Genomic DNA, 72,089 nt, shown 5'->3' on the forward strand with positions numbered 1-72,089 from the left:
TTTACACCAGTTCAGCTTGTCTGATTGCAAAAGCCTTTCTTTTGATTTACTGTAGAGACTCCACTTTGGTGCCTGACAGATCGGCATCTTGCCTACCTTGTCAATCATGAATGCTGAAATGCAAAGGCTCCTGTAGAGGCCACAAAGAAGGAGGAATAGCAAATGGAAAGAGAAGAATAATTATCCTGCCTTAACCTAATGTTGTTAATCTATATTGGCCATTACAATCTTAAGCATCTTGCCTAGCGGAGTATGCAATCTTGTAGCGCTGGGTTTTTAACGCAAGCAGCGTATCTAATATTAGGGACTGGCTTACCATCCATCATTGTAATTACTGTGTCATAATTTGCTGCCCTCCTTGCCTCTGCTGCAAAGAGATAGAGAAAGCCTTTAAAATGCTTGAGAAGGTTAAGGGGGTGGGTGCTGGGGGGGTAGGGAAAGGGGAAGCAATCACAGAGCGCTTTTACAGTGGTGAAATAAAATTTCATTGGCAAACTCTTTTCATCCGGTAGGCATCGATGTCATTCTGAACATTTGGGGAGAGGACGAGAAGAGAGGAGGGAGAAGTGGATAGGATGAGGTGGGATGAGAGAGGAGAGGGGATGGAATGGGATGGAGAGGGGAGGGAGGGGGTGGGATGGGATGGGAGATGAGGGGCAATGGGAAAGGATGGGAAAGGGGAGAGGAGAGGAAGGAGAGGAGGGAAGGGAAGGGGGAGAAGAGAGGAGGGAGAATGGGACGGGATGAGGGGAGATGGGATGGGAGAGGAGAGAAGGGGGGATGGAATGGGATGGAGAAGAGAGGAGAGAAGAGAAGAGAAGAGAAGAGAAGAGAAGAGAAGAGAAGAGAAGAGAAATCAAATCTAGATTTGGGGGAAGAAGGACTCCCTGGGAAAGAACTGGAGCAAAGTGGTGCCAAAAACCTTTTGTCTGCAGAAAGTTATACTCTTTGGCTAGTCCAGCTTGTAAAAGAAACAGCTGGCAAGACATCTAGAAGATCACTGGCTAAGACTCTGGAGAGTCATTGCCACTGAGAGAAAATAATTATGGACTAGATGTTTTCTGAGTTGGATGGCTTCCTGTGTTCTCACTGGAAAGTTTAATTATTCTCAATGTGATGCTTGGCAAAGGAATCAGTGCGGAAAGTTCCATCTAAAGGCAGATGGTTGGCAGGCTGGATGTTAAACCACTTAAAGCCATTGCAAAGGAAAGCTGCTTTCCCCATCAATATACCTTCTCTGTGGAGAGACCAGCATGTAGCCATATAGAGGGCCCCCCATTACATGTAAGAGCCCAGACTTTGCATCAATGCCATTGCAGACTCATTCCCTGGCATTACTAAGAAAATGAGAAAGAACAGACCTGAAAAGGGACTTTGGATGGGAAATGATTGCCACTGGAGTGGATACAATTTATTGAATAGCAGCAGCTCCATACCATAGGTTCCTTCACAAAGACAGAATGTGAGGATAGCCAAGGAATATTAAATGTTCATGGAGATTCTCAGTCACCCGGGTCATGGTTGTCTCACAGAGCTGCATTTTCTTTTTCTATAAATTTTTATTGGTTTTTAAAAACAAACATAAACAAGCAAAACATGAAAACATCAAGCCATGTTCCATATGTGTACATACAGTGTGCCGGTTGGTTTACAAATTGTTTTGTGCTTCCATTTCGTAGTCTTCAATTACAATTACAATGCATATAATCTCGTATTTTCAATCAAAAATTAAATACCTTGGTATCATTATTAATCAATCATTTGACTATACTTTTATTCATTCATGTTTTACAAGATAATCATAATTTACTTAGTTTGTTTTATAACAGTTCATATTATCACCCCAAATCTATCCTAAAATAATTTTGTAGATATAATAAGAAAGTACATCTTTATATATTTATTATTTTCTAAGAGTCTACATATTTCATTACTGTATTTTATTATCTAACCATTGATAGAATAGAACCCAAATTTTATAAAATTGTTTATCCTCTTGTTCTCTAATTTCAAATGTCAATCTACTCATTTTAGCACATTCCAATATTTTCTTAATGATTTCTTCCTGTGATGGTATTTTCTCATTTTTCCAGTCTTTAGCAAATACAATCCTAGCCACTGTTAATACATTTACAATCAGGTATTTCAAGTCTTTACTATATATTTCAGGTAAAATTCCCAATAAAAATATCTCTGGTTTCAAGTCTATGTGTTTTTTTTGTCATTTTTTTCCAACCACATGTGGATTTTAGTCCAGCATTTTTTAGCATCCGCACAAGTCCACCACATATGGTAATATGAGCCGGGTGTCTGATGACATTTCCAACATTTTTCGGATTTATTCTTGAACATTCTTGCTATTCTTGTTGGGGGAAAATGCCACCTGTAAAATATCTTATACAAATTTTCTTTATATGCTGTTGACATTGTCATTTTATAATTTTGAGACCACAATTTTTGCCATGTCTCTAAATCGATCCCATATCCAAAATTCTTCCCCCAAGCAATCATAGTTTCTTTAACTTGTTCTTCTTCTAATTTAATTTCTAATAAATATCCATACAATTTTTAAATCACCTTTTCATCAGTACCTGTCAAAATCTTATCTAAATCAGTCAATTTATCATAGAAACCTTCCATTTTAGAATCTTTATCATACCTTGAATGTATTTGTGCATATGAAAACCAATTCATCTTTATACCTTGTTCCTCTAGTTTTTGTATAGATTTGAGTTCACCCTTTTCATTCAATATTTCACCATATCTAACCGTTTATTTTTGTATATTATAGGATAAGAAAATGCTTCAATAGTCAATAGCCAGACTGGAATTTTCAAATAACATTGTCTTTTAATCTTCTCCCAGTTTAACCACAGAGACTCCCGTATATAATGTCTTCTAAAATACCCCCGTGTTTTAGTTCCTTTGTACCATAAAAAAGCATGCCACCCCAACAACAAATCATGTCCTTCTAATGTCAACAATCTAGTATTTCCTAGTGTTATCCATTCCTTAACCCACATCAGATTTGTAGCTTGATAGTACAACTCCCAATTAGGCAAACCAAATCCTCCTCTAATTCTAGCATCTTGCAAAAGTTTTAACTTTATTCTCGCTTTCTTACCTTGCCATATATATTTCAACACAATTTTATTTAAATCTTCAAAGTAGTCTTTTCCAAGTCTAATTGGAATTGTTTGAAACAAATATAAAATTTTGGGTAATATATTCATCTTGATTCTCCCTATTAGTGACAGTTGTAAATTTTCCCATTTCGCCAGATCTAGAGCTATCTGCTGTGTAAGTTTGATATAGTTATTCTCTTTTAATGTACTACATCTTGCTGTCAAATATATCCCCAAGTACTTGATCTTATTCGTGACCTGAATTTTCAATAGGTCTGCCAGTTCTTCCTTTTGTCTTAATAGCATATTCTTTGTCAAGATCTTTGTCTTATCTTTATTTATTTTCAAACCAGCCACCTTTCCATATGTCTCTATCTTTTCTATCAGTTTTGATGCTGTTTCTAGAGGGTCTTCTAAGATGAAAACCAGATCATCTGCAAATGCTTGCAGCTTAAATTCTTCCTTTTTGATTTTCCTTCCTTTTATATTCTTTTCATCTCTAATATTTCTGTTTAGCACTTCCAAAGTTAACACAAACAACAAAGGTGATAGTGGGCACCCTTGTCTTGTTCCTTTTCTTATATTGATAGAGTCTGTCAGTTCTCCCTCTATCATTACCTTTGCCGTCTGCTTATAGTATATAGCTTCTATTGCTTGAATAAATTTTCTAGCAAAGCCCATCTGTTCCAACAGTAATAACATAAATCACCAATTCACATTATCAAATGCCTTCTGTGCATCTAGAAATATCAGAGCCATTTGTTTTTCAGGATGTGCCTCGTAGTATTCCAAGGTGTTCAAGATTACTCTCATATTATCTTTAATTTGTCTCTTTGGCAGAAATCCATTTTGATCAGGATGAATAAAATTATTTAGATATTTTTTAAGTCTTTCTGCCAATATTGAAGCAAAGATTTTATAATCTGCCTTTAGTAGAGAAATAGGTCTATAGTTCTTAATTTGTAATGGATCGGCCTCCTCTTTTGGAATAAGTGTAATGTAGGCTTCTTCTTTAACATAACTCCATTCATAACTTCTAGCAATGGAAGATTCAACGATTCTTGTAATGTTTTGTAAAATTCTGCCAGACGTCCATCTGGGCCTGGTGCCTTTCCATTATTTTGCTTCTTGAGTGCTTCAGTTAATTCCATCATTGTTATATTGCTTTCTAACATTGTTTCAATCTCTTTAGGTATCTGAAGTAAATTAGCATCCCATAAGTACTGTTTAACTCTTTCCTCATCAATATTCTCTTGCATATATAGTTTCCCATAGAAGTCTAGAATGATTTCCTTCTTCTCTTTACTACCATAGCAAACTTGGCCTTGGTCATCTGTTAATTGCAATATTTTCCTTGATTCTTTTTCCTTTCTCAATTTGTATGCTAACCATCTACCTGGTTTGTTTGCACCTTCAAAATAATTCTGTTTAGCACCTCTAATTTTCTGTGCTAATTCTTCCTTTTCTATTTGACCCATTTTATGTTTAATTATATCCATTTTTAGCTTGATGTCCTTTTTCTGTGGCATTTTCTGTAGCTCTTTTTCAAGTCTTTTATGCTCATCCTCTAGTCTAGGGCCTTAGAGGCTAATCTTTTCATAGTATTCCTTTTCCTTGTATGGTCTATTATCAAGCCTCTAACATATGCCTTCATTGTATCCCATACATTCTGAATTGATGTGTCTTCTTTTTTGTTTTCTCTAAAGAAAAAAGCCAATTCTTTCTCCATACACTGTGTGAAGTCTTCTTCCTTTAAAATAGTATTATTTAACGTCCATCTAGATCTTCTTTTTTGTCCTTTCCATTTAATTGTCATTGCATTGTGATCTGCCCAAGTACTTGTTTCAATATTTATTTCTTGAATATTAGTTAATAATTCTCTTGACAATCATATTATATCTATTCTGGACCATGATAAGTGTCTATTTGAATAGAAAGTGTATTGTTTAGTTTTAGCATTTCTTTCTCTCCATGTATCTTTTAAGTTTATTTCATCTACCATTTTTAAAAAAGATTTAGGGAGAGTCTTTCTGTTTTGCTTTATTGTTTTCTGTGCTGTATAGTCCAATTTATTGTCTACAATTCCATTAAAATCTCCCATCATAACTATATTAGCATAGTCCAGTTCAATTATTTTCATATGTAATTTTTTATAGAATTCTTCTTGTTTGTCATTCGGGGCATAGATTGCAATCAGGAGTGTTTTCATATTATTGTCCATTATTTTCACCATTAGTATTCTTCCATCATCATCGGTATAAATCAATTTTGCTGGGATGGTCTCTTTAATTTATAAAACCACTCCTCTTTTCTTACATTGGGTCAAGGAAGTAAATATTTTCCCTAGTTTTGGCTGTATCAACAATTGTTCATATTGTTTTTTAATATGTACTTCTTGTAGACAAATTATATCAAATTTTAATTTCTCTAATTTAGGAAAGGTTTTCCTTCTTTTAATGGCTGAGTTGTCCATTTATATTAATTGTAATCAGTTTTTTCTCTTCCATTGTTATATTTTGTAGTTAGGTTTAGCAGCTCTCATAGATCTTAGTTCACGTTGTTCTTTGGCTTCCACCTTTCCACCTACTGCACCTTCTTCTTTTTCAATCACCATTTGGCAGTCCTCTTGGAATTCAGTTAGTGAGATTTCTTTTTCTGCCTCTTCCTCTTTCCCTCCAAACAACTCTCTATAAAATAATTCCACTTTCTCAATTGAGTCAATTCTATGTCTCTGTTCTTGCCATGTGAACATTAAACCTTCTGGAATCAGCCATCTATAATTCACCTCTTTTTAAAGTAGCATTTTAGTCAGGAATCGGTATTCTCTTCTCATCTCTCTCACTCTTCTGGGTATTTGTTTCAAGACCACAATCTCCTTGTCTTTATATTTCAATGTTTTCTCTTTTGCCACTTGCAATATTTGCATTTTAATGGCTTTCTTTGTAAATCTAATGTGAACTTCTTTTGGTAAGCTATTTCTCATCGCATATCTTGTGAAAACTCGATAAACCTCATCTATTCCATCCATCATCTTCTCTTGAGTTATTTCCAAAGCTTCAGCCAGTATTTCTATCATTATCTCAGCTAAGTTTTGTCCTTTTTCTTCCTCTACGTTTTGGAATCTAAGATAAAATTCTGATCTATCCATCTCCCATTTCAACATACCACTTTTATCTTGTTCAACCACCGTTAATCTATTATCAATATCTCCAATCTTCTTATCTCTTTGTTTATCTTCTTCTTCAATTTTTTGGAATCTCTCATCATACTTCAACATCATTTGTTGGATGTTCTCCACTTTTTCATTGGTTTTCCCTGTTCTTTGTTCAACGTTCTCTGTTCTTTGTTCAATGTTCTCTATTCTCAAGATATAATAAGAATTAATAAAAAAAAGAAAAAGATTTTTTTTTTAAAAAAGAAATAACTAAAAGGGAGCCTCTAGCCTAAAATATTACAAAATCAAAAAGGAGGAAAAAAATAGATGTAAAAGAAAAAACCAGTCCAGTTTCAATATATAAGATCGTGTATAGAAAACCCAGCAATGAAAAAAAAAAACATTACTTTGACATTCCTGTTTAAAATCGCCGCTTAGTCACTTCTGTCAAAACTTTTACAGATTCTTTCTTTTCCTTAGGGTGTACTTTCAGATCTTAGAATAAAGAAAAAGTTCTCACCAAACCAGCACACTCTCTCTGTTCTCTTCCATTTCGGAGCTGTCCCAACTTCAGCAGCTTTAATGGCTGCCTCTTTGCCGCTGGCAAGAAGAGCTTGTCCTGGATCTACCAGGGACTTTGTGGTATTCCTGGGATCGACAGGATGTGCTCTTCACTCTCACTGTCTCTTTGGGATGGTTTAGAACCGATAGGCCCGTCCAGGAGCAAAGATATTGGCAGCGATCTCAGACCACCAAGATCGCATGCCGTATCGTCGCGATGCCAGGTCCGCCCTCAGAGGTGCATTTTCAAAGGGCAACTGGACTTTCTTTTCCCTGATGATGTTTCGCTTTTCATCCAAGAAACTTCTTCAGTTCAGAACCAAAGAAGCTTCTTGGGATGAGAAGTGCAACTCTTCAGGCAAAGTCATCCCAACAGTGCTTTTTTCAGGAGGCAACTGGACTTTCTTGTTTTTTCTTTTGAAGATGTTTCACTTCTCATCCAAGAAGCTTCCTCAGCTCTGATTTTTGAAGATGTTTTGCTTTTCATCCAAGAAATGTCTTCCTAAAATACAATTTGGGATGAACACCCTTTGAATGGTGTGGGAGTAGGAATGGATTTCCAGAGGGGGAAAAAAAATTGCAGACCACGGGAATCATTAGCACTGCTCAGGTGACCCTGAGGTCACAGATAAATCTCCAAGTTCTTCAACAACCCTCTAAAACAATGCAAATGACCAGCTGTCTGCAAGGAATACAAATTCTTCCATTCCCCACCATCCAGTCAGAGCTGAAGAAGCTTCTTGGATGAGAAGCAAAACATCTTCAAAGAAAAAACAAGAAAGTCCAGTTGCCTCCAGAAAAGGCACCTTTGGGACAACCATGACCCGAATGGCTGAGAATCTCTACAAACTCTTCAAGCAAAAATAAAAAAAAGTCCAGTTGCCTCCAGAAAAAGCACCTTTGGGACAAGGAATACTGAGAAATCACTCCTTGTATTTAGTATGATGTGATATGATATAGCCAGGAGATCAGGAGGATTAATTGGCTGCCATATCTTCAACGTTTTTGCCTTGAAGTGGCTGTTCTTTAGCTGTGATGCAGGGGACACGTGAGACTTAAAGAAAGCCATGGAAACAAACAGTCTTTGTCTCCCTACGCAAACTATCCAACATATAGTGTCAAAGTGTCAAAACAGAGCCTATAATTGAGGCTTTGTTGATTTCATGGCTGTGACCAATGAAGCAAAAAATTATATCTGTAATCTCGACATATGTTTATAATATTTTAGATTTTATATGTCATATCCTGTATTTTTATCTATGTTTTTATCAAAATGTTGATGTGACCGTGCCATAAATATTAAACTCCTTGTATGGTGATATTGCCATGCTCAAAATAAATGGTGACATAAGGTCCCTCACTGAAAAGGAGCTATGTCAAAGAGGAGAACCATTGACCTCCAGATGCTAGGGAAGAAACAATTTCAGCATCTTTCAATATTAGCCATATTGGCTGGGTGGTCTCTGGTCTTTGACTGTAATAAATTTTATTTTATTTGATATTGGCTGGGAATGTTGGGAGTCGAGGAAAGCTATTAGTTCTCCACATTTGTGTTAGGGTATTCCATAACTGTGCCTGATAGAGTAAATTAGTTTGAGGATAAGAAAAAAAAATAGAATGGAGAAAAAAGATATCAATCTTCAAACTCTGTCCTAATTTAATCACCTACGATTGGCCAAAATTGAAAATTATAAGATATATATCTAAGATATATACTAGTGGTTACTTCAAGATTGCTATCATTCTCATTCCCATTTATCTCTTAATAAAATGTCATAGAAGTCCATTACAAAGGGACCAAAAGTAATACTAGTATAAATATCTATGATTAAGAAAGAGGAACGCATACTTTAAAATTATCCTGATTTGTTCTTCAGGCTAGATGTTGAAAAAAAAATGACTGAGAAGGAGACCATGGTTTGGAGAGAGACCAGTATGTTTCAGGCAATGGCAGAAAAGCCTACAATTTGAATTGTGTGGAGATACACCTGCTTTTCTGGATGCTAGCTGCAGAATCAGTTTTGTATTACTAAGGACTGCAGACACAGAAAAGCAAAAAATTGAGGCACCCTTCAACATCTTAAAGAAAAGCAGTAATTCCTTACAAACCCAATTAAAAATGAGGTATTGTCCATAGACATTCTCAGATATCCAGGTCATGGTTGTCCCAAAGAAGCTTTTTCGAGGCAACTGGGCTTTCTGGCTTTTCTTTGAAGATGTTTCACTTCTCATCCAAGAAGCTTCTTCAGCTCTGACTGGATAGTGGAGAATGGAAGTATGAGAAGCAAAATGACTTCAAAGAAAAACCAGAAAGTCTAGTTACCTCTTGAAAAAGCACCTTTGGGATAAAAATGAGGTAGTCTTACCTATCCAGGAAGTTTGGCTATTGCCTATCACCATCTGTATTGCCATACAAAAGACTGCCCATTATGGATTAATGAGGTGCATGAACATTCAGTATAGCAGGCTTAAAAAAAAACACCTAATGAATATCAACTCATAAGAAGTGACCCATTATACCATCTTAACTAGACATTGTAGACATATATACATTTGCTTGTCTGCCTAGCAGCTTGAAAGCATGCAAATGCGAGTAGATAAATAGGTACCACTTTGGTGGGATGGTAACAGTGTTCCGTGCGGCCTTGGTATATAGTCATGCTGGCCACATGACCTTTGGCAACACTGCTTCCCTCTGATAAGAAATTGAGATGAGCACTGCCCTCTAGAGTCGAACATGATTGGACAGGGTAAAATTTTGCCTTTAAGCATTTGCTAATGTATAAATAGATGCCAAAATGAAGGATTTTTAAAAACACTAAATTTATGAATGATTGTTCCATTTAATCTAGGGAATAACTGTTTTGGATGCCTAAATGGGAAATAACAAACATCATTAGCAACAGGGACTAATTATCCTGAAAAAGCTCTGAACTACAGAAGGTACATGTGCTTGTTTTACTCTCAGAGACAAGAATAAATAATAATTCACATTACTGAGGACAGAAGGAAAATCCCTAATTAATGTACTCACCCCTTAGCACATTGGCAGGCGTACTTATTCTAATTGTCTTGATTTATATATAGGAGAGTAGAAAAGGCAGAGAATGGAGAACTAGTCTTTGCTAAAGAAGGTGTGAGAAAAGATGACATGAAAATGTTGGGACAGGGCTGTCTTTGTAGCACTGGGTAGAGAAAATTCAATGATAAGGCAAGCCCCAAATACAGAAACTCCCCAGCTGAAATTACGTTCCACTCTAAAGCGAATAGCAACAAGAGGCAAGAAGTAGCAGTTCATCAGATGTGAATTAATTACAAAAAGCTTTAAGCGCTCTCCTAAAACATCCATAAGCAGTTACGGATCTATATATTGTAAGAAAGAGAAAGCCACAGATAAAAAAAAAAAAATCAAATGCATGACCATGACCTATTAGCGTAGGGTGTGATTACAAAGCCAGGAGACCACGACGCTATTGGAAAGCTCTGGTACAGAATACACTTGCGCACTTCCCAAGGTGTGTTACAGGAGGGCGAGTGGTTTTGCATCAGAGAGAAAGACAAATGGCTCTTCCTGTAATGTCACCCAAGGCCCCTCCCTTCCTGGAGCTGCCTCATAAAAGGGCACTGCAAGGTTCAGAGCCATTGATAATCTGATTGCCTGCACAGAGCACCACCTTGTCTTTCCATTGAGGTGGCTGACTCAGCCTTCCATCCTTCTGATGTCAGTAAAATAAGGACTCAGATTGTTGGGGGCAATATGCTGACATTGTAAACTGCCCAAAAAGTGCTGTAAAGCGCTATAGTAGTATACTATAGTATTACAGTATTACAGTAGTATTATAGTAGTATATACTTCCAACTGCTGTTGTTATTGTTATTTTTCTATCTCTCCCCCACCCCCCAAAGAAAAATTATTTAATGGAACTGCCCTTCAGACAGGATTTTCCATTTTAAAAGAACAATTTTCAAGGTTTCCACTGTGAGTTACAATATAGCTCTAGCTATTGCTGGCATTACAAGTAACTTCTTGCACATCAAAATAGTTAAAGCCTTTTGAAATCAGCATCCAGGCTTCAATTATTCAAACAAACTTAAGGATTTCTTTTTCAGAAATTGATTTGTTTTTTAAAAGCTTTTGTTCCCCATTTTCACCCTTTTGAATTATGTAAAAGTTGCCAGTTATCAGCCATGGAGAAGAGCAGCTATATTAAACGTTATATAACTTTTAGCAGCCACAAATATTTAATCATAAAAAGGTAAATTGACAGTGGTGTGGTTCACACAGTATCCCTTGGAAACTTGACAGTATCATTCCTCATATATATTGATAAGTACAAGCTGTCCATAAAATTGCAGGCTCCATAGCTTTCTATTTATGAAAGACTATCTAAAATTCATTCATCGCAGGTAATATCAGTAAGTCAATTCAGCTTAGCCTGATAGCTCATAACATTTTAGCCTGTTGTATTGACTGAGCCATAGACTAGCCTTTTCCTTGGAGGGTACTTGAAAAAATATCAATAGCACTTGGACTTATATACCACTTCATAGTGCTTTACAACCCTCTCTGAGTGGTTTACAGAGTCAGCATATTGCCCCCAATATTTTGGGTCCTCATTTTACCAACCTTGGAAGGATGGAAGGCTGAATCAACCTTGAGCTGCTCAGAATCGAACTCTTGGAGTGACCAGTGAGTTCGCCTGCAGTACTGCATTCTAACCACTGCATCACCATGGCTCGATTTGTTCTGTGAGATTGTACCTTCTCAAAGCTCAGTGAAGAGCTTGTCAAATGAACTTCACAACTGGAGATGCCAAAGGCATGCCATCTCAACCATGCTAGTAAGGAAAGGGTCTAGGCTTCATCAACTTGCCACAGCCAACTCGCTGTGGTCAATTTGCCATAGCCAACTCATTGCAGGACAACTCACCATATCCAACTCATCACAAGACAACTCGTCATGGTCAACTCACCATAGTACAACTTGCCTCAGAACAAGGTTTACACTAATATCAAAGAAATGATGGAATAGAATTATTAAAGAAAGGATGCCAAAGAACAATTAAAATAATTATTTAATTGTTTAAATAATTTAAAATAATTAAATTGAATTATTGAATTGTCCTGTAGCAAATTGTCCCATGGCTAGTTGGCCATGGCAACTTGGCCGTGATTAGTTGGCCATGGCAAGTTGACTATGGCAAGTTGGCTGTGGCAAGTTGTCCCATTGTGGGGAAGATAAAGCAAGGGTTGTGTCAAAGATGTGTATTGTTCCTATGATTGGAAAAAACGATCCTGGAGGAATCTTGAGGTCAATGACTGGTCTGAAGGTATCTCTAATTCTTGGAGTAGGGTTGAATTAGCACCCCAGACCAACCACTTCCATGTTGTTGTCAAGAATGAATGAGTCTCTTCTGGTTACCAGAAGTTGACAATGTCTCAAGGAAATATTTATTTTGTTTTGTTTTACTTTTTAGCGTTAGGCTACATTAGGTCTGCTATCAATTTAATATACTTTGGATATCATTTATAGACAGATTTTCTTACTGAAAAGAACACCAATAACTTGATCTCATTTCATTCTGGAGATGTTGATTCATATCTGGAAATCCAATGGAAGTTCACAAAATTCATATATGACCCCAGGTACTTGAGTGGAATTATTATATTAGTTTTGTTACCATCGATCTTTAGTGTGTTGTTGATGGCCTGATTACTGCATTCAAGGCATCCAGTCTTAATACTAAATTTCATTCCATAATCATGAAGATGCTTCTTCCACTACTGTACTAATAGTTTAAAGCCTCTTCATTTTCATTAGCTATGTTGACATCATCAGGATATAATAACATGCATAAATGTTATGATTGGAGGTTTCTGATCATACAGAAGATAAAGAGCAATGGTAAGAGGAAAAGATCCTTTATGGACACTGATGTGGATGGGAAAATGCTCAAGCATCCCGCAGCACTTCTTACTGAGCTGGTTACATTGTGGTACAGCACTTATTCCCAGTAGATGTAAGTTTGGAGTAAACTGTATAGCCAGATGCTTTTCTCAGTCAATGAACCTAACCTAAGTCCTTTTGGCCCTTGTCTTCTTATGGTGCTTTTCTATCAAAGCCTTAGTAAGACCACACCTAGAGTACTGATTCAGTTTTGTTCACTACATTATAAAAAAGATGTTGAGACTCTAGAAAAAATACAGAGAAGAGCAACCAGGATGATTAGAGGACTGGAGGCTAAAACATACAATGAAAGGTTGCAGGAACTGGGCTTGGCTAGTCTAGTAAAGAGAACGACCAGGGGAGACATGATAGTGGTCTTCCAATATTTGAGGGGCTGCCACAGGGAGGAAGGGGTCAAGCTATTTTCTAAAGCTCCTGTAGGCCAGATAAGGAATAATGGATGGAAACTGAACAAGGAGAGATTTAACCTGGAAATAAGGAGAAATTTTTTGACAGTGAGAACAATCAACCAATGGAACAGCTTGCCCTCGGAAGTTGTGGGAGTGCCATCACGTGAGACTTTCAAGAAGAGATTAGGCTGCCATTTGTCAGAAATGGTGTAGGGTCTCCCACTTGGGTGAGGGGTTGGACTAGATGACCTACAAGGTCCCTTCCAACTCTGATTATCTGTTATCAATAGATAGCATCTATAGGTCCACGGTTCTTCATGAAACTGCACTGATTTGACAACACACCGGCAATTTTGTTCAGAGGTGAGTATCTGTTATATTCAAATATTTTCATGGTGTGTCCTATGCTAGCCAGGCCGCCCTATAGTTTGAGCAATTGAATACAACATTTTTGTCTTTCCAATGTGAGATTATTGTACTCATCTTCCAGATTGATTATGCTTCTATAATTTGACTGAACAATGTTGTAAAGCATTTTGATCCCTCTACTTCCAGATTTCAACTGGGATTTCATTCAGGCCCTTTCCAGTGGCATGCTAGGTTAAACACCTAATGGGCTATGTGATTCCCAAGCTAGGGGTTTTCTGGGTATCGTATTAGCATTTTAACCATTCCTCACTATCGTTCTCCTCTTTGATATACCATCACAGTTGCTCACTGAAGTTTTTTTTTTTTAAATACAGTTCCAAAATTGATTAGGAAATTAAGGTTTGGTCAGGCATAGTGTCCCTCCTGTATTGTTGGGCTTAGCATCCTAATGAATCCCTCGCTGCTGCTGCTGTTGCGATAATGAGATTAATTTTTCAGCATGTGTAGGATGCCAGATACCATATGTAGCATGTGGAAAATTGAGAAAAAAATGAATAAAAGAAGCCAACAAAATAGACAGGCCTTCTGTGAATTTTTGAGCTTAGACTGAAATACATTCAGTAGAAGATCTGGTTGATGGAATAAATAGTTGAAAATGGAGAAAATGCTCAGAAACAGAGCATTTGTGTCAACCCTGAAGCAGGCCTGACTGAGGCCATCTTTGTGGCTTCAGGGTTGCTACGAGGCAGAAGAGGGGACATAGAGGGGGGGATAGTTAGCTGGTGTTTTGCAGTCAAAACAAAATGTTCTTCCTGTGGGAACCAAGGTCATTCCAACAGGTGGCTGAGAGAGGAGGAGTGAAGTAACCAAGCAACCATGGGAACTTTCAGAATTGGTTTAAACTAGTTGTGCCAATATGATGTATCCAATAAATTATTCTTTGAGGAATCTACCTGCCTCGGGGTCCTGTTTTCAATGGGTGCATTACTTGGAGTGCTGACAATTTTACAACAACCTTCTCGGTTTGTTGTGCTGGCGTCAGACATTTTCTGACAGAAATTGCTGGCAGAGATGGGAAAGGAAAGTTTTAAAACAGGAAAGGAATACTGACACATTGAAATAAGCAGCAGCAGCAATAGTTGCAATGGCCAACACCTGGTTTATAAGGTGAGCACACTGCCTGTTTGAAATAATATGAAAAGGGAAGATTTGGTTCACATTCTCAGTCATAGTTGCTATAATTTCCTCATTTTGAAAAACGCCCCACCTAAATCATCAAGGTGGCATAGCAAGCAAGCAGCAAGACAATGTGAAGGCACCATTTGCTGGGCACAATGGAATTACAGAGGTTAACTTGCACTGTGGCCTTCAATCAGGCAGATACAGCTGCAGCTTCACAAGTCTGTTGGTCAGAGGGAAAGAAGGAATAAGAGTCTCTGATCACAGAACTGCCAGTTGGATGACTTAAGCCGAGAAATTCACTTTAATCCATTCATGAAAGGCTGCTTGCCATTTTTGCATATGCATAAAGTAAAAGAAAAGCCAAAACAGTGTGACACGAAAGGAATAAAAAATAATAATCTTCATTTGGTTTTGTTTTGCTTTTTTAAAATATATTTGTTTATATTTTGGGACTACTATATCCTGAAGGCAAACAGTAGACAGCAATAGCAAGAGCACTTTAGAGTTATACACCACTTTATAGTGCTTTATAGCCAGTGGTGGGATTCAATTATTTTTACTACCAGTTCTGTGGGCGTGGCTTGGTGGGGGTGGCAGGGGAAGGATACTGTAAAATCTCCATTCCCGCCCCACTCCAGGGGAAGGTTACTGCAAATTCCCCACTCCACTAACCTGCTTTCCAGCTCCGTTCTCCTGCAGGGCAACAAAAGAAGACCCAGCCGATCAGCTGGGACACAGGAGGCAGAGAAGAGATGGAGGCTGGGCCAGTCAGAGGTGGTATTCTGAACTACTCAAAATTTCCCCTAACTGTTCTCCAGAACTGGTCAGAACCTGCTGAATACCACTTCTGTTTATAGCCCTCTCTAAGTGGTTTACAGAGTCAGCATATTGCCCCAATTGTCCTCATGTTGTTGTTGATGTTTTAGCATAGCTTCCTGAGGGAATCTTGTATCCAAGAAGGATTTGGTTTCTCAAGCCAAAGCTTCCTATGCCACACAGGAAGCCATTCCTGAAATTAAGTGGAATATCAAAAAAGAAGCTAAAGACTCAGTAAAGGAAAATATTTGTAGCTCCAGGTTAAAACGAGGGATCCTTGATACTCTCTGAGATTGGTTGTTTTCTTGCAGACGTTTTATTACCCAAACTAGATAACACCATCAGTGTTTGGGAAATGAAACATCTACAAGAAAACAGTGAATCTCAGAAAACACCAAGAGTCCCTCAGACTCTCTTGCTGCTTAACTACATGGAAACTACATGAAAACTTCCATATAGTTTTCTGGGGTTCAGCATGGATGGCAGGGGTGGGAATTCTCCCTGGTTGGACCAGTTCTATAGAACCGGTTGTTATGATTCTGCCCAGTTCGGAGAACCGGCAAATCGTACTACTGGCTGGCCCTTCCCCTCCCTGCCCACTCACTCCTTACTTGGCATGCGCACCATCAAACTTGCCTACTAAGTTGCCTTTTTTACTTCCCCCCAAACCATCAGCTGTTCTCTTGTGCTGGGAGATTTAGATTAGCTAGAAAGCAGGAAATCATTGGACTTCTTGCTTTCTAGCTAATCTAAAAGCAGAGGTGAACCTTCCTTAGGACTGAAGCTTCTATTTTTCAGTGCAGACTCAGGTAGCAAATTGCAGAAAGGTAGATCTCTGAGTGAATCTCTGATTCTGTGAGCAACTCAATCTGCCTGCCTGCTTTGCCTGATTTTGGGTAAAAGTTGCTCTTTTTTAATTAAAAAAATCAATATTTACATCAATATTTACAATATTTACATACAAGCCACGCCCAGCCAGTCACATGACCACCAAGCCATGCCCAGTCAGCAAGCCACACCCAAACAGTCACATGACCACCAAGCCACTCCCACAAATTAGGTCACGCCCACAGAACCGGTTGTTAAGAAATTTGAATCATACCCCTGATGGATGGGGTGTGTCATGTTCCAGGAAGTTTGTTGAGTGCGGGCTTGCCTCATTTCTAGGGCAAGGTAGGGATAATGGCAGAGAAGGCTCTCTTCCTAGATCCCACCAGTTGAAATTAGACATTGCCAGGCAAAACCTATTATTTGTCACAACTGAATGTCATTGTGTATCCTTCTGCGATTTTGTCCTCTAAAGTTAGAGGTTCTGATATCACTTTTTCAGATCAACATTTACAAATATAATTTATCAAGCCCTGGAAATTTGAACTGAGGATTTAGATTTGAATTTAAGTACCAAAATGCCCTTTTTCTATTCATAGTTCCATGTCCTCACTTTCCTCAGCCATTTTAAGTAGGGTTTCCTCATTCTTCTGTAAAAAGACAATTATAAAGGGCCCTTTTTCTTGTTCCCTATCAGTGGTGGGATTCAATTTGTGTGGGTGGTGGGCATGGCAGGAGAAGGATACTGTAAAATCTTCAGTCAGAGGTGGGTATTTGCCGGTTCTCCGAACTACTCAAAATTTCTGCTACCGATTCTCCAGAACTGGTATCCTTACTTTCCCATCGCTTCCATTCAAAAGACCAACAGTGTCCTTGGTTCTTCATTTTTTTCAAACCTACTTTAGAAAAAAAGCTCTTCTAATATTTTGTATTCTTCACCAGATTTTAGCCTTCCTTATTCCCTCCCTACAAATCCACACTACTAATTTGTACCCCTCCTGCTTCCATTTGCTATGCTTCTTCATTTTGCTCCTCCATATGCCAGTGAGTTCATTGTTCACCCATACATAGTACTTAAAATCTTTCCTTTTTTTCCCCTTCTCATGAGGATCATTTTTGCCTGGGGATTCAATATCTCATTTTTGAATCTTCTATCTGTCTTCAACATATTTATTCTTTGGGATTTCAAGGCATAGTATTCTGTCCATCTTTCTTCTGAGTTTATTAAAGTCTGTCTTCCTGAACTCCGAGGTACATGACTGACATGATTGCAGGAAATACGACTTCAGCAACAGAGTGGTCAATGTCTGGAATACTCTACCTGACTCTGTGGTTTCTTCCCCAAACCCCAAAAACTTTAACCTTAGACAGTCTACTGTTGACCTCACCCTTTTCCTAAGAGGTCTGTAGGGGACGTGCATAAGCACACCAACCTGCCTACTGTCCCTGTCCTATTGTTTCTTTTATTTTTCTTATATGTATCCATGTATTCATAACTATGTTTTTACTTATACCTATTATCTTGTAAGCAATTGACAAACCAAATAAAATAAATAAAATAAAAATTTCTCAGATTTTCTTCTCTTAATTAACTTGAACTCCAAAATGACATGGTTGGTTTTCTCCAAGGTATCAGACAATGTTATTCAACCAGCTTCTCTATTGGTCAAGATTGAACCCAGAAAAGCTGGGCCTTCTTATTTCTTCTCCCAGCTTCTGAAAAATGAAATGTGAAAGGGTGCATTTGACACCAAAAATGTGAAGTCATAAATTTGACATGAATAATTCAAAGTCTGTTTCACAATCTGGACCTGGAAGAGTCTGAGCTAAATGGAATACATACTCTTCTCCTTTCTCTCTTTCTGGTGATGTAGTTTATTTAAATCCAATGTTTGTAAAGCTCTGCATTTCTTGCATAATTTATCCAATCAAAATCATGTGATTCCAGGTTCCTCTCTTTCTCCAACTTTTGGATTCCCATCACCCTTTAATTTGAATGGTGCTTGCATCTATAAATTCATTTGTTTGAATTTATAGATAAATAAAATTCCATTGGTATTTTCCTGCATTGCATCCGTAGTAGATACACATATTTTTACAGCTTTGATGTTTACTGGATATCTGCTGTCTAAAATATGTATCAAAAACAGGTTCATATGTTTTAATAACCAGGTTATAACTAAGTATGTACATAGTAATGTCTTTTTTACTTTTCTTTTTACTCTTAAGTATGAATGGGGTAGGGTTCTTAATGCTCTCTGAGCTTGGTAGTTTGCTTGAAGCCCCAATGGGGTAAAATCATCAGTGCAAGTGAGCATGGGGCTTGCTGTTTGTTTATATATAGTAGCTTGTCCTGCTAGTTTTGATGGGGTGTTCCTTAATTAGAATATTATTTCCTGACTCATAGTTTGTCTGTTGATGATTCCTTTTTATCTGAATGTGACTGCTGGAATGTTTTTGTCTTTTTATTTCCTTCCTAGAGTTTCTTTACTGTCTATTTTGAATGGCGTATAAATGTGGTTTATCTGTATGTGCCTATAATGGCTGAGTTGTCTAATGCCAATGTCATTTTTGGATCAGGCTTGATCTGAGATGCTAACAGTTTCCCATTTGAAACTCTTATTGAGTCTATGTGTTATAAGATTAAGGATCAATGTATCAAAAAGTGCACTCAACACACTACAGCACAATCATTACAACCTGTGAAAAGGATAACACTCCCATACATCAAAAATATCTCAGAAACAGACAACAGACTACTATTACCAAATGACATCACTGTAGCACAGAAAACAACTCCAAAATATCTTAAGTAAATCTAGATCCACATAGCCAAAGAAGAAAAATAACTGGAGTCATCTGTGTCACACAAGTGTAGCGGATAATATGTAATTATCTACAGAGATTCTATGTCATCCAGGTCATGGTTGTCTCAAAGGTGCTTTTTTCAAGAGGCAACTTGGACTTTCTTGTTTTTCTTTGAAGACATCTCTTGGATGAAAAGTGAAAAATCTTCAAGGATCAGAGCTGAAGAAGCTTCTTGGATGAGAAGCAAAATGTCTTCAAAGAAAAACAAGAAAGCCCAGTTGCCTCTTGAAAAAGCACCTTTGGGACAGCCAATATGTAGGACAGGCAGGCAGAAGACTAGCAGAGCACAGAGCACATCCATGAATACCAGCTAGCAGTCAGAAGGCATGATGATAACCCCCTAATCTCATAACACTAACTGGCCCGATTCTGATTTTGATTGGCCATTTTGATTATTAGTCCATAGATAATATTATGTTGCCTTTATTATACACTAGTCTCTAATCCTAGTCATTTTTTTTCTAATGTAAATTCCTAAACACCAATGGTGCTGAATGAAAAAAGATCAAGCAGATTTTATTAGGGAAGGTATCAATATAGCTAAAGGTTCCCCTCGCACATTTGTGCTAGTAGTTTCTGACTCTAGGGGGCAGTGCTCATCTCCATTACAAAGTGAAGAGCCAGCGCTGTCCAAAGATGTCTCCATAGCCACGTGGCCGGCATGACTAAATGCCGATGGCACACGGAACGCTTCCCACCAAAGTGGTCCCTATTTTTCTACTTGCATTTTTTAAAACATGTTTTCAAACTGCTAGGTTGGCAGAAGCTGGGAGAAGTAACAGGAGCTCACTCTGTTACACAGCGCTAGGGATTCAACCGCTGAACTGCCAACCTTTCTGATCGACAAGCTCAGCGTCTTAGCCATTGAGCCACAGGTGGCGCCTTTATTGCTTTGTTTTGTTTTTAATAAAAAAGCAAAAAATTTGGTCACGCATTGAAAGAAGAGAAATAGAAAGAGTGAGGTGCCCTTTTAACTTGGACTTGCAAGAGATAATGTACCTTTTCAGAACAGAGGAAAGGATTCATAATTAGAAAGCAAAAACTTCTGGAAGTGCAAGTTGACTTTTTTAGGCTACTTCTAAGTGAATGCTCTAAGGATTTTAGAGGATCATGGCAATATTCAAACAATGAACGGAATCCACGTTTAATGGCACTATAAACAACACACCTCATCACTTTTCATCCCCTGTTATCTGGACATTTACAACAATGGAGCTGGGTGCTTTTACGGGAAAAGGTGAAAAAAAAAACTAAGTCAAGAATCCAGCATTGTAGTGGTGGCGAACCTTTTTGGCACCGAGTGTCGAAACAGGAGCATGCACACGCCAGAAACCAGAAGAGCAGCTTCCCAGCGCACACATGTGGGAGTGCCAAAAAGCAGAAGTTTAGCTTTCTGGCACCCACATGGGTGCTGGCCACCTGGTCTTCTGGTTTCTAATGTTCATACACACATGAAAACCAGCTGGCTGGCATGCACATATGCTCTGGGGAGTTGCTCTTCCAGTTTCTGGCACTCCCGCACCCGTGAAGACCAGCTGACCAGCATGCATGTGTGTGCCAGAACCCAGAAGAGCAACGGGCAATGGCTGGTGTTCTCAGAGAGATGGCTCTGCATGCCACTTCCGGCAGGCATGGCATAAGTTCGCCATCATGGCATTATTGCAACCATCATATCGCCTTTTTGGATTCATGCAAAAGTACACTGAATCTGACCAAGAAAAGTGTTTTTCCGGTGAGACCGGTCTATCAGGGTAACCTGGTCTACCCAAATATGGGACAGATCATACTGCTTCCATTTTCGCCTTTCAGCCCCAATCCCGGGTTCAAATCCCAGAAAAGTATGGTTTGCTTATGAGAGCTAAATAGCTTGAAATAGATCTATACTAGTCTCCCTTTAGTTCTTTGTCAGTAAATATAAATTCAACTGACCAAGAAAAGGCATGTGCATGTCTCTAAAGCAGCAAAGCTGATAATAGCGCAGACGCCTTGCCAAAATTTGTCTTCCATTTCCCTCCAATTTAGCCTCCTATTATTCTGCCTTTTTCTGAGAGCGCCTTTGAATTTGTTTATCATTTCTACCAGTGGCAATTCTGAGCTTGCATTATCTTTGTGAGGTGACAGAAATGGCTATTTTTCAGTAGCACATTGCTCTAACAAGCTTCCCCTCCCTTCTGCTCCTGCGACCTAATAGGAAAAAGAGGCTGCTTGTGGTCTTTTTCCTTGGATTTAAAACTATATATATGGGAAGCCAAGGAGCGAGATCAATGTAGAATGAAAGATAGAATACTCATGTGCATATCTCTTGGCCTAAGAGAAGACCAAGAACAGGCTCCCATCTCTGAAAATTTCATAAAATTACCTTCTCCTTTGAGAAAAAGATAAAAAAAAAACAGAAGAGAAAAGCAATTTCTTTTCCATCAAATTGAGTGAAAATGGTCAGGAAAAAAAATTGCAGAAGTTATTTTCAGTTATAGCAGTGGTCTTATTTCTCTGTCATCATTGAATCACTCGAATTGTTTCCAGCTGAGCCATCCCAGGTACTAAGGGATTTATTAAATCTTATGCTGGAGGCCTGAAAGGGAATTCAACAGTTATTCACTGTGCTAGAATCCTGAGGTGATAGCTATACACATTTGTTCACTGTTGATGGTACATCCTCTGTTTCTTAAACAAGTCACATTTGCTTGGGTCATTTTAGTCAATCATAGAATAGAATAGAATAGAATAGAATAGAATAGAGTAGAGTAGAGTAGAGTAGAGTAGAGTAGAGTAGAGTAGAATAGAATAGAATAGAATAGAATAGAATAGAATAGAATAGAATAGAATAGAATAGAATAGAATTCTTTATTGGCCAAGTGTGATTGGACACACAAGGAATTTGTCTTGGTGCAAATGCTCTCAGTGTACATAAAAGAAAAGATACATTCATCAAGGATCATCAGGTACAACACTTAATAATAGTCACAGAGTACAATAAGCAATCAAATCATACTAGGAAGCGGTCAATATAAATTATAAGGGTACAAGCGACAAAGTTCCAGTTGTACAGTCACAGATGGGAGAGGGTGGGTGGTAAGGAGTGATGAGTAGATTAACAGTAATAGTAATGCAGACTTTGTAAATAGTTGGACAGTGTTGAGGGAATTATTTGTTCAGCAGAGTGATGGCATTCAGGGAAAAACTTGTGTCTAGTTGTTCTGGTATACAGTGTTCTATAGCGTCGTTTTGAGGGAAGGAGTTGAAACAGTTTATGTTCGGGATGTGAGGGGTCTGTAAATATTTTCACAACCCTCTTTTTGACTCGTGCAGTATACAGGTCCTCAATTGAAGGCAGGTGGGTAGTAATTGTTTTTTCTGCACTCCTAATTATCCTCTGAAGTCTGTGTCTGTCCTGTTGGGTTGCAGAACCAAACCAGATAGTTACAGAGGTGCAGATGATAGACTCAATAATTCCTCTGTAGAACTGTATCAGTAGCTCCTTGGGCAGTTTGAGCTTTCTGAGTTGGCGCAGAAAGAACATTCTTTGTTGTGCTTTTTTGATGATGTTTTTGATGTTAGGTGTCTATTTCAGGTCATGTGATATAGTAGAACCTAAAAATTTGAAGGAAAGTTGTTCCACTGGTTGTACTGTCAGGAGATTCATCCTTAGTTGTAAATTAGATCTCTCCTTGATTAGTTTCCATCCATTGCTTCTTGTCCTGCCTTCAGGTGCTTTGTAGGATAGGTTGACTCCAAATCTCCCTCCCTCTCCCCACTCTGTTCTTCCCACAGAAAGAAAATAAAGAACAACAGCTGCCTACATCAATGACCCTTGCTAAGTAGCAATTTGAAGAGTGTAAAACAGTATCTTCAAAATACTGGTCTTCTGAAAAGTTTTCCTCTTCATGTAATTGTGTGTCCCTTCAAGATCCTTTAACATCTGTTGCAGAATCTGTGTATTCCCCGAATGTTCTCAAAAAAGCAGTCCCAACAAACAAATTTCGGAGGCTGTCACCATTCACCTATATGGTCCTACCTTTTCTGCTCTGGGACATCCTTCTCCTGAGATTTGGATGGCTCTAAACTTGTAGATCAACTGGATGGCCTTAAAAGCCTGCTTTAATCCTGTTATTGGCCTAGAATTATGGGTGATCCCATATGATAAAGGACTTTGGAATCTGAATAAGTGTGATCTGCGATATATGTGATTTAGCTTAATGTGTGTGTAGTTTTGTGTTCTGTTTTAATATTATTTTCCATGTTTATTGGCTATTTTGTTCTGTGTTTTCAGCCCTTTGTTAGCCTGCCAGAGTTACTAGCCTTATTTGTAAGTTTTATTTCCTTAAATATAATAAATAAAAATAGTCCTTCAAGATTTTAGTTGGGTGCAGTCTTAATTTAGGATTGCCAAGTATCAACATCTGCTTAGAACAGCCTCTCCAGATTTCAGACCTGAATTGCTTACTGAGGAATAAAAGTGCATTACATCTCAAACACAAGAATGCAATGACATAATTCATGGATACTGCTAAATACAGCTGCAACATTGACCCGATTTCCAGACTGAAAACCTTCCATTCACCTTAGCCGGGTCAAGATAGTTCTCAGAATCATTACAAAGGAGTGGATTTCAGCTGGACAAGGGAAAATACAGAAAACCTGTTGCTGTGCATATGTTGACAACCAATTTATTTGCTGGATGATTGTGAAGAATGGTGCAGCCTCTCCATATCAGTTTGAGGGCACTACACTGTATATGTTTTCATCATCATTAGAAGGGTTACAAATAACATACCTGGAGCACAGCATATATCTTTAGGACAAAGTGTCAATGTAAAGATAATTGGGTTGGTTTTCCTACCACCCTTAGACAGTAGTATACATTCTGTCACTCATGCACACACATCCACATCTCCAGGTAGATAATCACTTGAACTGCTGCTCTGTAAACACCTACACCTAGTTTCTCATCAGAATCCATGCTACTACAATATTGAACTACAAAAGATATTGCCTTCTAATAATTCCGCTGCTGTATTATATATCTCTAGGTGTTAGATGTGATGAATTCACAGAAGGCCAGTTGGATTGTGGCAGTCAGGTCCATAAATTTAAGTTAACCTGGGTTTCTTGAATAAATTACTGATATTTGCTTCATGCAATATGCTGAACCATAAACTATGGCTTTCAAGCTTTATGGTTGCATTGACATAACAACTTCATATGATTTGTATGGCTATCAGTTTCATTAAAATGACTTTGTGTGGTTCACAACAGGTAAAAGCAATCAGAGAAATCATAGAATCAAAGAGCTGGTTGGGATCTTGGGGGTTTTCTAATGCAATTCCCTGAGCAAGGCTGAGAACTTATACCATGCCAAATAAATAGTTGATCAATCTTTTCTTGAAAACCTCCAGTAATGGAGAACCCACAACTCTGGGAGGCAAGCTGTTCCATTAATTGTTCTCACTCTCAGGAAATTTCTCCTTAGTTCCTTGTTGGATCTCTCTTTAATGAGCTCCCACCCATTGCTTCTTGTTTTGTCCTCAAGTACTTTGGAGAATAAGTCAACCCCTTCTTCTCTGGGGCAGTCCCTCAAGTACTGGAAGACAGCTATCATGTCACCCCTAATCCTTTTCTTCTTTAGGTTAGACATACCTAATTCCCTTAACCATTCATCATATCAAGAACTCTAATCATCTTAGATGTTTTTCTCTGCATTTTATTCTTTTTTTGTACTTTGGTGACCAGAACTGGAGGATTTCAAGTGTGGCTTATCTTCAATAAAAACATTTTTAAAAAACTATATACAAACTATCCATACTTAAAAAAAAAACAGAAAATCATGGTCAATGGTAGAATCCATCCTATATCAGCACAACATGACCGTTGTAAGAGCTCCAGAGGTAGTTATTCAGCAGGTTCTGACCAGTTCTGGAGAATTGGTAGTGGAAATTTTTAGTAGTTCAGAGAACCGGCAAATACCACCTCTGACAGGCCTCACCTCCATCTATTCTCTGCCTCCCGAGTCCCAGCTGATCAGCTGGGTCTTCTTTTGTTGCCCTGCACAGGAGAACAGAGCTGGAAAGCATGTTGGGGGTTTTCTAATGCAATTCCCTAGTGGGGTGGGGAGGGAATGAGATTTTGCAATATCCTTCCCCTCCCATGCCCACCAAGGCAAGCCAAGCCCACCAAACCACACCCACAGAACCAGTAGTAATTTTTTTTTGAATCCCACCACTGAAGAGTTCCACATCATTGCCAGACTCTCAGGCATAGCAGCAGAGCCATGTCCCCAGGCCTTCTTAGAGATGTTCCTCTTCAAGGAAATCTCTAGCAAAAGGTGAAAATTTTGCAAGATTTGAAGAGAAATCAAATATAGTAGACTGTTTGCATGGGTATCTGCAGGGTGAGCAGGTAAGAAAGAGGTCAAGAGCTGTGGTGATGCAGTGGTTAGACTGTAGTACTGCAGGCAGTTTGGCAGTTGACTCAGCCTTCCATCCCTAAAATGAGGACTCAGATTTTGGGGGACAATAGGCTGACTCTGTAAACTTCTTAGAGAGGGCTGTAAAGTACTGTGAAGCAATATATAAGTCTAAATGCTAGTGCTATTACTAACCGATTTGTATCTTGAAATCTTGACACAATGATATGACTTGTGCCCTTCTATCAAATCCCACTACAAAGTACTATGCTGTATAATTTGCATTATGATGCATGTCATAATTGTAATAACATTTTGATGTCACTGCAGCTTGGGGCAGATGCTGGATTAAAGTAACTGAAAAAAAAAATCAAACTGTGAACCAACCTAATGTACCCTGGCTTGGTGTAAGAGCTAATGTAATATGAAGAACCAAACCTATCCAATCCAGATGTTATCTTGCCATACTTACTGAGTTCAATTTTCTGCATTTCTATAAGTGGCAGAGTAAAATTCCCTGGCTGGGACACAAAAATGATATGAAGGTTAAGAATTTTGTCTGGAGACTTCCTGTCCTTTTCTTATTCTGACAGTAGAATATAGTGAACTTCAAATTAATCATGCATCAGATATAGTTCATGCATCAAATATAGTGACAGCAGAATGCTAAGTTTTTTTCCATCTCTTTCCTGCTGTCTATTGCTGTCTGGATTTTTTTTCTAGATTATAAACTGTAGTGTCCCTTGTTTGTGAGTGGTTCATAATATCATGTGACTCTAGCCATTCTTTATCAGATCTTGACTTCCTTCAAGTCAAGATTGATCTTGGTCTTCTGAAGTTTCCTAGCAAGAGTATTAGCTAGCCAGAAAATAGAGGTAGTTTTGAAAAAAATATTGTAGCTTTTGAAAACAATACAGCACGCTTGAGGTTTCTGTCCTAGGAGAGAACTTTTAGTGAAGAAATTTAGTGAAGAAAAAACTTTTAGTAAAGATTCCTTTATTTCACTTTTCTTGTTTACTCTGTTTCTATTTTATTATCTTCATTTTTTTGCTTTATCTTTTTGCTTCCCAGAAAGAATGAATTTCCTACTTTAAAAATGTCACTTCATTCTTTGAAGCTGCTGTTTTCTCTTGGATAATAGATCTAATTCAATTTTACCTTTTAAAATTCTATTTATCAGAAGTCCAAATATATGACTGTTTTATTTTAAAATGCTTTCATCTCTATTTCTTAACCCAAAACAATTTTCTTATCTTGATTTTCCTGGTTCTTTGTATTAGATCCTGAAAAGAGGATTCACAATGTTCCCTTTCTTAGAATTATGAGACTTCCTCAAATGTTTAGGCAAAATTATTATTTAGCTGAAAGTTAAATAGGAAGATGTACTGTATGTTCAGCTATATACAAGATTTATTGATACATATTGTTGAGGTAATTCCCTGTTAGGAGAATGAGCGCATACAGGGAGATGTAGTGAGAGTAATGTTGAATAACACACACACAGCACACAGATACACTGTACAGTAAATGTAGGTTTTTACGTCTTCTAATAAATGTTTAAGCAAACTCCAAGATAAGCAGTTCAGGTCATTCACAGGTAGAGCAGTCAGTGTTCAGTTCAGGGATAATTCAAATATCAAAGTCCAGGATCAAAAAACAGTTCAGTAACAGACTTACATCAACGATCAGTAACAGTCATTAGGAGGAACGGCAACTCTCTCCAACAGAAGTAACAGAGACTCACTGAGACTCTCCACACTCCTAACAACCCAGGTTTCTGGCTCCATCTTATGGCCATTTGAGAAACCACACCCAATTACAGTTTTTGCATTTTCTCAAAGATACAGTATTAAAATGTCTAACCTGGTTTATATATTTCCAACCCAAATAACTGTTACATTCCTAACACATATTTGCTTATTTCATTTAATTATTTCATGGAAATGTTTTTTATTTTTCCATTGTGTAATCTTGCTCCCTAAATTAATTTTATATGATTTTTCATTTTTAGTCAGTCATGATGCGTATTTGCTTTTCTATTTATATATTGCGCTTCTATAGTTTTTCTGGGTTTGCCTTCTTAAATCTTTAGTTATCCTTGCACAAATCTTCCTTATTTATTTTTGCCTCAATTCCTTTCTGTCACCAATATTTCCCTCAAGCAAGCTCAAAAGAGCAAAGATTCAAGCCCATTAATTATGTGCCCTAAATGGCTGAATAAATTCAGAAGCATCTACTAGTTACTTAGCAACTGCAGGCCCACCTGTCTTGAAGATGGTGGATTAGAGCAAAAAAAGAACTTTCACCTGATGATGAAGTGAACATGCTGGCTGGTGTTCTTAAGGAGAGAAGGGGTCATCTAGGGCCGTGGTAGAGCTTTCTCCAAAGTGGTCTGCCCACTTCTTGCCCAAAACAGCTAGCTTCTGTACAAGCTTTTAATTTTCTTTCTTTCTTTTTTTCTCCTTCCTTCCTTCCTTCCTTCCTTCCTTCCTTCCTTCCTTCCTTCCTTCCTTCCTTCCTTCCTTCCTTCCTTCCTCCCTCCCTCCCTCCCTCCCTTCCTCCCTCCCTCCCTCCTTTGTACCCATTTCTGTCTTTCAGGGCAAAGTTGATATTTATTTAGCTAGTCTTGCATTCCTTCCTCAAGGTTATTTTTGTATATTATGTGTTGGGCCCAAATGTGATGTTTACAAGATTAAAACAGGCAAGAGGGAAGTTGTATTAGAGATAAATGTTATTGTGGTCTGGATGTTGGCTTCAATATCAGATACACCTGTTACTGATTTTTAAACTGAAATAAAAAATTAACCCCTGAAGGCAGGACAATAAGCAATGGATGGAAACTGATCAAGGAGAGAAGCAACCTAATACTAAGGAGAAATTTGCTGTCAGAACAATTAATCAGTTAAACAACTTGCCTCCAGAAGCTGTGAATGCTCCAACACTGGAAGTTTTTAAATGGTATAGGGGTTTCCTGCTTGGGCAGGGAGTTGGACTAAAAGATTTCCAAGGTCTATTCTTATTCTTTTATTCTTATTCTTGTTCTTCATCTTTATTCTTTATCCTATCCTATCCATGTTTCCATTCCTACCCTATCTTATCCTATCCTATCCTATCCTATCCTATCCTATCCTACCCTACCCTATCCATGTATCCACTGAAAAAAATAGGGAGAAATATTCTCCCTGCGTTTTGACAGTGCTGAGCAAGAAGACTGTATTTCCCACCCTACATTTCATTAGAAGAAATACCCTGTTTATTGAACGTGAGATGCTTGAAGACTAACACCTTTATTCATTTGAAGTCTTAGAGGTGAGAACAAGTGGAGAGAAAAAAAATGGAATGAATGCTGGCCAGGAACATGGACTGCAATTATGTTTTTAAAAATGTTCCAAGTCTATCTTTTCTTTTGAATCAGACCCTGCTTGCCTGGATAAACTTTCTAGCACAAGAGAATGCCAAACACTTCTGCTGCTGCCCTCAGAGTGACCTCCTTCCTTTCTCTTCCACATTGGAGTTATCTCCTGCTGGTAAAGGCTGATGCCTTAAGTTATAACAGCAGTAGGTGAATGAACCTATTTTCTCCATTGTGTGTTACAGAGTCAGCTGTAACTTTGAGATCTTCCAAAGTAACAAAATGCTCAAAGGAACACTGAGCACACAAAAAGAGTCTCCAAACTTGCAAAAAAATGTATTAATTACAATTACTTAAGCATATGCACCCAGACACCACTCAATCTATTATGCATTAGGTTTAGGTGTGGTGGCGCAATGATTAGAATACAGTATTGCAGGCTAATTCAGCTCACTGTTCGATCCTGACCGGCTCAAGGTTGACTAAGCTTTCCATCCTTCTGAGGTTGGAAAAATGAGGACCCAGATTGTTGGGGGGGAAATATGTTGATTCTGTAAACTGCTTAGAGAGTGCTGTACCACTACTATGAAGTGGTACATAAGTCTACATACTACTATTGCTATTGCTAGGGTGCGGTTGGAAGCAAAGGAGTTTCTTTTTAAGCACACAAATAAATGACTGCTATTATTCATTCACCTTTGCTGGGGTTAAATAAAATCATCTCAGAAAATATTACTTTCACTTGGCATAGTCAGACAATTAACCAGTGGAACAGCTTGCCTGCAGAAATCATGGGTGGTCTATCACTGGATGTTTTTAAGAAGAGTCCAAACTTGGCAACTTTAAGACTTCTGGACTTCAACTCCCAGAATTCTCCAGCCAGCATAGCATAATGATGGCAGTGTTCCAATATCCCAGGGGCTGCCACAAGCCAACTCATTCTCCAAAGAACCTGAGGGCAGGACAAGAAGCAGTGGGTGGAAACTAATCAAGGAGAGAGGCAACTTAGAACTAAGGAGAAATTTCCTGACAGTTAGAGCAATTAATCATTGGAACAACTTGCCTCCAGAAGTTGTGAATGCTCCAACACTGGAAGTTTTTAAGAAGAGATTGGACAACCATTTGTCTGAAGTGGTGTAGGGTTTCCTGCCAAAGCTGAGGGCTGGACTAGAAGACCTCCAAGATCCCTTCCAACTCTGTTATTCTATTTTAAGTAGGGTTAATTGTCCAAACCAAAGCTGACTATAGAGTTTTTTTTTTAAAAAAATGTAAATATCATAATGGGAGATGTGGCAAGCTGCAGCAGATGCAGAAATTTTGAAGCAAGAGAAAAAACCAGAGCTGCATATTACAATAACTGTAGATGATACTGTTTATTGGGTTTTATATCTATGGGGATTCTCAGTTATCCAGGCCATGGTTGTCTCAAAGGAAGATCCTTTTTCAAAAGGCAACTGGACTTTTGAAGGGAGCATTTGTGTTGAGCTGGCTGGGGAATTCTGGGATTTGAAGTTCACACATCTTGAAGTTGCTGAGGTTGAGATATTCCTTATGTAGTTATGTAGATTTTGCCTCAAATCTTCTCTTTAAGGAATTTTGTTGATTTTTTTTTATCCAATTCCTAAATATTTCTGAACAATAATATATAAGATGACAAATGCCCCTTCTTCATTAAAATATTTCAGAAGAATATGACATAGGTATAATTACAACCTGCAGATGATGATGATGATATTATTATTAGTATTATTAGTATTAATGTTTCCCATCTCACTGTTGAATGACTCGGGATGTCTATGGAGATTCTCAGTCACTCAGGTCTGAAGAAGCTTCTTGGATGAGAAGCAAAACATCTTCAAAGAAAAGAAGAAAGTCCAGTTGCCTCTTGAAAAAGCACCTTTGGGACATGACTCTGGATGGTTTACAACTTTATAAAAATAGCAATGTAAAACAGTTAAAATGTTAAAACATTAGAATGTTTAATGCTAAACATTAACAATAAATACAATGTTTTTGCCTTCATTTACCCAGAGGTATTTTTTCCTGCTAAAACCTGTAAAGCATTTAAATATTTACACATTGATAAGCACAGTAAAGCAAAAACATACAATCCATACACTTGGATTAAAGTTTAAAAATAATTTATTCTGGCACTTTAACTAAGATTGCCCGCTTCTTTTTAAACTACTGATCTGATTTGACAGAGTGCTGAATGCCTTTTTGAAAAAATTCCCAGCAGATTTAATTTAAAAAAAAGTGAAATCAACAGAGGAAACCCACAATAGCAGATTTTATTTGTTAAATGTATTCCTCTTACCGATTCCTGTTACTGAAGGTAGTAAAACAAGGAGGATAAGATTATGCAGGGAATAGAAAATACAATTAAAAGGTAAATCAACCATCATGCTATGAGTGTTGGCTTGATTATTTTCAGATGAAATGAAAACATAAATCTAAAACCTGAAATATCCTGCCTGATACTTATTAAACTTCTTATTAAACCCAATATATTAGCAATAAATTGCAGATTGCGGAGAAATTTCAGGTCACGATGTGGGATTTGCAAGTAAAGAACTGCAAAATGTTTTGACTTGGACAACTACTTTGAGCATTCCAGATGTAAAGCAAAATATATTTGGTGAATTCCATTTCAAGGTCAAAACAATACTCATTGTTCTAATAGTAAAGAATACCTGTGGTTCAGAATTGAACCGTGGAGTCATTTCTGCTATCTGACCTTGGTTGTTTGTTTGCAGACATTACATTATCCAACCAGGTAACATCATCAGTGCAAATTAATGGAGGGTTTTATTCCTTGTTTATATACAGCAGCTTGCCCTGCCTGTTTTGATGGAGGGTGGGGGGGATTGCTTTTCTCCTTGATTACTTCCTTGATTAAGCATATATTCTCTCCTCATTGTTTGCCTGGTATTAATCCCTGCTTTTCTGGGTGTTGGCTGCTGGAGAGGATGAGTTGTGGTCTTTCTGTTTCATAGCTTTTTAATTGTCTCTTTTGGACAATGTGCAAATAAGATTTATCTGGGTCTATTAATGGCTGATTTGTCTGAATGCCCAACTTCTAGGAATCCCTTAGCATTTTTGAGTTTGGCTTGGTTTTAGATGCTCAGAAGTTGAAACTGTGGATGAGTTGGTCCATGTGCTGTGAGATTAAGGAATTTTCATTGTATCTTCTGACTGCTACATGTTATGGATGTACTCTGCTAGTCTTTGCCTGCCTGTCTTACACAGGGCCTATTACAGTCCTTACACACTGTTTTGTTCTTGGCTGTGTACCAATCCTTCCAGGGACTGTGATTGGTTTGTGGCTTGTTATTTTCATTTCCCACTTTTTCCTAGTCTAAGCACCAAGAAGGGTCCAGCTATGTTATAGCTACCCTGGGGCAATGAGGGAACATTTGTGTTGAGATGTAAAAGCCACTAAGTAAGTGCTCAAATAAAAGAAGGAAAATGCTCATAGTTGAAGACCCACCACTTTAATGGCAAAAGCAAAACACTGAAACACCCAAATTGGCTATTTATAGTTGGAGTTATTGGGAAGAGATGATGGACTACATGTGCAGTGCTGTGTTTTTGTTTTGCAGGTGTATAGAATAGGATCACCAACATGATCGCCAACGTCCGATGACGGATATAGCAGAAGAAGAAGAAGAAGACGGAGGAGGAGGAGGAGGAAGAGGTGTATAGTGCAAAAGATTATGCACATGATAGACATCTGCAAAAAAATATTGTCAATAGCTTCCAAATAAACCTGTGGCCTCTTTGCTCCCCTAGATGTGGCCCAATCTTTTCCATTTTGTTCCCTAGCTTTCAGAAATGTCTTAAAACAGTGTTTCTCAACCTTGGCTGCTTGAAGATATGTGGACTTCAACTCCCAGAATTCCATAGGAATTGGGAATTGAAGCCACACATCTTCAAGAGGCCAAAATTAAGAAACACTGCCTTAAAAAAAACAATTAATTTATTCTTTACTTCAAAATGATGAAGAGATTCTACCACTAGTGTTTATTAGCTGGGCCACTCAATTTGGTGGCTCCTGTTGGATCACAAGGAAGGGTTGAAAACAGGTGGTATTCAGCAGGTTCTGACCAGTTCTGGAGAACCGGTAGCGGAAATTTTGAGTAGTTTGGAGAACCACCTTTGACTGGCCCGCCCCCATCTATTCTCTGCCTCCTGAGTCCCAGCTGATTGCTGGGTTTTCTTTTGTTGCCCTGCACAGGAGAAAGGAGCTGGAAAGCAGGTTAGTGTGGTGGGGAGAGAATGGGGATTTTGCAGCATCTTTCCCCTGCTACGCCCACCAAGCCATGCCCACCAAGCCATGCCATGCCATGCCCACCAAGCCATGCCATGCCACAACCCACCAAGCCATGCCATGCCACGCCCACCAAGCCACGCCCACAGAACCAGTAGTAAAAGTTTTTGAATCCCACCACTGGGCACAAAATCCTTTTGAAGCCATGGGGGTCCCAGGTTGCCCACTCAAATTTAAGGGGAAAAAAATACAGCGAGTTTACAACAAAAGCATTGAAATCCTAACCAGGCTTTATCTATAATTCAGGCTGGGCAGCTCAGAGTGTCACAATGCCTGCAGGATTCCTTAATCCTTACCCTGAACATCCAAAATCAAATAAGAATTAAAACATTTTTTTAAAAATTGGCCAGAGTGTCACATGAGATTGTCAATACTGAAAGATGTAGTATTCTTAGATTAAGGTTCATAGGCACTTCGGTTATTAAATCTCACAAGATTTTAAGTAGTTTAAACAAGCTTTTTTTTTTTTTTTTAAAAAAGACATGCTTGGTTGCCCCAGGTTGTATGATGGTGCCCCTTGCTTGAAAAATTGCTGATCTCTGGTGTAATTCATTATTAATTCTATCATCTCATGAAATTCATTCTTAATTAATAGATTTTTTAAAAACCCCTGACAAGACAGATTACTTTCCTAAAGTGGGTTACAAAGGTAATTAACACCATAATTTGTAGAAATGCTCAAAAACAAAAAGCAAGTCAATATATTAAAAGGCTAAAAGAGCAATCGTAGCTGCATATAGCAATAGCAATAAGGCTTATATATACCTCTTTATAGTGCTTTACAGCCCCTCTCTAAGTGGTTTACAGAGTCAGCATCCTGCCCCCAACAATTTGGGTCCTCATTCTATAAATCGGTAATACAAATAAAAGTAACAGCAGCAAGTAAAATAAAATAAAAATAGGTCCAAATTCCCTTGATTATCCACTTCAGAATATTTATTCCAGTTTCTCCCACTTACCCACAGCCACATTTCTGTATATTTGAGCATTCAGAGGTTCCATCAAGCTATTTTGTTGGACAGATATCTTATTTTCTCATCAGTTGCACCTTATGTTTATAGAGACAATGGGTAGATAAAGATTAAAGAAAAGAAAAGATTAAGGGATTCTGCAAGGTAATGTGTTGTAATACATAAGAATTGTACTTTTTAAATATGAATGAAACGGATATATTTTCTTTTTTCTTTAATTGGCTTTTTTAAGGATTATTGTTAATTTATATATGAAAAATAAATCAAAGAATATAGTTAAAATGAATTATGAGGATCCTAGTGAAAAGACTAATATCAGTTTCTATAATTAACTGAATAGATCAATATATTTGAAATAATAAATGATTTAGAAAGTAATTGAGGGAAAAGAATATCATGCGGAAACTTGCTTAAAATAAATATATGCACATGTGATATATAGTAGTTAGATTATTGTTATTAAACTAGAATGTGGATAATTATATAGTGATTATATTATGATAAAATTTCGATTATGGATTAAAGGGGAATAAATTGAGGGATGCATAAGATAAAAGTGTGGCACACTCTAATTGGTAATTAAAGGGGGAAATTTTGGGGAATTATTAGATTTAAGGTGGAATTTAATGAATAATGAAATAAAAGTATGTGATAAAATTGCAAATGTGACAGATAAAAGTATAAAGGTATAATGGAGAAAATTTATTGGAAAATGGGGGTAATAATATGATATAGAATTGAATGTGAAAGATAAATATGTACTAATATGTTTGTATTGAAGTGTAAAAACTTGGAACCACGTTGTTCACCGAAAGAGATGTTTTTAAAATATAAAAATAATAAAAATTTATCTAAAAAAATATGCTTTATGTTTCTAACTAACTAGGCCAGGGGTGTCAAATTGGCAACCCACAGACCAGATGCATCACACACAGGCCACGCCCAACCCAGCTCCGCAAAGTGGAAAAAAAGGTCACGAAACATCACATGACACCCGTGATCTAGGCAGTCACTTGAGTACATGTAGTCCTCAACATACGACCACAATTGAATCCAACATTTCCGTTGCTAAGCAAGACAGTAGTTAAGTGAGTTTTGACTTTTTTGCAACCTTTCTTGCCGCACTTGTTAAGTGGATCACTACCGTTCTTAAGTGAGTAATCTGGCTATTATGTGAATCTAGGTTCCCCATTGGCTTTAGCCACAAAAACAAACATTGATCACGTGACCCCAGCACGCTGCAACGGTCATACAGTAAGTACATGCCAGTTCCTAAATGTCTGGATTTTGATCATGTGACCATGGGGATGCTTCAACGGCCATAAGTGTGAAAAACAGTCATGAGTCACTTTTTTCAGTGTCTTCGTAACTTTGAATAAATGAACTGTTGTAAGTCGAGGACTCCCTGGATGCAAACATTTCACTCAGAGGTGGTATTCAGCAGGTTCTGACCAGTTCTGGAGAACCAGTAGCAGATATTTTGAGTAGTTCGGAGAAGTGGCAAATACCACCTCTGACTGGCCCCATTCCCATCTATTCCCTGCCTCCCGAGTCCCAGCTGATCAGCTGGGTCTTCTTTGGTTGCCCTGAACAGGGATGCGGAGCGAATGGGCATTTGGCAGTATCCTTCCCCTGCCACACCCACCAAGCCATGCCCACAGAACCAGTAGTAAAAAGTTTTGAATCCCACCACTGATTTCACTTCTAAACTGATGTTTGACACCAGGCTTTCTATTAGAAAGAATTATCCAGTGTTTTATGGTGGTGTCTACAGGTATTGCTCTCTGCTGGGACATAGTTATCACCTCCTTTGCCCATCATAGCCTTGGTCAACTTAATTTCCAGGAAATTAGACAGTGTGTAGGTTACCAGCCTCAGTCATACCTGCATCACATATAGTCCCTGTAAGCACAATGCAAGTAATTTTTGATGTATTTTAGCCAGTATCCCACAATCAAACTCCAAATGTGTTCATGCTCTACCTTGTAGGTCAGGGGTTCCCAACCTGGGGTGCTCGTACGCCCTGGGGGTGCGAGACGATATTCCAGGGGGTGCGAGAAAAGTCCAGGTAAATAATAGGATACTGGCTATATGTTGGCATTTTTATTTATTATTTATTTCAGGGGGTGCGAGTTTCGAGTGAAATTTCTTTAGGGGTGCGGGGTGAAAAAAAAGGTTGGGAACCACTGTTGTAGGTTAAAATCCTTAATCTAGGGAATATCTTTGCAAGTCAGTATAATGTGTCTGCATCCCACTAACTTGGAGGAATATGCATTATATACACTATGGATGTTTCTCTTACATGAGCAACCAAAAATACAATATTGGTTCTCTGACGAGTTGAGTGTAAAAACATGGTTAGTGTTCTGTATTAACATTCTTGTAAACTCGCATTCCGATTGGTCCGTCCGGACCGCAACCCGATTGGTTCACTGAACGCCTGTGATTGGAGCGCTGAGAATCTACCGCGATTGGCTGAGCCGATCGCGGGAGATTCAAAGCGCTGCCATTGGCCGCCGAGCCGCCGGCCGGCTGTATAAAGCCAAGCGGCTCGCACGCTTTAGCTGTCCTTGTTCTGAAGTCACAATAAAGAGTTGACTGTTCACTCTCGCGTCTCGCCTCTTATGTGACCCGATCCACCGATCTAACAGTTAGAGTGCAGATGAGAGTTCTGGAGTGTTGAAAGGCAAAATTGAAAGTTCTGGGCATAGATTATGATATTTATTGTCACAAACATTTTTTTGCAGCATTGCACCCTTCCAGTTTGGAGGCTAAGCTTTTCTCAGACTAAGGTGGTATTCCTTAACTAAGCTGGTGATTAGTCTCAAGGAAAATGTCTATGGAGATTTTCAGTCATCCAGGTCATGGTTGTCCCCAAGGTGCTTTTTCAAGAGGCAACTGGACTTTCTGCATTTTCTTTTGAAGACGTTTCTCATCCAGTCAGAGCTGAAGAAGCTTCTTGGATGAGAAGCGAAACATCTTCAAAGAAAAACTGGAAAGTCCAGCTGCCTCTTTGGGACATTTTCTGATGGTGGATTTTGAGATTTCCTTCCTTTTTTTTTGTTTCTTTTCTTCAGTAAAGATTATTCAGCGTTCTTAAACAGATGAAACTGTGAGAGAAATATCAGGAAGTAAAAAAAAAAAATCCTTAGCTTGCTTTTCTGCTCTATTTGCTAATAATTATTTTGTCGATCTGATAACCCAACCAAGGCAAGATTTATTTTGGACGTTCTAGGAAGCTGACCATCCTTTCCCTGCTATGTATTTCACACAGCAGTCGGTAACATTGATTTAATATCATCTCCTTTGACTCTGAAGAATGAAAAATCTTTCTCTTTAAAAAAAAATATCTTTGAATTTCTTGTAACCTGCTGGATATAGATGACGAGTATGGCAAGTAACGCTGTAATTCTAGATATTATGGGAAGGCATCCAGAACAAAGATAAAACTTCAATTTATTACTTCCTGTAAATAACTTTATTGAAATATGATTAAAACTGGCAATGTTTAGACTCCAAAGCTTTTTATGTAATTCTACTATTCAACAGTGGCTTTGAATAACAAAAGAAAAAGCATTTATCTATGGTGAAGAATACTATAAACAGAATTTGCTTAGCCATAACTACACAAAATCAGTCTCCCAAACTTCATACAACGATAGAATCATAGGGTTGGAATCAGAGGTGATATTCAGCCAGTGCTGACAGGTTCTGGAGAACTGGTAACGGAAATTTTTAGTAGTTTGGAGAACCGGTAAATACCACCTCCGGTTGGCTCCGCTCCCATCTATTCGCTGCTTCCTGAGTCCCAATTGATCGGAGTCCCAGCTGATTGGCTGGGTCTTCTTTTGTTGCCATGCACAGGAGAATGGAGCTGGAAAGCAGGTTAGTGGGGTGGGGAGGGAATGGGGATTTTACAGTATCCTTCCCCTGCCATGCCCACCAAGCCCTGCCCACCAAGCCACACCACACCCACCAAGTCACGTCTACAGAACCGGTAGTAAAAAAAAAGGTGAATACCACCACCGGTTGGAAAGGTCCCTGGAGATGACAGAATAACAGAGTTGGAAGGAACATTGGAAGCCTTCTAGCCCAGCCCCCTGCTCCAATAGGAAGCTCTATATCATTCCAGACAAGTTTCTGTCCAATCTCTTCTCAAAAGCCTCCAGGGATGGAGCATCCATTACTTTTGGAGGCAAGTTGTCCCACTGTTCTATTGTTCTAACTCTCAGGAACTTACTCCTTAATTCTAGATTGTTTTTTTTTCCTTGATTAGTTTCCATTCATTGCTTCTTGTCCTGCCTTCTGGTGCTTTGGAGAATAAGTTGACCCCATCTTCTTTATGGCAGCCTCTCAAATATTGGAACACTGCTACCATGTCACCCCTACATTTTCTTTTCATTGAACTAGACATACCCATTTCCTGCAACTGTTCTTCATATGTTTTAGCCTTCTTGTAGTTGAACCTCTCTGCCTACTGTAGAATCCCTCATATCACTCCAGAACAGTGGTTGTTTAATCTCTGGCATTTTTAGAAAATTCCCAATGATGAAGTTTCTTCAAGAGACAGGCTGTATCATTGTGCTTCATATACTCACAGGTACAATAAAAACTTGAAAGTATAGAGGTGGATTTATGGTCTTACAGGTTATGGTTATAATTGAATCTGGAATTATGGCCATAAGTCATTGCAATCATTAAGTGGGTCACCATGTGGCCATACTTTTTAGATGTCTTTTTTTTTTTTGCAAAGGTTGTTCAATGAACATGACGGTCATTAAATGAATCTATTTATCCAATGGAATTCCCCCCAAAACCAAAAATAAATGGCAGAAACTAACAAAAACATGCAAAATTTTGACCAAGAGAGCAGGAAATAGCCATAAAATTGAGCCAGTTGCCAAACACCAAAAATGCAAACACATGACTGTAGTGTGTGTATGTGCATGTGTACGTGTGTAGTCACTGGAACTGCGAAATTGGGAGATTCCTAGAGATTCTACATTTGGACTAAAACCATGCATGTTAAGCCAAACCTTGTTACAGGTGTTTCCTCAATATATAATCAAGGGAAGGAGTCAGGATTAAAACTGATGTCTGTCCTCACTCATTTGACCATGAGGCTTTCAAGTGAAAAGTGGAAGTGCACTTTATTACTCCTTACAAATACATAGAGAGGTTATATATTCCACTCATATGTGGCAGTAATACAAGATGAATTAAATGCAGATGAATTAAAACATTCTACAGCAGTGATAGTGATCAGTGGTGGGATTCAAATATTTTTACTACCGGTTCTGTGGGTGTGGCTTGGTGGCCGTGGCTTGGTGGGAGTGGCAGAGGAAGGATACTGTAAAATCTCCAGTCAGAGGTGGTATTTGCTGGTTTTCCGAACTACTCAAAATTTCCGTTACCGGTTCTTCAGAACTGATCAAAATCTTCTGAATATCACCTCTGATAGTGATCCTATGATATGCATGTAAAAAGTGACAGGCCACAATATTTTGGATGACATGCCAACATTTCACTAATACCCAACAACTGTTATTAAAAATGTACCCTGTTCTGTGCATGATTTTTGGAAGCTACAGTGAGAATGAAGTTGATTCTTGCAAGACCTCTGGACTCTCTGGAAATAAGTTTGGTTTACTTGCATTTAATTTTCGTCAGTGGTGGAATTTAAATAATTTAACAACTGGTTCACCCAGGATCAGGTTGGCTGTTGTGGAAGGCGTGGCCCAACCCGTCCTCCAACTCTGACACACATGAGGAATGAATCTCCCATGATGGCCAACCTGATCCTGGGAAAACTGGTTGTTAAATTACCTCCCCCTCCTCATCAAAGTGGATCCTGGGTGTTGCACTGCAATGGAGGAATGGGCAATGGAGTGGCCAACACGAGGGGAGGAGGAGGAGCAGGGAGAAGTAAAAAGGAAAGCGGCCTTCTCCTTCCCTCACATTGGCTGCTCCATTGCCTGTTTCTCCATTGCAGTACAGCACAGTGCCCAAGATTCACTTTGATTGGGGGGTGGTAGTTTATCAACCAGTTCGCTCAAATCGATGCAAACCGACTGAATCCCACCACTGATTTTTGTAACTATATAAAAAAAAATTTATATAATACATAGTACCACATATGATTGGACTGTATTTTATTAAATAAATGAATATGCAAATAATTGTTTGTCTTTTGTTTGGGGGGAGAGGACAGTGACATACCAGCAGAGTCAAATTAGGCATTTTCTGAGTTTTTGACACACCGTGGCCAATAAGTTTGCTATTACTGTCGTATAGGAACTGTATAATAGGCTGTTTGATGTTATTTGCAGTGTGTCTATTTTTTTCTTCTTTCGCATGGTTTAGCAATAACAATCCTTGTGCAATTTGTATCAAGCGGTAGAATTTTGGCTGAGTTTCTTAAAAGTGCACCGGATGAACATGCATATAAAGAGGGACCACCTTCAAGGTTGGATCCCAGCCATTCTTTTTTTATTAGCATTGATGTTGCAAGATGTACAGCAGTGCATGATGGATTTAACACTGCTTATTTAAATTGTGCTGTAAGGAGTTTTGGGTAATTCAGTTCAGGCGAGTCTTATCACTTAATTCAGTCATTTAATGCCTATTGTCGTTTCACCTGCACACGCAGAAACTAAACATTTCAAGATTTTATCAAGCACAATAGCCTGTTTCCTCTTCACATATCCTTTTATTCAGCCTTGTCTTGAAGTATGCTTTCTTTCTTTTGTGTGTTTTCTGTGTGTGTGTATGTGTGCAAAAGAGAGCGGGGGGGAGGGAGGGAGGGAGGGAGGGAGAGAAAGATTATGGTCAAGCAGCGAAGGGAAGGTTCTAATCTTGGCAACTTCGACTCCCAGAATTCCCCAGCCAGCATAGCATTCTGGGAGTTGAAGTCCACACATTTTAAAGTTGCCAAAATTGGGAACCCCTGACCTAAGGAATAGAGTCTTAAATCTTCAAAATAGTGTTATGCAGCTTTTCTATAGATGCCCAAGGTCACCCTTGGACTCAGAGTTTGGGATACAGACCATTTTATATTGTATATACTGATATATCTCTTACCTCTACCTATTTGCAGCAAAGGCAAATACACTTGTAAATGTATCATAAGCTTCCTAACATATAGGAAGCAACAGGTGAAGCTAGGCAGAATCACACCTGATACCTGTACAATTAGCACAGCTCACCCCCAAGGCTGTGTGCTTTCTCCACTTCTCTTCTCCCTATATACCAATGACTGCATCGCAAATGATCCACCTGTTAAAATACTGAAGTTTGCAGATGACACAAATTCGACACAACGACGAATCCGCATACAGATGGGAGGTTGTACAAATTGCCTTGTGGTTGTCCAGAACCATCTGGAGCTGCACACTCAAAACTGTAGAAATGGTGGTAGATTTTAGGAGAAACCCTCCCAAACTACCACTTCTTACAATACTAGACAACACAGTATCAACAGTAGAGACCTTCAAGTTTCTAGGTTCAATCATATGACAAGACCTAAAATGGACACCTAACATCAAAAACATCATCAAAAAAGCACAACAAAGAATGATCTTTCTCTGCCAACTCAGAAAGCTCAAACTGCCCAAGGAGTTGCTGATACAGTTCTACAGAGGAATTGTTGAGTCTGTCATCTGCACCTCTATAACTGTCTGGTTTGGTTCTTCAACCCAACAGGACAGACACAAACTTCAGAGAGTTATTAGGACTGCAGAAAAAACAATTACTACCAATCTGCCTTCAATTGAGGACCTGTATACTGCACGAGTCAAAAAGAGGGCTGTGAAAATATTTACAGACCCCTCACATCCCGGACATAAACTGTTTCAACTCCTTCCCTCAAAATGACGCTATAGAGCACTGTACACCAGAACAACTAGACACAAGGACAGTTTTTTCCCAAATGGCATCACTCTGCTAAACAAATAATTTCCTTAACACTGTCCAACTATTTACAAAATCGGCATTACTATTACTATTAATCTTCTCATCACTCCTTATCACCCATCACCTCCTAGTTGTGACTGTATGACTGTATCTTTGTCACTTTAAAGTGACTGTTTCCTAGTATGATTTGATTGCTTATTGTACCCTATGACTATTATTAAGTGTTATACCTGATGATTCTTGACTCTTGAAAAATGTATCTTTTCTTTTATGTACACTGAGAGCATATGCACCAAGACAAATTGCTTGTGTGCCCAATCACACTTGGTCAATAAAGAATTCTAATCCAAAGAAGTGTGGAAGACTTTATTTATATATTTATCAAATAAATAAAATAAGTTATCACATTTATTTGCTGCCCATCTTGCTGTATGAATGTTTTGTTTTGTTTTGATTTAGTTTTGATTTTATTTATAAGTGACCCAACTCCCAAATGTCTCTAGGTGGCTTACAACTAAGCATTAAAAATATAACAGGCCAGAAAAGTATGAAGAATGTAATCCAAAAAAACGGTTTCCTCTATCATCCTTTCCAGAAGGCTGGGAGAAATTGCCTTACAGAATGAGGAAAAGCCAAACTTGCTATCTACACAAAGGCATAAAGTTCAGTAGGAAGCAAGTGATTCTCATCAGATCACTTGTGTTAAATTCTGCCCAGTTCTCAGTTGGTTGTCTATGTAGCTGAAAGGTTCACATGATCGAAAAACAAATCGGTTTATTTATTTATTATTCTTATTCTTATTGGGTTTAACAGAAGCTTTTCTCTTCCTGGACCTGAATAGATTGTGTATGGCACCAATGTTGAATGATTTGTGTTAATAATCTTTGTGGTGAGTGATCTCGGATGAACCTCCAATATTGTGTGGGTTTGTTATGCTGGCTTGTGTTTGCTGTGATTTAACAAGAAAAGTAGCAAAAAAAAAGTTTTGCCCATCTCCCTGCTGACTCTCTGCCCTTCATCCTTCAATATACATACGGTATGCTGAGATGCTGAAATTATGATGATGGCATAAAGTTACTTCCTCCTTAGTGGTTTATAGTGTCCCTTCTAGCACCGTTCAGTCATCACTGTCCTGATATAATGGTAATGAGGACAGGTTTTATACCATGTTAATGATGTCTGGGTGATGCTATAAAAACACTAATGAGGAAGAGCACTAAATTAATTTTCCTTTAGGCCTCAGACTTTTTTTTGCTTCCAAATTTTTATTCAGAGACCAATATTTGTTTTTTTTTAAATTTATTTATTAATTATACTTTTTCCTCATCCTATCTTCCCCACAACAATAAAACCTGTGAGCTAAGTTGTGTTGAAAAAGAGTGACTGTCCCAAAGTCACCCAGCTGGTTTTGATGCCTACAGCAAGACTAGAACTCACGGTTTCCTACTTTTTAGCCTGGTGCCTTAACCATTAGATCAAACTAGCTATCTCATGGTGTCTAGAATTGATGTGTGATGCCCTTGAGGTGGAGTTCTTGCCTCACAATCAGGAGGCTGTGAGTTCTATCCTAGGTAGAGACTAATATTTGGATTCTCCTGCTTTAGCAGGGGGTTGAATTAAATGACCTCCAAGGCTCCTTCCAACTCTGTTATGCTATGTCTATGGAGATTCTCAGTCAACCAGGTCATGGTTGTCCCAAAGGTGCTTGTTCAAGAGGCAACTGGACTTTCTGGTTTTTCTTTGAAGATGTTTCGCTTTTCATCCAAGAAGCTTCAACTTGGAGCTGAAGAAGCTTCTTGGATGTGAAGCGAAACATCTTCAATGAAAAACCAGAAAGTCCAGTTTCCTTCTGAACAAGCACCTTTGAATAGCTGTCTCATGGTTTCTCTCTATAGGAAATGTTTCCTGGACACAGAAAACTGGCATGTTTGGCCCATTGTTTTCCTGAACGGCTAAGTTTCCTTCTTCAGGTTCTTTAAAATGCAGAGCACTCAGACATGTTTCACTGGCAAGTCAGCAACCCAAATTGCAACCAAACCAATTCACAGGAGAAAAAAACAACCCTTGATTCTATCAAACACCTTCTCAGATTCCACTCTAGGGATTCTTTATAGGGCGACAAAGAGTAGAGTTTCAGATGGCCATTAAAACTGTTCAAAGGCACACTGCTTAAATTGCTATCATTTTCATAATTTTATTTAGCCATACGAGTTGGGAGAAAAGTCACTTCTGGGCAGAGGGTTCATAAACCTTTATTTGGGTTGACTAGTCCTACCATATCAGGTAGTAAATCGTTTTAAGCAATTATTCAAATCTCCCTGTCCAGTATTAAAATCTCTGCTCTCCTTGGCTGACTGAAAAGGCGAGCCAGTCTCCTTTGCATCATCTCCAGAAGATAAGAGACAGGTGGAGAAAAACACAGGGAACATTAGATGGTCAGAAGCTACTCCAAGGGCTGAGATTGCAAAAGGGGAATTGGTAGCAGACATTCTGGGCTGCTGAGCAACAGTGGTGCCTTCATTTTAAAATGCATTTGTTGAGCATCTATATCAACACACTTTCCTTGGGGTCAATAACTGGACAATTAAGGATGAATAATTGAGATGAATGGATCAATAACGGAATGTCTGCTTTGTTGTGGTTATAGTGATGGAATTCCAACCTCTGCCAAGGATTTAGAATTTTGAATGAGAACCAAAGGAATAAGGATTGGTGTTTTTCTTTATTTTAAATTCAGAATTCAAATAATCAGCAGGATTCATTTTTGGGTATGTATTAGTTTACTGGATTCATATCCCACTTTTTCTCCCATAGTTGAGGGCAGTTTATACAAGGGTCTCCTTTCATTTTATCTTCACACCACGTTGGCTTGAGAGTGAGTGACTGACCCAAAATCACCCAGAAAGTTTGTTGGAATGAAGTTGGATGAGAGGTTGTTGGAATGAAGAGGGTGGGAGGTTGGACTAGATAAGTGGTCGCCAACCAGTGGGCTGGGGACCAATGGTGGTCTACAAGAAAATTTTGGTGGTCTGCAGAGAAATGTCACTGCCCAAAGCAATTAAGCCAGGCTGCACGGGAACACAAGGCTGTGCCACCCACATGGCCCACAGGAACACAAGGCTTGCATCACTTGCATTGCAAACATGAGGTAGTGAGGGGAGGGGGGAAAGGGCAGAGCGGGGAAACTTGCCCCACTCACCGCATGCACCTGTCTTGGCCACCGGGCTGCTTCTTTTTGCTTATTTCTTCTTCTGCTTTTGACTGCATGCAAGGAAAACAGCAAAAGTTTTTCTTTCTCTCCCCCAAACTTCACCAGAAATGAATCTTTGGGACCCTGCAAGGCATCCTGCTCCAGGAGGCTGCATCAGTGCAACAAGTCTCACAAAGACTTATTTCTGGCAGAGTTTGGGGGAGAGAAAGAAAGACTTCTGCTGCTTCTTCTGCTTTCCTTGCATGAAGCCAAAAGTCTCTCTCTCTCTCTCTCTCTCTCCCCCTGAGAATGAAGCTGGAGATGGTTCCCCTGAGAATGGAGCTGGATTGATCCCAAATAAAGAATGATTGATTGATAGGAAAACGGGGTGGGGAATTTTCCTGCAGACTTTTTGGGGGATTTTCCCAGGGTCTCTGGTCTGCAGGATTTAAAATTATGAGTTTGGTAGGTCCAAAAGGTTGGTGACCCCTGGACTAAATGATCTACAAGATCCCTTCCAACTCTGTTAATCTAATCTAATCTAATCTAATCTAATCTAATCTAATCTAATCTAATCTAATCTAATCTAATCTAATCTAATCTAATCTAATCCAAAATTAAATCTGAGTCTTAATCCAGTATGTTAACCATTATTTCTCATTCTTCCTCTGCAAAAGTAATCCTAGTTTGCTTCTCGGAATTCCACTTCATTCTGACAACTCCTGAAGACATGAAAGAAAGCCTCTATATGATATTCATGTACTATTTGGCTAGTTGATCACCCAATGACCTAGCTTTCAAGCCTTGTATTAGAGTAGAGAAATAGATGGATTTTCGGGGCATGCAAACTCCTAGCCAGGGATTTTCTTGTCTTTCCCTGGAGTGTGTGTGTATTTGTGTATGTGTGAGGTTTTTGTATGGGAAGGAGGTTAGTTCTTTCATTTATTAATATGTCACAGGGGAGGAAGTTGCAAATGAGCATTAAAAGAAATGATTGATCAATCCATTTAGAGGAGAGCAACACCAAATCCACTGATTGTTTGGCGAGGTCAGCAAAAGCTGAAGTTGTGTGGGGTTATAGATAATCCCAGATTCCTTTTGGTTCCAATTAAATCCAAATCGGCCACCTGGAAGAACAGATGAGTTGGCTTTCTAGAAATCCTTCTAAAGCCCATCTAGCTTATGGCTTTCAGAGACAGAAACAAAGAGAGACTATCCTATTTAGTGACAGAAAGGATTTGATTCCAAAGCTAATAATTTCCAGTCATAACTCTCCTTTCAGCTTGAAGGCTTCACAAATCAGATTTCACATTCCTTGAAGCCTTGAGAGAGGAAGAGAAGAGAAGGTTGTTCTTAAGTGGGCAAACCACCAGCAGAAAGCTACTTGGAAACCCCTGGGTTCGATTCTTTGTTAATCCTGCTGAGTTTTCCTCTTTGCAACTGCAACAAATGAGCTTTAGTTTCTTTTCTAAGTACTTTGGTTAGAAAACCGGAAGGAAAGAACTCTTCTACTTGCGAAAGGTCTCACAATCATTTCTCACTTGACTTCGGATGGCACACAAGTGTGACTTTTCATTAGAATTCTCTTGAAGTGCCAGCTTCAAGGGGAAGTGCAGGAATTTTAACACGATGGATATCTCTGCAGGGAATAAAGCTTGCCCTGAGAAGCGATGGATGTAGAAGTCTTTAGCCTGTAATCTGAATTCCTGTAGGAAAGAAAAGGTGGGGGGGATGTGGCAGATCTTTGTTTGTTTGTTGTTTGTTTATTACTGGATTCTGGATGCCTCTCGGTATGGTCCTGGGTCTGAAATGTGCAAGTGCCATCACTTTGCACTGTGAATCCATCCCGCAGACAAGTGCTTCGCAGTGACATGGGTAGAGCTGCCTGGGGGTGCTGAATGTTAACCATTTGCTCTAAAGATTTTAAGAATCAGAAGTGGGGGAGGGAGCAGGGAGGCAAAGCAGGAGCATAGCTATTTTTACAAAAAGCTAATTGCAGATGAATAAAATGAAGACATTTAAAACTGCCTCCGCCAAGAAATTATCTAAATGGCACTGCTCTCTGCAGTTGTCAAATCTCTGGCATATGTAAATGAACGTCTGACATTTGTTTAATTACAATATATTTACAAAAGGAAACAACACTTCCTAATCTCTCATGCCTGCTTAAACTGTCTTTTGTAGTGACACCTCTATTTGATTTGAATAACTTCTCATTAACATTATCATTAAATTGTACATCCTGAAGTTGTTAATGTGGCAAATATGCTACTTGGAAGAGTGTCAGAAGCTTCTTTTCATAAAAGGAAAGCGATTTTAAAAAGAGAGAGAGAGAGAGAGAGAGAGAGTTAGTTGCTGGCTCCACTAACTTATCAGTGAGGTTTGTACTATTCTCTTTGATAGTGACATTTAATGAATGTACAACTCACTGAAATCCAGCAGTCTGTTTCCCAAAGGACACAATTTCATAAAGTGACATTCTATTGAATGATGTATTCTACAATGGATTGGTTTCAGATGTACTCAGGCTGGGTAGAGGAGATGCAGTGAAATCCAAAGGTTTTATATTAGCTAAGGGTCACTTAACTGCCATTAATTTCAGCATTGCTATGTTTTGTTTAATATAGCTACGATCCACCCTATATTTATGCTTTACTGGCTTTTGTTCTGACCCGGCCTTTGCAGAAGCAAGAAACAGACTGGCCGCAAAGAAAACCCCCTCTTTATTCGCACATTGGGAATCACCAACAGAAAGTCCAGGCAAGAGTCCTGCAAGGAGTTAACTGAAACAATAGTCCTTATCAGGTCCTTATGATAAGTGCAAGGCTGTGAGCTCCCAGCTGGGAGACTGCAAATTAAGTCAGTTCAAACAGAGAAATAGACAAAGCTCTGTTCTGGCAAGGCAGTCTTTATCGCTGGAAACACACAAGGAGCAAACTTTCCAAAAATATGAACAGTTGTCTGTGACAACCAAACCATTCCCCTTTCCTCCCATTTATTCCCCAGCCAGGGAGGGGCCAGTCACTGTCCAAGTTTGTTTTGCTTCCTGAGCTGGCTCATTGTCCTCTATTGTTCACCTCTCCTATCTGCTCTGTGCATACGTGCATCTGGAACAGGCCCCAGCTGTTCCTCCTCCTCACTCATCTCTGACTCCAAAGGCAGTTGCCTGTCTGGCTGGGAAATGTCAGACGGCCCTGGCTCTACAGTATCTCTGTGTCTGACGCTGAGCATCCATCAGAGCTATCCCCAAGCTCCAGAACTGGCTCAAGTTTTTCCCCAACCTCCTCATCGTCTGAGTCTGCCACCAGCTCCGCTGGCAGCTGGTGGGCCACAACAGCTTTTGGGGTGGGATGTATGCACAGCTACATTTCTTTCGCACTCTCCTTATTTTCCGTGTGGAACGTATGGATGGATTTGCAATGGTCCAATCTCATTTTTCAAGCAAAGGAGCATGATTTTTCAGCCTCAGGCTCCAGGAGTGATGAGAATGCTTTACTTCTTGATTACAAGGCAGAGGAGCTTCATTTTAACCAGAAGGGCTCATTCTAACATGTCTCTTTCAGACACCCATGTTTTGACATTCCATAATAGATTCTGATTAGTTTTACTCTTTATTCTGGTGAAAGGATCAACATGCTTCTCAGCTGCTACAAAGTATATACTGGGGGATGAAATAATTACTGATTTTAATAACTGTTTGTTTGGAGGATTTTGCAAGCAGTAGAAGAAAGAGAAATCTGGAGGGATGTTAATTTTACATTAGAGGAGGAGTTTTCTTGCGTGTATTCATTGACTACTTTTATGTATATGGAGAAAATACCCATGTAAAAGCAAAGCATTTGAAGATAAATGCAATGAAGTGTAGTATCTTTTATTAGTATGCACAGCCACGGTGATCAAAGGGCCCCCGGTCAGAAAAATGCAAACAAATTCTAGTTTCAGTATGGTTTATATGACCCCAGAAGTGTTGCCTAGAAACAGTATAGAAAGAAAGGGTTCATTTCCTTTTTCATTTTTAACGATTTTATGTTTTTGTATGATTATTATACATTTGTTGTATGTTTCACAGAGTCACTTCCGTGAGATGGGTGGCCATCTAAATGTGATAGATAAATAAATAAATAAAAATACTTTCCTATCCAGCATTTTCACCATTATAGGGTTGTCAAAATAAATAATTAAATAAATAAATAAATAAATAAATCGGGCCCAGAAGGAGACACTCATCACCACAAAAGAGGCCAGTTAGGAAGTTAATTAACGAACCTACTGTGCAAAATGATTACTATAATCCAGCAATGTGAAAGGGATAGTGGTTTTTTTTCTTCTTCTTCTTCAAATGAATAATGTTCTTACAATTTCCTTTTCTTTTACACAAATTACTTGGCGGCAATGATGCTGGACAGGAATAGGTGTGTGTGGGAAGATTGGCAGAGACAAGGCCACAAACTTTTCTGAATTGTTAACAAGCACAATTTTAAAGTGCTAAATAGATGTTTATTTGTGCATGCCTTGTGTCAAAAGAAAAGAAAAGAAAATGCTTCCTTTATAAAGCTGACTTATTTATTTGCCTATGATCTGCTTCCTATAAAACTACCTTTAGCTCTAGTGATTTTTCTGTTGTGGTTCTTCTGGGTAACAATATAGTTGATGTTTTTATAGGTTCCTAAACCTAAGTGGGAACTGATGCATTTGAAGAATTGCTATGTTAACCTGTGTGTTTATCCTATTAATTCCTCTTGCATTTTTTCCTATATCAGTCTCCATTTAGTTTGATGAAAGAGGATAGGTTTTCAAAATTTGCCCAGAATAGATGTGAATTTGGGAGAAAATCTACATGGATAGAGGGTGGTGTCCTTGCACTTCTTTTAGTGACAAAGTGTTCAAAGACAATGCACTATGGTTTCATTACCACGCCCACTAAGGGGACATTCTGCCTTTAAAATGGCTCAAAATTTCTCCTTCCCCTAAATAAATTCAGTTCCTCTGCTGACTATTCTTCGTCCATTTCCCCGCAAAACTACCCCCATCTTTAAAAAAAAAAAATTATATATTTTTCTTTTATATGCACAAGTGCTTTGTGAACAGTGTATTGTTCGAGTCAATTTGCTTACACATAATAATATTTATCCAATTTCTAACCTCTACCTCTATTATCAAGCCATTGATAAAACAAGTTCCTTGTTAAAAATATTCTGTATCTTCTTTATCCTTTATCTTTAATGTCCATCCATTTCTGCACAATCTAGTATTTTTTAAATTACACTCTCTTCTGTAGGTATTTCCTCATTTTTCCAGTGCTGTGCAAATACAATTCTTGCTGGTATTAAGACATGCAATATTAAGTACATATTCACTTTAATATACTTTTCTGGTACTATACCTAACAAAAATATTTCTGGCTTGTAATTTAAATATTGCTTTAACATTTTTTCTAGCTATGTGTGCATTTCCGTCCATTTTTTTGCCTTTGCACATGTTCACCACATGTGATAATATGTTCCTGATTACCTTCATCTTTGATACATTAGGGTTCAGTTCCACATTCCTGGTTGCATCATACAATCTGTCCAATGGTTGCTGTAAATCTTTTGGCTACTCAGACAACAATATAGTATCACCCATGCACCTACATAAACATATGTCATGACCCAATTAGGATATTACCATTAGCTTTCTTTTTACATTGAACAACCAAAGGGGCATCACACATCTTTGCATTACTCCCTGCTCAATATTTGTTGAGCATTCCCTATACAGGTAATAGCAATAGCACTTAAGACTTATATACCGCTTTATAGTGCTTTACAGTCCTCTCTAAGCAGTTTACAGAGTCAGCATATTGCCCACCAACAATTTGGGTCCCCATTTTACCCACCTTGAAAGGATGGAAGGCTGAGTCAACCTTGAGCCTGGTGGGATTCGATCTGCCAAATTGCAGAGGAGTACCTTGCAGTACTGCACTCTAACCACTGTGCCACCAAGGCTCATCCTTGACGTACGACTACAATTGTGCCCAACATTTCTGTTACTAAGTAAGACAGTTGTTAAGTGAGTTTGGGCCCATTTTACCATCTGTCTTGCTCACAGTTGATAAAGGAATCACTGCAGTTGTTAAGTTAGTAACATGGTTGTTAAGTGAATCTGGCTTTCCCATTGACTTTGCTTACCAGAAGGTCACAAAAGGGGGTTATATGACCCTGGGACATTGCAACTGTCATAATTAGGACCCAGTTGACTTGTGGCCATGGGGATATTGTAATGGTTGTAAGTGCGAAAAACGGTCACAAGTCACTTTTTTCAGTTCCATTGTACCCTTGAACGGTCGCTAAATGAACTGTTGCAAATCTGAGCCTTACTTACATCCACCATAATCCATTCTTACCATGTTCAGCAACCAGCCTAATGTAGATGATCTATAGACCCCGAGTCCATTGGCTTTATTATAGTTTTTCTTTAAATCAACAAACAATAAGAATAAACTTTCTTCCCTGCATTAGTACATTTCTCAGCAATGTCTTGAAGAACTAAAATCAGGTTTCAGATACCCTGCTTGGTATAAGGCTCCAGTGTACCTTCCAAATTTTGCTCATTATTGTTGAGGTAATTCCCCGTTAGGAGAATGAGCGCATACAGGGAGACGTATTGAGAGAAGTGTTGAATAATACACACACAGCACACAGATAAATGTAGGGTTTTTTTTAACTTTCAATAAACATTAAGCAAAGTTCAAAATAAGCAGTCCAAAGTTATTCACAGGTAAAATTAGTCAGTTTTCATCCAGGGATAATCCAATAACAAAGTTCAGTATCAAAAACAGTTCAGTATCAGACTTACATCAAATCCATGAATAACAGTCAATTAGGAGGAATGGCAATATTCTCCAACAAATGGAAACAGAGACTTACTCACACTTTCTTCTGAGACTAAGACCAAAACAACCCAGGTTTCTGGCTCCATTTTATTGCCATTGGAGAAACCACACCCAATTACAATTTTAGGATTCTCTCAAAGATACAGTTTTAAAATGGTTTATATATTTTCAACCCAAATAGCTGTTAGGTGACTTATATTCCTAACAATTATCACCTCTCATGAGCCACTCAGAATTCTGCCAAACACCTTCTCAAGTACACTTAACAAATTAATTCACTCTTCCTATCTCTTTGCAAAAGAGAATAATAATGGCATTCTTTCAAATGCCAAGCACTGATAGAGTCTCCCCACACTTGCTAAACTAGTTGTGCAGAAGTAAAGCACATCTATATTTGAACGGGTTTTTTTTCCCAGGGAGACCATTTATACCTTCAGCCTTATAATTTTTTAATATGCTCATTGTATTTGTGGCAACCTTTTAAATATTTCCCCCCTTTGGACAGTTATAGTATGCATTCCTATCCTGGTTTTCAGCATATTATCATTGTTCCCATATAAATCTTTAAAACTCATTTATGTATTTACTTCAAAAAAAAAAAAAAAAAAACCTGGCACACAGCAGTTCTGGATGCTTTTGCACCATTAAAACCTAGAATAAAGTAAAAGAACAAAGAGATGTATGTCCTAGAAGGGCAGACATTACACCTTTGCTCGATGAGCTGCATTGGCTGACGATTCTCTTCCGGGTCCAATTCAAGATGCTGTTTTTGACCTTTAAAGCCCTACAAGTATGGACTGGGTTATTTGAGAGACTGTCTCACTTCCCGATCACATCTACCTGTCCCATCTGGGGACATCTTCCCTCCTGAGATTGACCCAAACATTTGGGAGCCTTTAGAGAGCTCTTAAACACTGTTATTTTCAGCAAGCTTGGGCATCCTCTAATAAGACAGAGCCTGGACACTGGCTATACTACACACAATATTTCCCCCTTGTAATCTTGCTTTATTTATTCATTCTGTTTTTATCCATGTTGTGAGGCCACAATGGTTCATGTGGCAAGGACACTGAGTCTGAAGACCACTAATAGGTTAATAGCCTGGCAGTTCAAAATCCGAGAGCTGCATGATGGAATGAGCTCCCATCAATTTGCCCCAGCTCCTGCCCATCTAGCATGCAAATGCAAGTAGATAAATAGCTACCACTTTGGTGGGAAAATATGAGGGAAAATACCAGGGACATAAAAGGAGCCCCCTCGGGTGCCTCCTGGGCAACAGTGATGTCACTGGCCAATCCTTTCAATCTGGAAGCTCCTTCATAGGTGTTTCTGACTGTCTAAGGATATTTACCCATGTAGTGCGGCTATATTACTTTTATCCTTCTCATCTCTTCCACAACTTTCTCTGTTGGTATCAATATTGTGGCTATTATCTTTTGTTATGATGATGGTCATTACTTTGTTGTGTTGCACCGTTCTTTTGCATGGAGAGGTTGTGCACCGGAGCCATATTCCTTGTGGGTCTAATCAGGCTTCACCAAATAAAGTTACAGGTAGTCCTCGACTTACGGCCACAATTGAGCCCAAAATTTATGTTGCTCAGTGAGTCAGTTGTTAAGTGAATTTTGCCCCACTTTACACCCTTTCTTGCCACAGTTGTTAAGTGAATCACTGAAGTGGTCAACTTAGTAACACAGTTGTTCAGTGAATCGGGCTTCCCCTTGCCAGAAGGTCACAGAAGATGACCACATGACCCCGGACACTAGTGGGATTCAAACATTTTTACTACCAGTTCTGTGGGCATGGCTTGGTGGGCGTGGTGTGGCTTGGTGGGCATGGCTTGGTAGGCATGGCAGGGGAAAGTTACTGCAAAATCCCATTCCCTCCCCACCCACTAACCTGCTTTCCAGCTCCTTACTCCTGTGCAGGGCAACAGAAGAAGACCCAGCCAATCACCTGAGACCCAGGAGGCAGAGAATAGATGGGGGCAAGACCAGTCAGAGGTGGTATTTGCTGGTTCTCTGAACTACTCAAAATGTCCACTACCGGTTCTCCAGAACCTTCTGAATACTACCTCTGTTCTGACATCAATGTAATAGTTTATAGTTTCAAATGATTTTACTAAATGTTTTGTTCTTTCGTTTTGTTGCATACTTTTGAATGTGAGTAAAGAGAGTTCAAATTTATTTATTAAATGTGTTGAAAGGTGTCAAAATGCCTTTCCTTCGAGGATTCGATTTCCCGCTGGGAGAGCTCCACCGCAAGGATATGGACAACTGCTTGAAAGCTGGATCTTTTTATTTTTCAGGAAGGTGAGGGACAGCGAGAAGTCTGCGTTCCTGGGCTAGCTAGCTTCTTATAGTAAGTCCCTGGTTTTTTATACCCTTTTCTCCCTTTGTGAGTTGATTTCATGTGAATGTTTGTATTTGTGCTTAATGTGTCAAATCCTGTTTGAGTTTGTCTTCATTCCTACCGGAGGGCAAACCCTGCGGGGTGTGGAAGGCAAACTGCGCGGGGTGGTTAGATTGTATTATCGTTTTTTTTTCCTAATCTCTTTTAGCTTTATAATGGATTTTTCATATTTGTCTTGTGGCAATCTCCTGTCTGTCTATTTTGTAACTTATATTTTTTTGTGTCTTTTGTCTGTTTGTTTTGCTTATTTGGTATGTCCTGTGTTCATAAGGGTTTCCTTTTCTTATTTGTCTAGTTTTCTTAATTACTTAGGCTTTTGTCTATAGGGATTCTTTAATACCTTTTATTTGATTCCTTTTCCTATGTAAGTTTGTTTTGTGGCTGGCCTGATATTCCCCTTTGGCTTTTCCTGTTTGAGTGACACTACTGTCTTCGTGAAGTTCCCTTTCCACAAATGTATATAGATGCCTAGAGTCACTTTGCATGAGATGGGCATCCATATAAAATTAACAAATAAATGATACTAAACAAAGCCACTTCTTACAGAAGTGCAAGTGAACCACCATCTTGGGATAATGATGAGATTTTCAGTCTCTTCCAGATCCACATTAGACTGTTGCCATTTTAGAAGGGAAGCACCAGAACAAAGAAGGGATGCTTCTGAGGTGTCCTAATTGGAAGGAACCAGAGCACAGCCCTTCTAGCATTTGCTCACTTCCATTTCAGCCTAAATAAGTTATTTAGTTTTATTTTCAGTTCCACTCACCCTTATTTTTCACTGTCCACAGTAGCTTTATCGGTGAGATAGCAGCATATAAATTTCCTAAATAAAATTTAGACCTCTGTGCTCACATGCATTTGTTCTTCCAATTTGCTCTTATTTTGTCTGCATCGTGATTTTGATGGGCTGAATTATTGTTTTATGATTTTATTGTTGCTGTGAACCATTTAAAGTTTTGTCTTAAGGAGGAAGCACATATAAAACTTTTAAACAAATAAACAAAAATAAATACATGTTAACTGTTCCACCCTTGCTTTGAGTAAATTCTTTCTTTATACACACCCTACAGAATGCTTGTTCCTTATTTTATTTTAAAGCAATCATTCCCTTATATGTGTTTTTTTCTTATCCATATCCTCTTTCACTTCATCATTCCACCACCCACTTTTTTCATAATTCCTATTAGTGGGAATTATGGCATTGTGCACCACAATTTTTTTACTCCATTCCAAGCAGGTTCAACATCTTTTCCTCTTAAGGTGGTCTTCCGTTCACTCTATTATGATATCAGTTTACTAATTTTTTTTCATGGAATAATCTTTCTCTTTCTGCAGTCATTCTACTTTAGTTTCTTTCACTTTTTTCCTTTTCTTCCATATTCCTCTGTTCCTCTACATCCACCCTTAGCTTCAAAAACGGTCTATCTCATCTTTAGAACCTCACATCATGCATTTATCCTTCAGTAATTTTCTGTTTGTCAACATAAGCAACCATCCGATCAGACTTTTAGGCTCATATTAAGGTTCTTGTCATGTCTATGTGTATCTTTTGTTTAAATAATATATTCATACAAAATCCTTTTTCTAAACAGATACCCAGTACACAATCTCCATTCTTATCCATTCTTGGCTCTGTAAATGACACAACCACTTTCCCCCCTTCTCTCTTCTCTTATTCCCATCCATCCATTCATATTAACTAACATTTTTTTTCACTTGAATTACATTCATTCAGGATATTGTGTAATCTTTCCCCAAACTCATCCCTGTTCTTCCATTATTACTGTTCACCGAAGTGTAACATGTTTTTATCACCAAGTGGATTTGTATTTTCATATGCATTCATAACAACCCTAAATGGCATCAGTTCATGTTTTTAGACATCGGTGTAGCTATTGCATTTTCAATTAAAGACACAACTATACCCCTTGGTGGGGATATTCACTGAGTAGGAGCAAGGGGAGGAGAGATGAAAGTTAAAACCAGTGTCCTATCATTATGATTCAAACTCTTTTCCTGAATGTGTTATGACATTGTATGCATCTGAAAAAGGAACAGGCGTTTAATCAACTCCGTAAAATCAAACCTATATTTTCAAATCTTACACCTTTCCCATTTCTCTTTAGTTTCGTAGGCACACACCACATTGCACTTTTTATTTCATTTTATTTTACTCAGATAAATTTACTTTTAATCATTTTAAATTTTAAGTCACAATTTTCTATATGTCATTATTGCTATTTGCTGGGACATATTTATCACCTCCTTTACCCATCATAGCCTTGGTCAATTTAATTTCCAGGAAATTAGATAGGGTGTAGGTTACCAGCCTCAGTCATACCTACGTCACATATAGTCCCTGTAAGGACAATACAAGTAATTTTTTATGTATTTTAGCCAGTATTCCACAACCAAACTCCAAATGTTATTATTATTTTATTTTATCAAGCGATTATAAGATAACCGGTATAAGTATAAACATAGTTATGAATACATGAAATGGATACATATAAGAAAAATAAAAAGAAACAATGGGACAGGGACGGAAGCCATGTTGGTGCACTTATGCACGCCCCCTACAGACCTCATAGGAAAGGGGTGAGGTCAATAGTAGACAATCTAAGGTTAAAGTTTTGCGGGTTTGGGGAAGAAACCAGTCAGGTAGAGTATTCCAGACATTGACCACTATTGCTGAAGTTGTATTTCCTGCAATCAAGTTTGGTGCGGTTTACCTGGAGTTTGTATCTATCGTGTATTCTTGTATTGCTATGGTTGAAGCTGAAGTATTCATTGACAGGTAGGACATTGCAATATATAATTTTATGTACTATACTTAGATTGGACTGAAGGAGGCATAATTCTACATTGTCTAGGTCTAGAATTTCAAGTCTGGTAGCATAAAGTATTCTGCAATGAGTAGAGGAATGGAGAACTCTTCTTGGGAAATATTTCTGGACTTTTTCAACTGTGTTAATATCAGATACATAATGCAGCTTCCAGACTGATGAGCTGTATTCAAGTATAGGTCTAGCAAATGTTTTGTATGCTCTAGTTAGTAGTGTGATATTAACAGAGGAAAAGCTACGTAGGATTAGATTAACAACCCTTAATGCCTTTTTGGCTATGTAGTTACAGTGGGCTCTAGCATTTAGATCATTAGAGATGAGTACTCCAAGGTCATGCTCTAAGTGTTCATGCTCTACCTTGTAGGTTAAAATCCTTAATTTAGGGAGTATCTTTGCAAGTCAGTATAATGTGTCTGCATCCCACTAACTTGGAGGAATATGCATTATATACATTATGGATATCTCTCTTACATGAGCAACCAAAAATAAAATATTGGTTCTCTGACGAGTTGAGTGTAAAAACATGGTTAGAGTGCACACGAGAGTTCTGGAGTGTTGAAAGGCAAAGTTGAAAGTTCTGGGCATAGATTACGAGATTTACTGTCACAAACATTATTTTCAGCATTGTAGCCCTCTAGTTTGGAGGCTAAGCTTTTCTCAGACAAAATTGATATTCCTTAACTAAGTTGGTGATTAGTCTCAAGGAACATGTCTATAGAGATTTTCAGTCTAGGTCATAGTTGTCCCAAAGGTTCTTTTTCAAGAGGCAACTGGACTTTGGTTTTTTTTTTTAAAAAAAAAAACATTTTATTTCTCATCCAGGAAGCGTCTTCAGCTCTGACTGAATGGTGGGGAACGGAAGGATTTATACTCCTTCCAGACAGCTGGTCATTTGCATTCTTTTAGTGAGTCATTAAGAGTCATTACGAGAAGAGTCATTATGAGGACTAGATTCAGCACTCCGTCTGCATTTAAAAGGCAAAAGACCACTCTTTTGGAGACAGCAAACCTACATTTTGGACAGAGAAGACCGCTGGTTTGAAAGAGGGATCAAAGAGACCATCTATGTCAAAATTGAATGGCCCTCTCTCAACAGAGGGGGATGGATATGACTTTATCTGTGTAGTCTACAACACAGTCCTTTCAACAGTTCCAAGAAGGCTTCACACCCATTTGCACCACTCAGGTGGCCCTAATGACACAGATAAACCTCCAGGTGGCCTTCATGGCTTGCTAAAAGAATGCAAATGGCCAGCTGTCTGCAAGGAGTATAAATCCTTCCATTCCCCACCATTCAGTCAGAGTTGAAGAAGCTTCTTGGATAAGAAGTGAAATGTCTTCAAATAAAAACTTGAAAAAGCACCTTTGGGATATTCTCAAGAAAGTTGTTACTCCCAAAGAAACTAGCTGTCCAGTCAAGTGCTCTTATATTGCCTAGTTTGCTGCTTCTCATTGGTATTAACATTCTTTAGAATTTAAGGCTGGGGAGTTTAGCAGTATAACCCATAACCCATATTATAACCCAGTCCTGAATGTAAGAGCATAATTGGGAAAGGAACTTCTGTTACTGAGCAAGGCAGTTTTAAATGAATCATGCCCCATCATACAACCTCTTTGCCATGGTTGTTAAATGAATCATTGCATCTGTTATATAAATGATTGTTAAACATATCCGACTTCCCGCATTCACTCTGCATGTTGAAAACTGGGTGCGAAGGTCACAAGTTGTGATCACATCACCCCCAGGACGTTGCAACCATGATAAATGTATGCCAGTTTCCAAGTGCCCAAATTTTGACTACGGGACTGTGGGGATGCTATGACAGGCATAAGTGCAAGAACTGGTTATAAGTCCCGTTTTTTCAGTGCCGCTTTAATTCTGAACAATTGCTAAATGAATGGTTGTAAGCTGAGAATTACTTGTAACATCTGTCGATGTGGAAGGGATGAGATCCAGTTAAGAAACTCAGTTACAAGTCAAGTCTCTGGATAAGTGTTGTTCTGTGAGTTCTATGCATATGCTTTTCAGCAGTACTTTTTCCTCCTCTGTGCCTATTTATTTAGTTAGTTAGCTTATGGCATCTAGTACATGGACCAGCAATATTTATTGACATTTCACCTAGATTAGTAAAATGCAATAAAATATAAAAGTTAAAAAAGATCTATATTCAAATACTAATGTCTAGACCATTGAAGTGCATATTATATATTTTAAAAAGTCAGATACTGGACTGGTATATACCCTCAGTTTACAGCCAGTCATGATAGTTTGATGTGGGAACCCCACAGTTGCACTGAAGGGAAGATTCTACGCCCCATTTATTGTTGTGGTTTCCGGCAGCAGGTGCAGACGGCAGTGGAATTGAACAGTGGTGAAGAACAGGAACCAGTCAGGGAGTCTGGAGAGAACTTGGATGAGGATCCTGTGTCCGAGGTAGAGATGGGGCCAAGACCATCTGGGAGTGGGGTGCTGTCTTCGTAGCCTTCAGAGTCTGGCAGCAGTGAGGTAGAGGACCCAGGAGAGCCTGTTCCCAGCTCTGCGTATGCGCAGAGCTGCTAGAAGGTAAGAGAGTAGCTGAAACAAAAGAAGCGACTCAGGAATAAGGTTGGGAGGTGATTGCCCCTCCCATAAGGGATAAAAGTCAGACCAAGATGATGAGATCTTTGCAGGAAGCAAAGTAGTTCGATCAGTTCCGAGTCATCCTTGAAGCTCTTTATATTTCAGTTGGTTTTTCTTGTACTTGGTTGGTTTCTTTTCTAGTTAATTTGATACTTCTGTTTTGGCAACACTTCACAGAACTGAAAGGTATGTGCTTATCTTGGAGGACTGTTTGAGCTTAATTCCGGCTGGGAATGAAAACAATTCACAGCATTGCAATAAAATAGGTTTTGCTTTTAAAACAAGTTTGTGAATAATTATGGTTTATGAAGCCTGGGCCAGAACATTTATACAGCAAGTCCCAGCAGATGCCATGTGAGGGGCAAATCCTATTCATTGGATCACACCTATCCAATTTACTCAAGATTGCCCATTGCTGATGAGGTAGTTCGAATCCTGGCTCTTTTTTTGTGTGTGGAATCATTTATATATCTACCTATGTCTGGGTGTTCAGCGACCTGTTTAACTTTCCTTAGTGGATAAACCAGGAGTGTCAAATTCAACGTCATTGAGGGCTGCATCAGGGTTGTGTTTCGCTTCAGGGGGCCAGGATGGGCGTGGCTGGGGTGGGCATGGCTGGGGTGGGCATGGCCAGTTTGACATCATTCATGGAGGGGGCGCCTCTGGCAGCACGAGCGTCTGCCAGCAAAAATGGGCTTCTAAGCTCCAATTTTGGCTGCGATGTCTTCCTGCAACCCTCTGCCATTGAGAATGGAGCTGGGGAGGGCCACTCATGTGGGCCTCCCAAACTCCATTTTCTCTGGCAGAGGCACTGTGAGCCAGTCCTTCACTGTTTCCAGGGCAGCCCCGTGGGCCAGATCTAAGCACTCTGTGGGCCAGATCTGGCCAGCAGGCCTTGAATTTGACACCCCTGGCATAAATTAATCACGATAGCTTTATGAGGTACAGTAAACAATATAGACCTATATTCTTCTATAGTTTAGTCACTAGGTTTTAACAGAATCTACTGATGTTAACTTGTTTTAAGACAGTGGATAACATTGCTGTTTAGCTGAATTCTACTGAATTATGAATGGTTATTTATAATTATTATTGACACTTATTATAATAATTATGAATTAAGCCTTTCATAACAATAGGTATCTGATTCAATTTCCTATGCTACCAATCTTATATTGAGCTTTACTCTCTAACTGTTATTTTGCATCTGGCTGGGGTAAGTACTTTCCAATGCTCTTTTTTCCCCCTTCACTGTCATAGATACTTTATTCTTTTTGCCCTGAGATGCAATTTGTGACTATAAAGGGTGTTCCATTGGCCTGATGCATCATTACGGACTTTGTGAGGCTTGTGAATTGCAAGAATAAAAAAAGCTGGAGCAACTCTTTTCAAATTTGGTTGACAAATGACCAACGCACACCTGGCTTGACAGTTATTTCCCTGTTTTTCCCCCACAGTTTCATTAGATTAAGGCAGATGCCGGCAGAATACAGACTTTGGGGATTTACTTTGCTGTAATGTTGTTGGGTTTTTTTCTACTGGAACTCCAAGATCCATCAACCAAGCCTAATGCAAAAGAAATACGAGTAGGCCAGTTTCAGACACTGAGGCTATAACTCACCTACATCTTAAAACATCATGGGATTTGAGTGGGGCCTGGCAAGCTGATTAATGGCTAACTTACTCCTGTTCCAGAAAAATGGTGCAAAGATCATTTGCCATGTTTTCTCTGAAGATACAGGGTTGCAGTTTTCTTACTGGCAGGATCTCCTACCTCTGTGTGGATCCTAGGATTTCTCCATTGGCACCATCATGTGCTGTGCCATGATGCCTCCTGCTCCTCATGATAGCGGTGTTCCAATGTCTAAGGGGCTGCCACAGAAAAGAGAGGGGTCAAGCTCTTCTCCAAAACACCCTGAAGGCAGGACAAGAAGCAATGGATGGAAACTAATCAAGGAGAGATCCAACCTAGAACTAAGGAGAAATTTCCTGACAGTTAGAACAATTAATCAGTGGAACACCTTGCCTCCGGAAGTTGTGAATTCTCCAACACTGGAAGTTTTAAAGAAGAAATTGGACCATTTGCCTGAAATGCTATAGAGTTTCCTGCTTGAGCAAGGGGCTGGAGTAGAAGACCTACAAGGTTCCTTCCAACTCTGGGCTTATTGGGATGCATTAGCTGAATTCCGCTGGTTTATTTATGGCAAAGAGAATCCAATGTCTTTCTATCCTTGTTATGTTAAAAATATGAAAAGGATATGAGGAAAATCTTGCATGGTACCTTCTGCCTGATCCCTCCTGAGAAATCATAGTAACCTGGGAAAGCTTTTGGTCCTCATTGTTGTGGGAATGTTGCCCAGCATTCAGTGCCATACAATGCAACAGGGCAGATGGTTGTCTTGTAAATCTTAGATTTTAGACGTGTTGGCATTTCTCTATCACATAACACACCAGTGAGTTCTCACCAAAGCATCCAGGCTGCACTCACATTGATCATTCTTTTCTCCTGGAGAATAAATGTGTTCAATGCAAGGAATGGAGAAACAGGAATATTATTGATATAGACATGATTAGATGGTATGATTGAACAGAGTTGCACACATATGCCAAGGGATGTGGTGGGTGGCACTTTTGGACTTCCATGGGAGGGTTTAGCTACTGTTAGTTTATTAGATTTATGAGCTTTCTAATCCTAAGCAAACTCCAAATATTCCATACAAACCATCTATTTCAATAAATGCTACCATTTATTGTAAACCACCCAGAGTTATCTTGTGGTAAGATGGGTGGTCAATAAATTTAATAAAATAAACAAATAAAATGTATTGGTTGACACAGAAGAAGGAAAATGACAGACTTCCTACCATTGCTTTCATCCTTTCTGTACTTTAATCGCCGGTGGGATATATGTGCAGTATTATTTTTTTTTCAGAATGAGGAGACTGTTTTTGTAAGAAATGCAAGTCTTTATTTGTGCAAAGGGCAAGATTAGGGAGCTGAGAGAGAGATAAAGTCAAAAAGAAGAAAGGGAAATAAAAGAATATGGTAATAGGTATCTTCAGGGTTTAAATTAGTAGCTGTTCCTTTAGCCAGGAATACAAACAGAGAGAATACAAACAGAGCAAAATAGGATATCAGATAACAAAAGTACTGCAACTCATATTCCATAAAATGAAACAAAAATTGCAATTCACATCTAGCTTCCTGTTAATTTCTAGCCTCTTGTATCTAGATCTCCAATTGTACATTTTTGGTAATTGGGCCATAGGCTTCTACTAACCAAATATATTCTATTAGGACAATGCTAATATAGCTAATAAATGAGCATAAATACTGAACATAGATGTTTAAATAGATGTGTTTCTCCTTAAGATTGGATGACAAATTGTTTAAATATCTCTATCTCTGTCTGTCTGTCTGTCTCTCTCTCTCTCTCCCCACATGTGTGTGTATGAATAAAATGGAATATATATTTATTTATTCAACCAGTTGCTTTGGTTTTAATCACTGATTAATTCTTCTTCTAAATTGTGTATTTTGTATCAACATAATATAAATGCATTACAATGTAAATATTGTTCTATTATAGCACTGATTAGATGGCAGTATTGTAGGCTGTTTCTGCTGACTGCCAGCAGTTCGATCCTGACTAGCTCAAGGTTGATTCAGCCTTCCATTCTTCCGAGATCGGTAAAACCAGGACCCAGATTGTTGGGGGCAATAGGCTGACTCCATAAACTGCTTAGAAAAGGCTGTAAAACACTGTAAAGTGATATATAAGCCTGAGCAGTATAGAACAGCAGTATACAAGTTCTGAGCAGTAATAAAGCAAGCTGCTCTGGAAACCATATTGTGAGGTGCCCAGACATCTTTTATGATGTGGTTTGTTTGGCTTTGGTGTAGTTGATCACTATTCTAGCCAGCTCCATTTTATTCAGTCAAGATGAGGTATCTCTTGGTGATTACATGGACATGTGTATGCAATTGGTTCTGTAACAGCTAAGTAATAATTTCCATCACCTCCTTCCTATTTATTATTTCCTAATCTAGCCTACAGGCCTCAAACATCCTGGTGGTCTCCCATCAAAATCTTCACTATGTCCAACCCTGCTTAGCTTTTCTGAGGTCAGCCAAAGTCAATTAGATGCTGCCATTGGCTATGTCAGTTTGTGCAATAAATCACTTTTAAGTAAACATATTTATTTATTTATTTATTCAGTCAAGCAATTATAAGATAACAGGTATAAGTATAAACATACATGAAATGGATACATAAAAGAAAAATAAAAAGAAACAATAGGACAGGGACGGTAGGCACATTGGTGCGCTTATGCAGGCCCCCTACAGGCCTCTTTGGAAAGGGGTGAGGTCAATAGTAGACAGTCTAAGATTAAAGTTTTTGGGTTTGGGGGAAGAAACCACAGAGTCAGGTAGAGTATTCCAAACATTGACTACTCTGTTGCTGAAGTCATATTTCCTGCAATCAAATTTGGTGTGGTTTACCTTGAGTTTGTATCTATTGTGTGCTCTTGTATTGTTATGATTGAAGCTGAAGTATTCATTTGCAGGTAGGACATTGCAATGTATGATTTTATATACTATAATTAGATCAGACCAGAGGCGGCGTAGTTCTAGGTTTTCTAGGTCTTGAATTTTGAGTCTGGTGGCATAAGGTATTCTGCAACGAGTAGAGGAATGGAGAACTCTTCTTGGGAAATATTTCTGGACTTTCTCAACTGTGTTAATATCAGATACGTAATGTGGGTTCCAGACTGATGAGCTGTATTCAAGTATTGGTCTAGCAAATGTTTTATATGCTCTAGTTAGTAGTGTGATATTACCAGAGAAGCAGCTACGTAGGATTAGATTAACAACTCTTAATGCTTTTTTGGCTATGTAGTTACAGTGGGCTCTAGCACTTAGATCATTAGAGATGAGTACTCCAAGGTCCTTGACAGAGTTTGGATCCTCAACAAGGTCTTGACTATTGGCTTGTATTTTATTTTCTGATTTTTTTTGCCAATATGTAAGACAGAGCATTTATTTGAGATTTGAAGTTGCCATTTGATTGACCATTCTGATGCATAGTCAAGGTTATAATGTTATAATACTTTGGCCAGGGCTAGACTGAGGACACAATTAAATCTTGCAGCTTTATAAAGGTATACTGGAAAGCGCAATACTTGTGCAATAGAGAATTATGAAAATATATGGCAAAAAATTAACTCCGTGGAATGCATGTTAATATCCACATTGTGCTGTTATCCAAACTCTCACCTGTTTTCAGACAGTGTTAGTTAATAGGCCCTCAGGGAGAAAACTGTGACAACCAACACGATGCTTTTGAAAGAACCAAGAATCACAGGAAGAAAGTCTAACAAGCTCAATTGTCTCTTCATTCTGCACTGTTGGGATTTCTCGGTGCTTTAATGAATCTTATCCTTATCCAGAGAAAGGTTCCTTGGAAAGCTGATGCTGTGCAACTGCCTGGAATATTTTTTTAGGGAAATAGAAACAACGACAGGTTAGAAAGACCTCATTCCTATGAGCCCAGCCAGGTTTTGATTATTAAGAAAAATCTTAACAAGGAGGAAATCCTCTGATGGACCTATGCGAGGCAGGGTGTCAGCCTTCAAGAATTTTTCTTCCGCTTGTCTTTCCATCTGCCATAGTAACGGGGGGTGGGAAGGAGGATAAATTGGACTTTGTGGAGGAGAAGAAGAGTGTTGGAGGCTTGACAGGGTGAACTGTAACACTTGGGAAAACTTTATCATTTATGCTTACTGGGCAGCTGCAGCATCCTATCTATCCAGGGCAAGGTCAATGGCCAGATGTCTAAATCACCACCTGAAGATGCCCCACATGACATTATACACATCTCAGATTGGATAGCCAGTTTGAACTATTGTGGGTGGGAATATTGCCATAACTTTGTACATGTGATTTTTGCGCCAAATGCCTCAGATCTTGAATTCTTTTGATGCTACCACTTGATTTCCAGTAAAAGTCCTTTTCTCTATAACAATGGAGTCTAATGGTTTTTTTTTCTTGGATTTTGAAAGGAGCCTCACCTGACACAGGGTGTCCCAAATCCCTCTCTACAAATGCAAAAGTGCAACTCCTTCAGATTTTTGTATTATTCTTCATGCACATCTGCATATCTAGACGGACAGCTATTGATTTCCCCTTAAATATTGACAGATGATAATAATTGCCTCTTCATCTGGAAATATTCCAGACTGTTAGTTGGCTATCTTTTCTCAGGACATGGTGAAGCTGGAGTTGTACTATAATTCTGCCAGGAATGAACCAGACAGAAGGTGCTGTGAGGAAAATTGCTTGCACTGACAAGGAGAATCCTTGGAATCAGAAAGAGGGTTTTCTTCAGCTGCTCAAAAAAACCAAGTTGTATTTTATATATTTTATTTTATTTTTAATATTTTTATTTTATTATTTTTTTGAATTTATTTGCCACCTATCTTGCCATGGGGCTACTCTAGGCAGCTTACAACAATAAAAAGGAAGAAATGGAAAGAAATAGAAAATGAATAGAAGAATAAAATAAACAATGAAAAAGAAAACAACAAGAACACATTACTATGATAACAGAATAACAGTTGGAAGGAATCTTGGAGCCCTTCTAATCCATCCTGCTCAAGCGGGAAATCCTATATTATTTCACACAAAGAGGCTGTCCAGTCTCTTCTTAAGAACTTCCAGTGATGAAGCACCTACAACTTCTGAAAGCAAGTTGTTCCACTGGTTAATTGTCCTCACTCTTAGGAAGTTTCTCCTTAATTCCGAGTTGCTTCTCTCCTTGATTAATTTCCATTAATTGTTTCTTGTCTTGCTTTCTGGTGCTTTGGAAAATAGCTTGACTCCCTCTTCTTTGTGGCAGCCCCTCAAATAATGAAAAACTGCTATCATGTCAACCCTAGTCCTTCTTTTCATTAAACTAGAGCGCAAAGGGGAAGATGGAGTCTACCATCAATCCAGCAGCCAGCTCCAGCATGGGGTACTCTCCCATGGTTGTTGTTTTCAAATTTGTATTAATGTTCATAACAGAAAATACAAATGAAAATAAATATAGTATCTAAATGGGGAAAGAAAAAGAGGGAAGAAAAGTGTGGTACAGGAGGAAAAAGAAGGAAGAAATGTTAACTTCCAACTTTTTTTTAGCACAGTAGAATAAATAGAGTAAGGTGCAACCTTAACATTTTATCGATATATACTAAATACTGTATGTAGCCATTTCTGCAACAATCTCAAATCCCAAAGTCCAAGAAACCAAGTTGTTGAAAAGTCTGAACATGAGGTTTTATGAGCAAATTGTTAGGACTAATGCTTTTCATTTATTCATTTAAGGTTTTTTCATTCCCTTATTTTCCCAGGGTGGCTTTACAATAAAAACAGAAATACGGCAATAAAGAATCTGCCATAAAACAACAGCAGCAATAAAGTCTAAAACAGTAGATGGCAGGGCAGCATAAAAAAACAATCAAAAATAGGGAAAAATCCCTTCTGTCATAAAAAATACCTGAGAGAATGAGGAAAAATAGAACAAAACCCTTTGCCTGGTGTTGAAGAGATGTCAGCATAGGTGTCAGGTTTAAAGTTGACCCCAGATGTTTGCTGCTGAAGAAGACAAAGCAAGAAATGGCTCTGTAGACTCTGCCTCAGCAAGATATATACCACTTGATGCTGAATAACACATTGTGGGTTCCCAAAAGCAAAATATATAATCAAAAGTTCACCTCCTTCTGGACAGCCCAACAATGATATGCAACTATCAGTTCAATGTTCTTGGTCAGGTCCTTTCCATGAGATACAACTCTTTGATTTGTGGCCATGAGAACATTGAAAGAAGACCTCCAAAATGACCTCATGGCAGCCTCCATTCAAACATAAAAGTAGGTTCTGAGTTTGAGAGCTAGGTCCCCTAAAAACTTTCCCAAGCAGGTTTTTTTTTCTTTTTTAGCTCTCTGAGAATTTATTCTCAACAAGTTGGTTGCTAAACCTTTGATCAGCAAAGGGCTTCTAAGGGATGACTTCCCTCCTACCTAGATAATCCAATCTAAAAACAATCTTATCTCCCACAGTGAACCATATGGCAGCTAACTAGAGTTCTTTTTGATTGCAGCAGCATACAAATATGTTGATGAAATAAAATAAAAATAAGCAAACTTCTATAAGTTTTACTAGTATCTTTATGAAGACACTCGAACAGTATAAAACAGTAGGAGCTTTATATAACACAAAACTATTAACCTGGATTATGAAGTAAAGCTCAATAGATATTCTGCAAAGTTGAGGGATTCACAATAACAGTCATAATCAGTACATTTCTAAAGACATTTATGTGCAAAACCACAATAACCTTATCCTTTGCACATGGCCATAATCTCTACTTAGAGTTTTCTACTACTTTTTCCTGCTCTTTCTTTCTCACCAGCTCCTTCCTTCCTTCCTTCCTTCCTTCCTTCCTTCCTTCCTTCCTTCCTTCCTTCCTTCCTTCCTTCCTTCCTTCCTCCCTCCCTCCCTCCCTCCCTCCCTCCTTCTCTCCCTCCTTCCCTTCCCCTGAATCCAGTCTGCTTCCCTCCTTTTCGCTATGCAAGACATGCTTCACTCCTAGTAAACCTGTTGGTTTAGATGATGATTGATCTGGGACTAGCCACAGACTTGTCTACTTTCAGATTTCTTCAGCCTCACCCACAAAGCAGTCATTCCTACTTTCACAATTTTTTCCTCCCTTCCTACCTTCAATATGCACACCCCTAACTACCTCAATTCCAACTACAACTACAACTGGCCTTAAATGCAAGCTACTCAATGCAAGAAGCCTTGTGAATAAAATACCTGAATTTCTCCTCTTACTAAATATGGCTAAATTTGACATCATATTTGTCTGTGAAACATGGCTCAATGCGTCTCTCCCTGACTCCATTACCACAGTAAGAGACTATCATGTTTACCGATCAGATCGTGAAATCTGTAGAGGAGGTGGTGTTGCTATCGTCTATAAAAAGTCCTTACATCTAAAAAACATCCAAGTTACCCAGGAGCTTGCTCTTCCTGAGACCATCATCTGTGAACTGTCACAGTTTTACAGAACTGTAAAATATCACATTTCAGTTCTTACTATGTTACAGAGCCCCTGATTATGACATCGAACATGCAAACAAGCTAAATTCACTACTAACACGGGCAGCATCCTGCCCATGCACTTTTATCTTTCTTGGTGACTTCAATCTACCTCATATTAACTGGACCCTTACATGCAACCTCTACAATGCTGTAACAAATCTGGGACGAGAACAATTCGTAGCCAACAATACTAGACTTAATAACTGCCTCGATCTCATCTTCTGCAATAGTTTGAATTCAATTTATGGATTACAAATTAAAGAACCCTTTTCCAACAGTGACCACAACATGGCTGACTTTTGTCTCAATATACGTCCACACAAAAATCAACACAATGATGGAATCCCCAATTATAATTTCAAAAAAGGCAACTATGATCTTATAAACAACAATCTCTCATCCCTTGATTGGCAATTTCTATTCACTGGATGCAGTACTGTTGAAGACCATTACAACATATTTTTACTTGAAGTCAAAAGAGTCATCAAACTATATGTACCAATAATAACTCCCCAAACCAGAAAAACAAATTACCCATAACAATAAGGAAGCTTCAATCCAAAAAGAAATCACTTTGATGGAAAAACAAATCTGGTCACATTGCCAACTTCAAAAGTCGATGCAAACATTTATGCCACCAGATAAAGACTGAATACACCAAATAACACATTAAACAAGAGGAAAAGCTTCTATGCACCAATTCCACCCACATTTTCTACAATTTTGTAAACAACAAACTAAAAGACTCAAGGTCCATCCCACCCCTGAAAGCACTTAATGGTAAAGACTGCAATGATGACACCATTAAAGCCAACCTCTTTAACACATTCTTTGGCTAGTATTTGTAAACAGCAATGGATCATGCCCAGTATTTCATAGTTGAACCACAGTTGACTACAATGATCCAATACATATCGATTTCACAGAAGACAACGTTGAAAAAGCACTATGCAATCTAAAACCATCTCTATCTATTGGACTGGACGGAATATGTGCCTACTTCTTAAAAAAGCTATCCACTGCCATAGCCAAACCTCTAAGCATAATCTTTGAAAAATCTTTCAGGACCAGCTCCTTGCCAAACCTATGGTCTCAAGCCACAGTCATTCCCATCTTCAAAAAGGGAGACCCCAGCCTAGTTGAAAATTACAGATCAATCTCTTTATGCTGAGTCACCTGTAAAGTCATTGAATCAATTATTAACCAATCCATTATCATCCATTTAGAGACAAACAACTTACTCTCTAATAACAATTTGGTTTCAGAAAAAAACTATCCTGTAATCTGCAACTCTTACACTGCAGAAACATATGGACTACATAACTCGATCAGGACAAAGCAATAGACGCAATCTACATAGACTTCTGTAAAGCCTTTGATTCAGTGGTACACAACAAACTACTCCTAAAACCAAAATCCTATAGTATCTCTGGACACCTGCATAACTGGATAGAAGCATTCCTGTCAAACAGGCAACAAATGGTAAAATTGGGAGCGTCCTATCAAATTCTGTACGTGTCAACAGTGGAGTCCCCCAAGGCAGTGTTCTGGGACCAACTCTCTTCATACTCTACATAAATGACCTCTGTGATCATATTAAGAGCAATTGCATTGTCTTTGCTGATGATGTTAAGCTATTCAACACTACCAACAATACTGCTACCCTTTAAAAAGACCTTGACTATGTATCAGAATGGTCAAACAAATGGCAACTTCAAATCTCAACAAATAAATGCTCTGTCTTACATATTGGCAAAAAAATAATAATAATCAGAAAATAAAATACAAACTGAATAGTTAAGACCTTGTTGATGATCCAAACTCTCTCAAGGACCTTGGAGTACTCATCTCTAATGATCTAAGTGCTAGAGCCCACTGTAACTACATAGCCAAAAAGGTATTGTTAACCTAATCCTACATAGCTTTTTCTCTGGTAATATCACACTACTAACGAAAGCATACAAAACATTTGCTAGACCAATACTTGAATACAGTTCATCAGTCTGGAACCCACATTACGTATCTGATATTAACACAATTGAGAAAGTCCAGAAATATTTCCCAAAAAGAGTTCTCCACTCCTCTATTTGTTGCAGAATACCTTATGCCACCAGACTTGAAATTCTAGACGTAGAAAACCTAGAACTATGCCGCCTTCGGTCCGATCTATGTATAGTATATAAAATTATACATTGCAATGTCCTACCTGTCAATGAATACTTCAGCTTCAACCATAACAATACAAGAGCACAAGATAGATACAAACTCAAGGTAAACCGCACCAAAGTTGATTACAGGAAGAGACTTCAGTAACAGAGTGGTCAATGTCTGGAATACTCTACCTGACTCTGTGGTTTGTTCCCCAAACCCCCAAAACTTTAATCTTAGACTGTCTACTATTAACCTCACCCCTTTCCTAAGAGGTCTGTAGGGGGTGTGCATAAGCATACCAACATGCCTACCGTTCCTGTCCTATTGTTTCTTTTTTATTTTTATTTCTTTTATTTTTCTTATATGTATCCATTTCATGTATCCATAACTATGTTTATACTTATACCTGTTATCTTATAATTGCTTGACAAAATAAAATAAATAAATAAATAAATAAATATGATAAACCTCTATCTCAAGAATATGTACTATGCTTGTCTGATATGATCCATGAATATTGTTGTGATTATAAAATTGGTTATTATTTGAGGTGGCAATGCAAACAGACTAAAACAGGTTTCCCCTACAAAACAAAGACCACGGGTTATGAAGGATAGCTAACAAA

This window comes from Pseudonaja textilis, chromosome 2, assembly GCF_049901715.1.
Source record: "Pseudonaja textilis isolate UNSWEBS1 chromosome 2, rPseTex1.2, whole genome shotgun sequence".
Classification (NCBI taxonomy): domain Eukaryota; kingdom Metazoa; phylum Chordata; class Lepidosauria; order Squamata; family Elapidae; genus Pseudonaja; species Pseudonaja textilis.